Consider the following 72089-nt stretch of genomic DNA (forward strand, 5'->3'; position numbering starts at 1 on the left):
AGCTCAACACCAATGGTGCCAATAGCAACTGCAAGCTCTGTTACCCCTGCAAACAATGCTGGCACCTCATTTCAAACAATGGCTACACCAATGGTCTCACCATCAAAGGAAGGTAAAAAGAAATCTTGGGTGTATGGATGCAAAAAGGAAGGAGCAAAAGGTGTAGCCCCAAGGGTGATTTCAACCCAAGAATCTTTAAATTCTCAAAATCAAAGTAAAAAAATGTAGTTACAATGTATGTAATGAAGAATTTGTGTTTTATATTGTAAACATTTTGTTGGAAGTACTATGGTTAGGTTATGGAACAACATTTTTTGTCTACGTTAGTTTGTTTATGTTAGGTTATGGAAGAGCTTTTTTTGTGAACAATGTAATGAACAACTGTTGATATTAGATAATTAGCAACAACGTAATGAACAAAATTAGCCTCTTCATTCATAATAATCATGTTTACAAAAGCTTTCAAACATCAATTACATTCCCTAATCACTAATACATAACACTGATTCTTACAATATAGTTTGAAGGTTACATAACTTTCATTAGTACAATCAACACGAACAAAAAACTAAATAAAAACCCTAATACAAAGTTTGATATCTCTTCAATGCTTTCTCTCGTTCATCAATTTCTTCTTTATCCTTTTAAGTTCTGAAATTACTTGTTCCTTCTCATGTTCCAGGCAACAAACCCTTGAAGTCAATATCTTGATTTCTGTTGATAAATGTCGCTTCTTCTCAACAAGTGTGTTCGTCACTTGTCTTTGCCAATAAACCATTTCAGGTTCATCAATCCATTTGAACTTGTTGCATCCCCTCCAATTCATGTCAGGATCGAAATTATTGCAACTGTTGAACCGTCTTCTAGGATTTTCATTAGTCCACGAAATTCTCTGTGAAAAAGGAAATTAGCACATCTGTCGACCTTCGATTTTTTTGGTGTGAGGATAAGCCATAATTTAATTGGGGATTGAAAGGGAAAAGAGGAAAAATTAGGGTTCTTATGATTTTAAGTGGAGAGGGGAAATAATTGGAAAAAATTGTATTTTTAAACAAAAGAAATCAATACCTTAAGTAAATCACATGAGGCACGTGTTTTGTCTACTAACGGATTCCGTCATGTGGTAGTCTTTTGCAAACATTTATGTCATTTAAGGTAGTTTTTTACAAAAAAAATTAGAATAGGTAAGTTTTTGCAAAAGGTGCTATAGATTAGGTAAGTTTTTATAATTTTTCCTAAAATTAATTAAAAGATTAATTAAAAAATTAAAAGGATAATTGCGTAATTAAGTATAGAGAGTAAGTAGAGAGCGTAGTAGATGAGAAGAGTTGTGAATGAAAGTGATTAAAATTGAAGAGTATTTATAGAAGGGGGGCAAATGGCTAGTTTTCTAAATTCGTTTTCCAAGGAACCGTTGGCCAAGTGAACTGGTCTAGTCCGGTTTGCGGTTTCGGGGAAATTTCTTGGAACCAGTGGACCGAGTGAACCTGCCCGCAGTTTTGGCGGTTCCACGGTTCCGGCATCTTTTTTTGGAACCTTAACGGTTCTTAGCTTGGAACCTGTTGAGGGCGATTCCTGTTTCGGGATGGCTTTTAAGCGGTTCAGGACCGGTTCGAATCTGAGTAACCCACCCCATGGCCATCACTAACTATGTATCATATGACGTTATACAAGACTACGTAAGTTAAAATTAGATAATGAGAGAATTTCAGCACTTACAAATTAATCAAATTGTTCTGGTTGTTCAAACTTCCAAGCAACTTGCAAAATGATGAGGAAATGAGCATGCGGTAGGCCACCCCTTTGAAATTGAATAACATGAATTATTGCAGCTACTTCACCGAAATATTTTTTCCTTGAGTTGTTTTATTAAGACCACTAATTTAGCTCGAAAGATTCTTGAAACTAAATATGGCCTATCATGAGCATTTTCTCCTTCGGCTAATTCTTCTTTGATCTCAATCCAATTTGGATTACAAGTTATAATGAGAAATATATCATGTTTCCCATATCTCTGTACAAGTGCCATAACATTGAAATACCTTTTCTGCATATCTCTAGGACCACCATTTAATGAAGGTGCCACTATAATGACAATAAGTACGCATGAGAATAAGTATGCATAAATATAATGACACATATTAAGGCGGGAAAATAACATAAAGAGACTTAACAAAAGCTTCGTCCATCAGCAAGTCATCAGCACTATGAGCTAAATCAGGAACAAGAGGCTGAAAACTATAATCTCTATAAAATCTTTGGCATCGCAAACTTTTCTTAGCCCTTGATGCTATCCACTCACCCTTTGGAAATAATATTGGATACTGTAAAGGATCATAACATCCATAATAATGATAAATTCTTTGTGATTTATCTGATTTACCCCAAACAACTATATATGGGCTTCTTGTTTCTTCTGATGGAAAACCATTAATTAAGATTACAGCAGCTTCATTAGCGGTTGGTATATTGTACAACCTTTGGTCTACAGTTGTGTTCTTGATCAATAAAATTCTTGTATTTTCTTCGAGATTAACATACTGTAGCAATTAAAAGAATTTTGCATAGGGGTTACCCTGCATGACTTCCATAATCATGCTAACTATATCAAGCCTTAGTTTAGGAAACAGCCTGAATTGATTTTCTCTTTCATGTTGAGCATCCTAAAAATATAGTTGTAAGAACTTGAGTTTGTTGTCATTCGATATCAAATATGGAACAAAATGATAGAGTTGTGCATGTAGTTAAAAAAATAAATAACTTTCTTTGTAGATGCATCAATTAAGCCCCCAATTAAATTAAAAGAGAACTATTATTATATTATCTTGAGTAATTTCCGAATGAACAACAAATTTATATTGAGAACAATAAAGATCAATGAGCACATGATAATATTCATTATCAGTAATTTTGACTTCTCCTCCACTACAACAAAACATTAATGATTCATACACAAATTTTTTGGCACCACATCTAGAACAAAATGTAGGAGCTTGTAGTTTCATCAGAGCATTTGGAACATTTTTTTTCTACATATTATTAATAATAAAACACGGCCTTTTCATAATTTTGTACCACAATTTCACGATCTAGATCGTAAAAAACTTCTAAGAAAACACTGCTCACCACAAATCATGTTATGTGTTATTGAAACAGGAAAAATGCCTTTGCTACTTTTCTTTGAGATAATAATTATGGAATGTACGTTCTAAATTATAATCGCCAACTTCGGTAGAAAGCAAACACTTGCTCTTCCTCTTGTAATGTCTGGTAGATGAATCTGCATCAAAAACACTTTTATAACGCACTGTATACATTGTCCATTTTCCACAATCAAATGTTTGCTATGACCTTTATTGTCATAGTACAAAGATGGTTCATTTTTGAAACTACTTTTATAAAATAAAATAAGTCAAAATTATTTAACATTTAAACGAACTATGATATATCAGTAATATATTGCTACCTCTACAGTTCTGGTTATGTTGTTGAGATGTGGAAGACAACCATTGTGCATTAAAAGAGTTGAAAATAGCATCATGCACAGTGGTATTCTGTGTAAGCCGCATTTTTGCATGTTTACTTTGATTGACTACAATTTTCAACCTCGGTAGAAACCAAACGTTTGCTCTTATAACATTTGCTAGATACACATGTACTGAAACGACCTCCATTATCACAGTTTATAGATTATATCGTTGCACGTTTGTCAACATTGCTTCTGTAAGTTCAATAAATAAAACTTAGTCATGAATAAATATTCCGTTTACTTTTGTACAGTTTCTTAGATGAACTAAAACCATCAGGTTTAGTAGAAACCATACATCTAATCTTGTAGTGTTTTTTAGATGAACTTGTAAGAAAACCATCTTCATCTTTTGAGTGCATAGATTATGCGTTTTTCAACATTTCGTCTAAAATAGCAAACAACTTTTCATTAAAGAAAACGATAAAAATTAAACATATTACTCTTGAGCGGAATGTTAATGGCACCTTTGCATGCTCTTCTACTGTTAGCGAAAATGCATTTGTATTATATCATGTGCTGATAAGCTTCTTTATGCCTCCGATGTACTTATAGATGAGAATTTAAAAAGCGAAAGAAGAGGACTTGAATATTCAATATTACCATCTAGTTTAATCTGGAAAAAAAACAATGTATTAATCATTGTTTTGAGAAGTAAAAGAACATCAAAAAGTTATATTCAATTATGACTATATTAACATTAAAAGGATTTTAATGATACACAATTGAATATATGAAAAAGTAGTGTTATTCATCACAATTGCATTGTCCGTATAAAGTACCTTGGTGTGCATTTATTGGCTCGTACCTCTACTTAGAAATTTTATTTCTTGCACGTTTCCAATAAATAACACTTTGATCCATAAGACAAATCTATGCATTAGCAAATATAGAAATCAAAATGATAAACGACAGTGTCATAATCAAATAGTTGCATTGTTAGTCTGCAAGATATAACCATTTTCGAGATAATACACTCCATCCATGACATTTTCCTTAAAGTTCATACCTTCATATTACATATATAAATGTTGCCAACCTGTTTTCTAAAAAATCATCAATTTCACCAAAAGTATTGTTCAATCTTACCTGTGACATGTTCAGATAGTGATAATCTAAATCTAAAGCACCATAACATTCTTTATCTAAAGCACCATAATCCCAAAAACTCAATACAACCCGTATTTTTTCATTCACCTCCTAGAATGTGAAAGAAAATCAATCCCTACATTTTATTGTAATGGTGATATGGAGAAATAAGTTTCGTTTTGATCTTTATTCTTTACACAATTATTTATTGGGTGTTCATCCAAAGTAGTATTATTTATTCCTAATAAAAAAGGTTTTGTTGTAATCTTCATTCTCTATGCAATTATTTATTGGGTCTTCATTCGAACTATTTCTTCCTAATTGTTTACTTTATCAACCCGAAACTTAGGTTAGCAGTACGGCAGTACCAATGGAAAAATACTTGAGCAAGTATCCCCATGTAACTCAGACCATAATGATTTCTCTAAAATGTTGATTGTATACTTGTTACGGTCAATAATTGTTCAAATCTCAGTAAATTAAGTACACAAAGATCATGATTGAGCAAATAAAAAAGAACCGTAAAAACAAGACAGATTAAACCGACGATATTCGATAGATGTAAACATATTCATTGTCACCAAACCACCCTTTTGATTCTGCAATAAGCCAATAACTGGGCTTCACTTCGAGGACCGGCATCCTTTCGAGTCTCGTCCCCACTAAACAACAACAATGCTTGATCATCCTTTGCAGAAACATTAATACCCTCCTTTATATGAGCCAAAAATGTGGCAGCTTGACCAAGATGCTTTTGATAAGACTCCAAAAACCAAGATTTCTCATTGTCAATTTTTCCACAATTACTACTTGTATAAACGGAATGGCCAGCAACCATTATAAGGTTTTTAAGCTTTGGAAGTGGATAAGAGTTTTTTTAAAAAATATTTTAAAGTTCAAATTTTTAGATAGTATCTCAAAGTTGAAACTCAACTACGAGGGTGTGGTATATTCTTTGAATATAATTTCTGTAATGGTTAACTGGTACTCTATAGTTTATGGGTTTTACACTGTTCTTCTGTTCCTACAAAACAACATTTGTGTTTTTGCATTTATTATCACATCTGGTCTTTTCACAAATTCTTGACTCTTGTGGGTATTGGATCTGCATTTCATAGGTAGAACTCAATTTCATCATTTCTATTTCAATCTCTCAAAAATTCAAAAGAAACCAATATAACAACATAATCGAAGTCATCCTTACCAAAGAAACCAATTTCATCTTTCAATTCACCAAAAGTTCAAAAGAAACCAAAATAAAACTGAAAATTTGAACCAAATGAAACCATAACCAAAAACCATCAAATACAAACTTAAATGTGATAGATCTACAACATAAGCCCTAAAAAGCTTTAAAAGTTACAAACCACAAAGTCATCCTCAGCACCGGCATGATCGGAACTCACAGTTGGTGGCCGGAGAAAGAGAGCTGGCCTGAACCCTTGCCTGATTTTGTCTTGCCTTTCCTTTTGTCCAATGAGAAACTTAAGAAAAAAAGGAGAAATTTAGGGTAGAAGGTAAGATTGGAATGGGAAAGAAGGAAGGCAGAAGAAGAGAGCAGTATGAGCGAAGGAAGGAAAAAAGGGCGCGCACAAAAGCAGTGTTATGGAAGCTTGATGAACAGTGTTAAGCCTTACCAAACCTTTTACATATAGACAAACGTTACATATATATAGGATAGAGTATAGAGGATATGATCACTTTCAAAATATTTGTGATCACTTTTTACTATATTAAATGATTATTTTTAAAGTCTATGTGATTATTTTTAATGTGTATGTGATTATTTTTAAAACCTGTGTAATAACTTTTAATGTCTATGTGATTATTTTTAGTTTACAGTGTGATCACTTTTAAAGTTTATGTGCTTAATTTTAAAGCATATGTGATTACTTTTAAGGCCTATATAATCACTTTTTAAACATGTGTGATCACTTTGACTATTATAAGTGATTACTTTTAAAGCCTATGTGATTACTTTTAATACCTTTGTTATTACTTTTAAGGCCTATGTGATAACTTTTAAGGTATTATGTGATCATTTTTTATTTTCAAGCTTACCACCATTGCAAAAACACAATCTCCATAAGTTTAAAATTGATCACGTAAACCTTAAAAGAGATCAAATATGCTTTGAAAGTGATCACATAAGCTTTAATGTACCGTGTAATCACTTTTAAAGCTTATATTGTGTTACTTTTAAAGCATATGTGATCGCTTTTAAGACTTATGTGATCACTTTTAAAGCATGTGTGATCACTTGGACTTTTTTAACTGATTACTTTTAAAGCCTATGTGATCAATTTTAAGACCTATATGATTATTTTTAAGACCTATATGATTACTTTTAAGACCTATATGGGTTTTTTTTTTTAATTTTTAAGTTCACCACCACCACCACAAAAACACAATCTTCATATGCTTTAAAAATGCTCACATAATAAGCCTTAAAAGTGATCACATAAGCTTTAAAAGTGATCACATAGTAAAAAAAAATTGAGCTCACGAAATAATCATATAGACATTAAAGGTAATTACATTAGCCATACAAAAATAATTAAATAAGCTTTAAAAATAATTGCACACGAATAACGTCCTAATTTTTAGGACGGTACTAAACAAGAATTTGTGAATAAAAAAAGCTAGAAAAAACTTGGGTGAGACCGTTTCACTTGTGAGACGCATCTTATTAGGTCGGTCCAATTGTATATTTTTTTTTACCAATTTCACAAATTAAAATGTCAAATACAAGAGTTAAAAAACCAATTAAAGAATTAAAAGACTAATTTTAAGGATTTAAAATTGACATTTTTTAAGACATAAAAGGTTACTTAAAAAAACCAATTTTAAGATTTAAAAAACCAATTATATGACATTAATTTTTTATTTCAACTTTAAAATAAAAAGACTCAAATATTAAAGTAGATATTAAAAATCTTTAAAATTAACCTTTTAAATTTTAAAAATAAATTTTTAAGTCTTAAATTTATACTTTTAAATTTTAAAATTAATAAATTAATAAATCACGATTATTGGGTCTCAAACTCTGAATCAATTGCACGCCTAAAGGCTAGTCTCATAAGTTAGCAACTCTATTTAGGCGCCTACCATCCCAGGATACCATCCCACGCACTTCTCTTCTAAAATCCATTCCTCTTTTCAATCTAATACTTCCTGTCCTGTTCATCAAATTCCTTTTGACAATTCAATCTCATTCAAAGAGTGATAAGCACAAACTTCCATTGATTTCCCGTTACCATTTCGTTGTTACATAATTCCAATATTAAGATAGTCAAAAAGAAGTTGATCATTGGTGCCATTTCCCGATACAAATATCGGGTAAAAATCAAATTGTTATTTTGTAGATTGTTTGATCGGGGTTGGAAAAATGGGGCAAAGTTCAAAGAAGAAGAAGCGTAAGAATAAAGGTAGAGTTGCTTCAAAAGATGTTGCTTCACAATCTGCTGATTATAGTGAACTCATTTCCGAGGAACTTACTGCTTTGTAAGAACCCCCCATCTTTCTTTCGTTCTCCTCTTTTCTCTCTTTCTTATTTTATTATTTGTCTTTTATTTTCTGTAGTGTTTTATAGCGAACTCATTCGGGGAAGGGAAAATGGTGAAATTTGGTATAATATTCTCGTAAGTCATCAAGTATAGTTTTTAATTAGATGTTTGTTTAATTGATTGCACTTATTTTCCTTTAAATCCCTTTCTTGATTATGTTCCTTTCACACAATTGGTCAACATCGTAAGAACATACTTGGATTTGGGGGTAATGCAATAATGTGGTACTAAAAGTGAAACCAAGTTAATGTATTTGCGTTGTGCTAACAATAAGGGGGTGAGATGAGTGAAAGAGTGGATGTGTAGTACGTATGAAGAAAAGTGAGCGACATTAGATTTATTACTCCCATTCTTATTGTTAAAAGATACAAGGGTTACCGAAGCGATTCTTGGATCCTAGGCAAAGGCAAAAGTGCGAAGTTTTGTAGGTGAAAGCACAAGCTTCCCCAAGCTACTAATATAGTGCAAAATGACACAAGAGGGTCACAAGCATTATGTCTAATTATTATTTGTCTAATTGTTATAAAAGAAGAGAACAGGAAAAATGAAGAGTATAAGAAAAGAGACTAAAAAATGAAGAATCTAGAAGGAAGGACACAAATATATAAATTGAAGATTAGCAAAATTTAAAAAAGAAAAAAAGTAACTCGTAAAAGCTATAGAAGAAGAAGAAAAAATATGAACAATCTAAGAGAATTTGGAGAAAAAAGATGAAAAGAGTCAGAGACCATAGAAAAGAAGATAGTGGAAGAGAAAAAACAAAAATAGGAGGTACTTAGTGTGGTGGAGGTACTAGCGAAAATTCTTCCTAATTTTAGAACTGCTAGCAAATCCTTATTCCTTTTTTTTTTGTATTTTCTCTCTATCTCTCTTTTAACACAAGAACAAATTCCTTTTCCTTTTCTTTCTCTCTTCGAAGAAGACAACTTGTTTTGTCATGTTCTTTACTAAAAGAGCTTTTTTTTTCCAAAAAATGAACCTATAAAGCGCAAAAGGCACTAGGCGCAGAAAAGCGCACAAATGTGGGCCTTTTAAACCAAGACTAAGAAAAACGATTTTTCTTGAATCTACTTAGAGGCACATCTTTTAAAATTGAGCTCTTAATTTTCATCACATCTCCCCCATTCCATCTTTTTACAATAACCTTAGCACCTTTATTGTCTTTGCAACTACCGCTACTTCTCGTGTTTGACTTTTATTTTCCCCAATACGTTAACCCTTTCTTAGCATGCACTTAATATTTTAATATGTGATAACTAAGTAAGAGAAATTGTATCTTGATCAATAATGATGCTTTTACATTGCAAAATGAAATTAGGGCATTGGGACGTGGGTGGGTTGCCATTGAGTATTTATTATTAGTGTGTCATGTTAGGATAGCATGAACTAGGTAGTTGCATTTCGATGAGATTTTGCCTTAGTTTCACATCCTTTCGTGCTCAATATTAATAGTTGCCTCTCTACAAGAATACATAAGAGAAATTTCTATTGATGTGTAATAACTTTACGTGCCTATCATAAATAACAATTTGATTTTTGTGCCTTTAGACTTCTTTTTCTTTAGAAGTGGTATCACAACTAAGATTTTATGTTTATGATTGTATAATTCTTGGCTACTTTAAGACCTCGATTAAGATTTTTGTTTGTTATTTTTTTCCACCCAATTATGAGCAACATGTTCATATTGTTGCTTACTATAATTGCTGTAGATATATAAGTTAGTTTTGTAGACATATCATTGTGAATCATTGTTTCCTAGAATGGTTTAGTTTCCACTTTTATTCTTTAAGAAGTAATTACAATTAAATATTTTCCATACCTTGCACTATATATGCCTAAAGATTTGATAGGAAGGTTTCGACATGCAACCTATTTTAGAATAGGAAATCGTTCATGTACTTTTTAACCTTGCTTTTACTGTTTTGTTATTCTCTCCTTTAACCAAGAAAACTGTATTGTTCTTGTACGTGCGTTTATCAAACACATGTAATTTCTAAATCATTTATCTTGAGACAGGGTTCTTATGTCTTATATTTGATGCTTTTATGCTCTTAGGTCTGCAATATTTCAAGATGATTGCAAAATTGTTGCAGAGTCTCATCCACAAGTAATCATTAATATTAGGTATTTGTTGCTTTCTTGTCGCTTTGTCATTATTTAGTTTCTTTAATTGTTTGACTTCTCTATCTTATCAAATTGATAGACCATACTCAAAGGACTCTGGATATGAGAATTTGGATGTTTCCGCTTACTTAAGTGTGCGGTAAGTTTTTCTTAATGGCCACTTTTTTTCCCTTATGTGTTGTCTTCTATCATAACTCCAAATACTTATCAATTTGTTTTCTGAACTTACTTTCCTACTTTTTTCTTTGTTTTTTTAGGTGTTTACCTGGGTATCCTTATAAGTGCCCTAAACTACAATTAACCTCGGAAAAAGGTTTGTGTGAGAGTGATGCAAATAGACTTCTATCGCTTCTGAATGAGCAGGTACCTCTTTCAAAGCATTCCAATTATAATTAGAATGTATGTGCCAAACTTTGAATTTAATGGCCATTGCAGCTAGGGACTGTAATTGACAAGACCTACCAAAATTTCATGAGAGCTAACTCATTTTTTAGCATTTTCTCTTGGATTATATTTAAGTTTCAGTCATCTTTACTATGATACTCTCTTTGGCTAGGAATGGCAACCAACTCATTTTGTAGAATTTTCTCTTGGATTAGATTACGGGAGTTTAAAGTTGGGTTATAGAGAGTTTGTGCTACAACGATGATTAACACTATCATTGAAATGCTAAAGGTGACTTTTGATCGATCTCATTTTTTAAGCTTGATTAGGGCTACAATAGGCCATGCATGTACAAAGTAGAGTCAAGATTTGATCGTTGTTTGAACCTCGACTATGTGGAAGTGGTTTAGGCTTGTACGAGGATCATAGTGCAAAATATGGTTTAGGTCATGGTCGTGCTAACAATTGTGAAATGGATATCGCGGTCAATACAAATGATTTTGCGCCTTGCGATCAATGCGTCCTACATTTTGGTTGTGGTAAACTCAAAGACCTTTACAATACGGTTGTAATACGGTGATGCAACCTTATGTTAGGACCATGACTAGGATGGATGCAACTTTTTTACCTCGGTTTTTACGAAAATATTTAGTTTAAAAGTCAACTTAACTAAAAGCATTATGTTTGTTGGTATGTACCAGGCCAAAATTGATCAAGAGTATATTTGGATGATGAAAGTACAAAAGGGATAAAGAATGGAAGTGGAGGAAAGATGATGGGTTTCACTTACAAATCTCTCTCAATATTATGGAAAGATTTGTTTTTCAATAAATAAGTGTTCCCTCCAATTTCCTCCCTTCTATTTCCCTTTAATAAAATTCTTTTTAAATGGAAGAAAACACATTCTTCTATTTCTTTCCCTTCCCTTTTTCTCGATTTTCTTAAATTCCAACAAAACATAAGTCATTAGATTTAACGCTTTTATGCTGCTTCATGAATAGTGTTGACTTGCTCACTATTGTTCAAATTGGGCCTATCTTTAGGATTCTTCATGGGTTGTTCAATTAAACCTAATTCTTACTACAAAGTTTTTATAAGCTTGTATTGATTCTAAGAATTCAGTTAAATTCTTGGGCACAACACTGGCAAAAAGTTTACTAAAGTTGGTCGAGGAAATAATTAAATTCTTTAGTATAGTTTTTCTTATGAGGTCTAAAGAAATATTTTAGGGTTGTTTTTCACTTTTTCTCTTTCCAAATGTGATGTCAAATTAGGCTTAAGTTGGCTTTTGATGGAAAACTCTGCTTTGAGTGCTTATCGCTTATTGCCGGTCACAAGCCCGGATAAAGGAAGAGGGTGAGCGGATGATACTGACAACTAGCTTAGTAAAACTTAGTCACATCCCATGATCATGAACCATAACTTAATTCTCGTGTGGGCGTTCTTGACATACTGCACTTCTTAGGCCTGCGTGTGTAGTGAAAAGTATGTAAGGGTTGCTGGAATTGTCGTCCAAAAGTGATGCGCCACATTGCCAAGTGTGGTGCTAAATGAGCAAGGGCAAGTTACTTATACTAGGATGACGTTCAAAAACGACGCTTCACACGACTCGAGTGTGGTGTTAAATGAGCAAGGGCTCATAAGCTCTGAGCAAAGGAGGTTAAGGAAAACCAAGGGTCTTAGTCTAAGAATAAGAACTTGGAATATTGGTAGCTTGACTAGTAGATTTTTCGAGTCGATCGATATCATGGAAAGGATGAAAATTAACACTCTATATCTACAAAAGACAAAATGGGTTAGAGATAGGGCCAAAATGATAGTAGATGAAAGTCAGGAGTATAAATTGTGGTGCTCGAGAAAGATCGAAATCGAAATAAAGTTGTGTCATTAATATGGACGAACGAACATCTAAGGATATAGTAGAGGTATGTTGGAAGAACAATATGACTATAATAGTGAAAATTGTATATGGTAAAGAGATTTTGAATGTCTTAAGTGCATAGGCACCGCTAGTGGGGATAGAGGAACCTTAGCAGGAAAATCTGGGAGGATCTCTAATTGATGATATGGTGCAAAATATACCAATTATGAGAAGATCTATATTGGAGATGATTTCAATGGGCACGTAGGGTGTTCATGAAGGTTTTGTCTTTGGAACTAGGAATACAGAGGGAGATTGTATTTTGGATTTTGTACTCCATACAATTTGTGGATTTTTGACACAGTTTGAGAAAGAGATAACAATCTGGTGACTTTTAAAACTAGAGTAAACGAAACACAAATTTACTACTGTTTGACAAGGATGATACATAGAGGTAGATCATATAGCCACCCAACACAAACTCCTTATTCTAGATGTTAGTTGTCGCCGAGAAAGTTATTGGTGAAGCAAATTGGGAGATGACTTCGGATACAAAGGATACTTGTTTAAAGATAAAAGCTTGCATCGTTCGAATAACTAAGGATATTTTAGGAGAATCAGGTGATCATTTCATGGTAAAGAAAGATACTACGTGGGGGAATGAGGAGATCAAGACAATTATCAAGGAAAAGAAAAAATGTTATCTTGCATTAGAAAAATGTAGGAATGAAGAAATCTAAGCGAAGTATAAGGAAATCAAAACCAAAACAAAATTAGTCGTCCGTGAGGCAAAATTAAAACTTTTTAAAGAGGTGTTTGACTGACTAGATTTTAAATAAGGAGAGTAAGATAGGATGACAAAAAGGAGGCAAGCAAAAACTTGTAACATAGGTGTAGTGAACAATATTAAGGATAATGATAAAAACATTCCAGTTCAAGATGAGAACACCAAGGATCGATGGAGGGAGTGTTCTGATGAGCTTTTTAATGGAGAACATGGACATGTAGGAGAGCATGAGGATTTTTCAATCACAATTACCCTTCATCAAGGCTCTGCAGCAAGTCCTTTTCTTTTTGAGCAGTTCTAAACGAGTTAACTCGATTGATACAAGGAGATATGCCTTGGTGCAAGTTGTTTGTTGATGACATTGTTTTGTTAGATGAAACCAGGGAAAGGGTAAATACGAAGTTAGAACGATGGAGATAAGAGTTAAAGTAACAAGGTTTCAATTTAAGTCGAAGTAAGACAGAGTACATGGAATGTAATTTTAGCATAAATGAGATAATGAGAGGCACTATAATTCTAGAAGAGAAAGATATCGCTTTAAGTACCTTTGGTACATACTTCAGAGTAATGGGGATATCCAATAAGATGTGACCCATAGATTTAAGTGTGAGTGGAAAAAATGGAGAGCATCTACTGGGATATTATATGATCAAGGTGTGCCTTTAAAGTTAAAGGGCACGTTTTATTGGACGACCATTGGACAACATAATGTTGGGCTTTTAGAAAGGATCATAGTAGAACCATCTCCGATTGAAAAGTGGGCATATTTTGGGGGTTAGACTAACGAAGATATAAAAAAGGATTTAAGATTTTTAATTATTGAGGAAAAGATGATAAGAAATCGTTTAAAATTGTTTGAGCATGTGTAAAGACTGGGTATTAGTAAACCAGTAAGGAACATAGAAAGTTATTGGAGACTTAAAAAGAGTGCAAGGAAGATTGTTGATGACTTGGAGAACATAAGTGGAAAATAGATATGAATGACCTTGACTTACAAATTGAGATGGTAGAAAATTAGAAGGATTAGAGAAGAAGAATATATGTGGGTGGACATTAGAGAAGAAGAATTTGAATAACTTGGACTTACAAATTGGTTCATATATTTGACTCGAATCTTTTAAGATTAAGGCTCTGCATTGTTGTTGTTGTTGGCTTTAGATGGAAGCTAGTGTGTGAGATTTTCTTTCTTATTCCTTTTTCCTCCACACCATACCTATGCAAGATTAAATTTGTTGATGGTGACAATCTTGAAGATGTTATTTTTGCATGTCCACCTTTGTTCAATGGGTTTGACGGGAGTATGATGCATGATATATAAGTTGCACGTGGGATTATGATGCATAGTCCAAGGCGCATGAAGCGCAACGAAAGATGAGCTTATACAAGGCAAATAATTCAAAATAAAATCAAAAAATAACATTGGCATTTGCATTTTTCCCCATTTTTTTACCGGGAAAAGTCGGGCATATCCCTTGTGCTCTTGTGCCCTTGCATTTTTTTAAACTAAGATGTTAGGGAATTCTATTCTCAACATTTACTTTTTCTTATTTTTTGTCTCCTCTTTTGAGTGCTTGAATGGATTTCTTTTCTTTCTACTTCCTTCGTTATGTATTCTTGTAAGACTCACATGTTGCTATGATTTTGTTTACTTAATTATTTTATTTAAGCATGAGTGGTTGCTACTCCAAACTTATCGTTATATTTGTTAGAATAAATGATCGGACTCAAGGTCTACGAATTAATACTGGATAGTTACTTCAAAGTATTGTATTATTTTACTTTCTTTTTCTTCCACTCCATCAAAATGATATATCTTATATTTCTGTAAACATAATTTGTATCCTCGTAAAAGTGTCCAATTTGAAGAAGGTACTCCTAAAACCATAATTTCGACAATCATTGTATTAGATACTTGAATCTATATCCATATCCATTATATGTGCCTACCATAGGTGACATTGGCTTAAGAAATAGTCCATTTTTTGAGGGATGCTTGGTTCGAAAATTGGTGGAGCCTAAAGTCATGTTGGCAATTCTTTATTATGATAACATGTCTCTTTTTTAATAGATTTATGCAAGTGTTTGGATTGAGACATAATGGTTTTTCATAGATACATTTTTTATGTACTTTATGCTTTCGGCGTGAAGTTGTGAACTAGAAGGATAGTTTCTGGAGAAGGTTATTTTAGAGTGATATTTTGAATATTTACTTGATTACGCCGATGTTAATTTGGTAAGGAGTCCAAGTAAAGTCATTCTTCTAGAATGTTTTGTTTGGGGAAGGTCCATTGAACTATTCAAATTGTGAATTGGGTTTGTGTTTGTTACACAACCTATTTGAGTTACATAGGTGTAATAGATATGTCCAGTCAATATTCCAGTAAAATTTCTTATTTTACATGCTTTAAGTAGAATAAAAAAGGGATCTTATGTTCTATAAAATTCTGCTTGTATTGTCTTGTGGGTAATGGGTTTTTTAAAGTATCATTGTTAAATCTGGTATGCTTTTTGTCCTCTCTTGGGTCGTATGAGTCAGCAGATTTCGTGGATGGTCTTTATCAAATATTGAGTATGATTGTTGATTTTATATTTTACTGGGGACTACATTTTGTTACAAAGTTCTTGTTTTTCTAAGAATGTTAATTTTTAAAGTATTTAGTATGGCAGATTTTAAACATTCCATGTAACTACTCTAGGCAAACTCTAATGCTCGAGAAGGACGCGTGATGATTTTCAATTTGGTGGAAGCTGCTCAGGAGTTTCTCTCAGCACTTGTTTCGGTGGATCCTTTGCATAATCGGGTATATTAAGTTTTGTCTGACCTACGTGCTTCCATTGTGCAATTCATATTGATGAAGTTTTTTTCTTGATTGTGAAGGTTGTGTCATTTGATGGAGACAATGACACTCAGTTGCCTACTTTAGATGGGACAAAATCTCTAGAAAAAATCGCTTCTTCTAAGCATGCCTTTGTCTATGGTTTTACGGATCTTTTTAGTGGTCATGAGGAGTCTTATAATTGGAATTTTGGAGCAAATGATGGTGGCAACCTAAGCTCTTCAATGGTTTCCCAGGCCTTATCTAGATCAAAGCAAATATATGAAGGCGTTGAAAAAAATTTCAAACAGAAAGAAAAGAGTATGAGAGAGGATAATCGATTTTCTGGAGTAGTTTCCATGCATGCCAAATTGGAATCTGTTAAGAACACCAGTGAAGATGAAAGTAAGAGTCTATTAACAACTGATTCAAGTGGATCATTCTCTGAAGACTTGGCTGTAGAGCAAGACAAGAAGGTATTGTTGCATTTTTCTTCGGTATAATACAACATTCCATTCAGTAACATCCCATTACTTGATGCCATTAAGTGGCTCTCACCCGAAAAAGATTTTAGGAGTTAGATATATGCAACCTTATCCTTATTAGCCATAAAAAAGAGGCCAACCTCTGAATGACACTTAGTAAAGATTATCTACAACTTCACTTAAATAAGAAGTGCACATGATTTAATAAGCCATTTTTATTCTAAACTAAAGAACTATAAATCCTTGACTACATTGCAATGGCATATTAACAAAATTTTAGGGTGAAAATAGTTAGCTTATGACATCTAAGACTTTATTTTGTTTCCTTAAATTTTTGGCAGCCTTCTCCTTCAACCTTACCAACCCAAAAATGTCGGCCATCTTCTCCTTCCTCACGCCGGTAACTACTCAGACCGTCGTCCAAAAACTTTCAGCCAGCTGCAGTAATTTTCTAGTGACCTGCATTTTTTTCTCTCTCCCTTGCTCTCTTTGGCTTCTGCGAATTTCTCCCTTGCCGGCCACTTCTCTAGCGTTGACTCTCTTTTTTCCGGCTCTTGCTAGCACCACCCAGGCGTGGCGTCCTCTTGCACCACCCGAGAATTGCCTCCTTTTTCTCCCCCTTTCTACTAAATTTTTTAATTCCCACAAATCCTAATTTTTTTCTTACTCATGCTCTCTGATTTCTCACACCCTTCAACAATTTTAACCTATTAAATATCAGCCATACTCTTTGAATCCTCACCTGCTGCCGGTACCTTCCTTGTGGTCTCTGTTTTATTTCCGGCGCCGCCTGCCCGGACCACCCCCAGAACATGAACATCCAAAATCCTCACTCTTTTCTTGCTTCTTCTTTCTTGAACCATTTTACTTATTTTCTTAATTTTATTGCTGTGTCTTTCCATGGTCCCTTTTTTTCTCTTTATTCTCCGTTTTCTCATATACATTCTGCTTTTCTTTTTATTTTTGACTTTTTTTTTTTGATTTCCTATTCTTCTTCATTATCCTTCTTTTTCTGTCTTTTCTTTTATTCTGCAATAGGTTAGTCTTACCCATTCTGCTCCACCTTCTCTTTATCTTTTTCACTACTCTTAGGTCCCTTTCTTGATTCTTCAATATCTCTTTCTGTTCTGTTAGTTGAACCTTACATTTATCCAGTTTTCTTACTGCTTCCCTTATCTTCAACCTTTATACTCTCTTCATGGACATCTTTTTTTCTTTCTTTATGAAATACAAATGCCATTAATTCATCTTTCTTTCCTCGATGTAGGATGAGGAGTGAATAACCATTGTGACTACATTCATGTTCTGGATCAAAATGTTCATCACAATTCTCACAAATCCCTTTTCCAAACTTCCCATAAATTTCATTGGTGGATGTGGGTTTGAATTATTGAATGAAACCATTTTGTACAGCCATTTGAAGCATGTCTAGAGGAGAAATTTCAGGCCCAAAACCTTCAAGAAACTCATCAAGATCATCTTGTTGATTATTTTCTAAACTTTTGCCGTCACCGGCGATTTTTCGGTCACCGGGATCTTACCACTCTGATACCATTGTAATAGACCAGCCAAGACTTGTAACCGAAATCCGTTTAATAGTGGAGCAATTCGAGTTTGCCCAGACTCCTTTGTTATTTCTCTTATTTCAATATTCTCAAAAGCTGATTAAACATTACAAGGTTGGCTTGTCTATATAGCCTAAGCCCTACAACCAAAATACTAAAATACAACTATCGTAACTAACAAAACCGAAAGACTAAGTAATAGTAAATTGTCAATAATGCCCTTGGACCCTTTGACCCAATTCATCATAGTGTTAAGACAAAAAGCTTAGGGGAACAAATGCCTATAGGAAGTTAATATGTAAAACAATGTTGGTCTAGAAAGGTTGTGGGAAGGAAAAAGTTATGTAATATAACAGACAAATAGTGATAAATTTTATTCTTAGATCTTGTACTGAACAATACGAAGATGGTGTTGAGCCTAGTGAAATGTTGAAGGCCAAGGCTCACATTAGATTACTTCTTGTGAGTTGAGATTTGGAGGTTGATATTAGTAGCTTTGAATTGAGTTATGAATATCTAATTGGTGGATGTAAACAAGAAAATCATACAGAAGTTTTGTAACTATGCTCTAAGTTTTCTTCATCATCATTAGCCTATTGAGTCCCGCCCATAGTCATAGCCAGGGTGGCTGGGTAGAAGGTTGACTAATACTTTCGTCACAAGGAGGTTGCGATCTGAAAGAGCCCTTTAGCTCAAGAAATTCTCTACAGAGAAAGCCCACTGTGCCGGTGTCCCTCAGCATGTGCTAAATTTTCTTTAGTACATAATTAGAATATCGATAGATGTCAAATTGTCCTTGATCAGTAAGGTACAACTAGAGCATTTGTTTTTTCCTTTTTAACTTCCTCAGAAGAGTTAAAATAATCAACCCAAATAAAAACACAAGCCCAAATGACAATTGGACATGGTAACTAGTCATTACTCTACCAAAACAGCATCCAAATGTCTCATCTTTCAACTTGATCAAGCACCCAAATTGTCATTTTCGAGGTCAAGTAAAGGAGGCACTAAACAGAGGAGGGAAACGATAACTACTGACCAAGTACGTGGTAGAGGTTTTAGGATTTCTTAAAACATACATTTTCCGATTGATGTCGCATGGTCGTTCCAAAAATGTGTCTATTAATTGCAAATTAATTCACCAGTCAATTCACATCTTATTCTGAAAGAGCAATGCCAATGAATTTGGCTGGAAATACTGGGTCATTCCAAAGCGTGATTGGTCTTTTTGTGCTAGGTTGTCATGTCGGGGTGACTAATGACATGGTTCAAGCGTGACGTGACCAATGCGCGTGGTAGGTAGAGATCTAATCGGCTGATTGTTGTTGCATGCCTACAATTTTGTTTAGGCGGAAACTTCTTATCTCACGGCACTCCAATAGCTGCTCTATATTTAAGCCACTTGACTTGTACTTGATACGCCTTATCTTCATCAATCTCCCAATCACTTTGGATAATTGAGCCTAAATACTTGAACGTGGTCGAACTAGCAAGCTCATTACCTCCCATGGTCACTCGTGTCTCCCACTTGTTCCTCCCCACTAAAATTGCATTTTAGGCATTGTGTTTTGGTGCGACTTATGCGCAACCCTTTTCCTTCAAGAGCTATTCTTCGCTCGTCTAATTTCACCTTGACTTCTTCTCTGAATTCTCCTACAATCATAATGTCAGCAGCAAATAAAATGCACCAGTGTACGACATCCCTAATGTCCTTGGATACTTCATCAAGGATAGAAACAAATAGGAAAAGGCTTAAAGCTGAACCCTTGTATAGACCCACTTGGATAGGAAAAGGTACTGTTAGCCCATTGTGTCCGTATGCTAGTCATGACTCTCTCATACATCACATGTTTTGAATTTCATTAATATGCCTCAATTGAATTCCTTTTGCTTTAAGGCTAACCTAGATAATGTCGTGTGGGACGCTATAATAAGCTTTTTCCAAGTTGATGAACACCATATGTAGATCTCTCTTTCGGTCCCTGTACTTCTCCGTCAATCGTCTCAAGGCATGGATTGCTTCAGTAGTAGATCTCCCTGGCATCAATTCAAGTTGGTTTTCTCTGATTATTGACATCTCTCTAATTCTACTCAATAACTATCTCCTGCAGATTCGTCGTGTGGCTAAGGAGTTTGATTCCCCTATAGTTCCTGCATGTTTAGACGTCACCTTTTTTCAGAAAAAATTGGAATGAGTGTGTTGCCCTTCCATTCGTTCGACATCTTAGCTATCTTGAAGACAACATTGAAGAGGTCTGTTAGCCAATGAATCCCCTCTTCTCCCAAACAGCTCCACACCTTATTATGTACATTATCAGGGCTGCCTTTCTTTTCCCCATTTTCCCGAGTGCTTGTCTCACCTCGTCTGTTGTAATGTCTTTAATTTTCCCAACTTCATGTTGTCTTTGAGGGTTGTGAGTCACACTTTTAACCTCCGCTATTCCCCTATCTTCGTTGAAAAATTGGAAAAAATAGTCCCGCCACCTTCTCTTGATGTCAACCTGCTTCAACAAAATTTTCCCGTCTACATTCTTAATGTAGTTCATTGAATTGTGGTCTTGCCTCTTCCTAGCATGGGCCTTTGCGATCTAAAATGAATAGGCTTCACCCTCTTTTGAAGTATTTATTTACTCAAACTTTTAATTAATAGAAGTCTTCTTTATTTGCAACGTTTGGATTGAGGGTTCCCAAAACTCTAGGTCCAGTAATTACCCATTGTATTCTCTACTTGGCAGGTTAGGTGAGTAATTGGCTAGTTACTATATTAGAGCTAATCTGCTTTCCATTTCTGGTAAGCAGAGAGCTTGCTAATTTCTTTTGTCATTGTTCTTTTTATGTCTATGGATAGGCTACTTCACGGCTTGGATTAAGGAATATTTTTCTTGATTTCCAGTTGCTGTATGTCTCTTTGATTGAATATGCTTTCTATAAGGTTAATTGTGATGTTGGTGGTGTTATCCGAATTGGATTCCCTCCAGTTATTTATAAATTCAAAACTAAATAATTTGTAAACATTGCAAAACGATGTAGCTAGATAAATCTAACGTATTATTTATTAGCCCCTTACAAAATAACAAGTAATTATAAAGTATATTAGTTAAAAACTGTAAAAAATATTATACATGTGCAAAATAAAATTTAACGTTTATTTACTGTTGTAAAGAGTATGTGGCAACTGAATTAGAGCCGAGGATACGTTTTTTCATATCAAGAACCATGTATTGATGATAATGCACAGGCCATAAAATATGCTATTACTTTTACTACTTTTTAAAAATTTTAATGCACTGGTCAAATTGAATGACAAATACTTATAAATTGAGACGGTAAGAAAACAGAATGAATAAAGAAGAAGAATCCATGTGAACAACCAATGAAACTGATATATTTATTCATGTAGCCGACCTCAATCTTTTGCGATTAAGGCTCTAACATTGTTGTTGTTGATGGTTGTTTGTCGAACTGAAATAAATTTGTTGATGGTGAGAATGTGAGAGTGAAATTAATGGACAAAACTGATCTGAATTGAACATAAGGGAGGAACGTGGCTTAAATGAGAAAATCATTGCTGTTTTCTTTTTGAGGGGGTGGCATGGCAGTGCTCAACTTATGATCCATTTGTCTATACATAGGATCAATGCGGTTTCTTTTGTTTTCTTATTCTGTGCTCATTTCCAAGTTTTTTTAGTTTGTTCTTTTTCAGGATGATGTGAATGATTACGAGGGATCTTTCTCGTCCTTTGATGACATTGATGATCAGGACACAGGGTCTTTGAAGTCGTCTTATTCATCTTTAATGACTGGTCAAACATCCCAAAATATCAAAAAAGATCTGATCATGGTAAACACTTTGAATTTTTTTGTCTCTGACTACGATTGTACTATGTCTACAATGATTGTTCCTCTTTTACAGGCTCATCTTATGCGCCTTGCCTGTGGTTCGAAAGGCCCACTTGCAGAGGCTTTGCTCAAGATAGCATCTGAGCTGCATAGTATGGGGGTATGCATTCATTTTTGTTTATGAAATATGGTCATTATCATCATTCATATTTCATTCGCCTAACTTATTATACTTAAGCATTTATTTTATGTTATTTTCTCTAGATTATTTCAGAATGGACACGAGACATTGCAACTGACTCATCGAAACTTTATAGCGAGACTTTTGATCGTGTTTTCCATCAATATATGGTTGGGATGTTTTCCCCTCTTTATTTCGTCATTTTTTGATTGTTTTATTGTTGGTTTGATTTTTATTCCTAGTAATGTTTTGCTTAAATATGTTGCAGAGAACTTCAGAAATATCGGACTTCTGGAAGCCGGTGTCAGAATTTGAGGGACAAGAGTCATCTCAACAATATTCCCGGTATCTTAGTGACTTTGATGAGCTACAACCACTCGGTGAGCAAATTGCATTATATTTTGAGGGACAAGAGTCTTTTCTAAGTGCATCAATGTGATGGTTATTTATCCTAATTTTGTTGTTTGAGAAGGAAGGTTTTGTGAATCCATAACAAGCAAGAAGCAAATTGTTAGAACGTGATTGTCCACAACAGAATTAATTACAAATTATTTAGTTTCTTTGAATTTTCTTCACTGAATATTGTTGACAGTCGAGCCACTTTAGTTCATGATGAAGCCAAGTAGGCTATTGTAACTCACACTTTATCACCTGTAGAAACGGTTAGAGATGGTGAACGACAACAAGAGGGGGGGTGAATTGTTGTTTTATAAGTTTAAGTATTTTTGCCCAGTTTTTGCGGAATTAAATTGGGAAATTAAAGCTTAAACTTAATGCGAAAAATAAGAAAGAAACAACACAATTTTACGTGGAAACCTTCTAGACTTAAATAGAAGAAAAAACCACGACCTCTCAGGATTTCAAAATTCTCCAATATGTTTTAGGCAATTAGTTACAATTACATAAAACAAAGAAACAAAACTAGGCCAACTTCTCCTTCTCTTTCTCCTTCTCCTTCTCTTACTTCACTCAAAGCTTCTCAAATTCTCCCCTAGACTTACCCAAGTCTAGTTACAACAATTCTCTCAAAAACCCAATTTCTAAAGATAAATTTAAAGAATTGCACAAGAAAATATTATAAGTTAATTGGCAATTTTTGGAGCAAAATATTTCTTGTTTTATTTTGATCTCACGTATGGAATCTTTCTCTCTTGCTTTTTCGGTTTAAAAAATAAATTCCTTATATATAGGAGCTCATGTAGTTGGTAAACAGAAATAACTACCCATTACATCCTTATTCCTAAGATTAAGGAGAATTAAGTGGATCTTGAATCTCAAGAAAATACACACGGTTATTTTCTCACTACATCCGTATTTTTATGATTAAGAAGGAGTAAGTGAATCTTGATTTGCAAGAAAAAGCCACGGTTATTTTCTAACATAGTTAAGGTAGTTTTTCTTAATTAAACCCATATTGCAAGCCTATTTATGAGGAAAAAAAATAAGAAGTTCTCCCCACTTTAAAAGGAGTGGTTATTTTTCTTTTAAAAAATACTTTGCCAATTGACTTATTAAATTAATAATGCAACAAATTAATTTTAACCAATACATCAACTAAAAATCAGAAAATATATTTAACAAAATTTTCCAGCTAACGTAGATTCTCCAGACTCCTGTCTTGGGAACAGAGCACTGTCTTCATCAACAAGTATCGTCAGATCATCAAACTTGGGAACAGTAGACCTCTTGTCTACATTTGACATCCTAAGCGATCTTCCTTATCTAACTTCCTTGGATACATTTGACATGTACAACGTTCATAGACTAAGTCATAGGCACTATCAACGATCTCTATCAAGACCGGATATCGACCTGCATACAATCTCTAAAATACATTTGTTTATATTAAGTGTAGTTATCATCAAAACCTAAGAGAGCCAACAAGCTCACCACATGATCTTCTCTTTAACCCTACCAAACACAACAAACCAGCAGCTCCTCTAAAATGGCACAATAAACCAGTTTCATATTTGTGCCTAGCAAGATATCACTCCCTGTTTGTCTTTGAAGCAGATTAATAGTGCTACTGTTCCCAATGCCCTTGTTCACCCGAAGTTCTCCCCCTAAAAGGCAATTAGCCTTCCAAAATTTTGCCAAACCTTTGAGGCAAGGTGAGGCAGTGTAATAAGTTCTTACAAGTGAAACTTCCAGATGGATCCGTCACCCATCTCCAGGATTCCTCTATTTCAAAAAAGTCATGGAGAATATAGAATCTTGAAAATCAAGTGAGCCTATACCCTTGTCATGAGGATTTCTATGAAGTAATGGTCCCCATACATAATCAACTTGAAAAGCAGAAACTTATAGGATGTTATTAAAACAGCAAAAAAAAGGAATCGCAGGTATGGAGAATATTATGGATTAATCAGAATCAAATTACAAGAGATGAAAATTATTATTTAATTTTCTTGATAACCTTTCCTTTTCTTTATGCTCTTTAATACATCATTAATGCAACTTCTAACAAACTCATTCTATAGTCTGTCACACACATCATGGTGAAACCTATAACAAACATTTAATCATCAATTACCCATTGTTCCTTTCTTTCTATGATCACATGTGCTAATATAAGCGGGTGGGTCTGGTGTTTGGCATAAGAGCATTGTGTTTGTTAGAGACTTGCTCAGTTTTTTTTTTTTAAATATGGTTATTTATGCCTCGTGTTTGTTAGAGACTTGCAAGGCGTATTCTTTAGGTTTATTGCGCCATTGTTTTTCTGGTACCTTTTACAACTAAGTTCCCCAACATCATGGTCAAAATTTGTTGCAACTCGACTGTATATCTTCTCTAAGAGCTACGAGTTTGTGATGACTTTCCCCAAATCCTAAAAATCGGTGACTTAGAAGAAACTAGTTGTCATGTGAATGGATCCTTTATCAATGCTAAATGAGACTCTAGGCGGCAACAATAACAACAACAACAATTGTTAGTATTAAACAATGTTTTTCATTTGAATTACTCCATTGAGAGAACTACTACTACTAAAAACTCTCGCTTCTCTTTCCTTTGTAATCCACCTTATGGCCTATAAGCACTTATAAACAAAGTCACTTGCTCTCTTACCACCATTCTAAACAACATAATTCTATCATTGCACCTCTTCACTTCTACCACATTGTCTTTGAATTTATTGAAATTAGGATCCCAATCCCACTTCGCTTGCCCTTCAAGCTCGAATACCAAAATTTATGTCCATTGTTTTCTCTTTATAAAGTCCCTTTTACCTTGTTTACTAAATAAATGCAACTTGTTATTCTCTAAAAACATCCACCAACTCTAATGATTTAGTACTTTACGTCTCAATATTCCAAGTCCCCACACGTAGCTTACACTCATGTCTATGATTTCCTCGAGCACCCCTCCTCTTTGGACTAGACTTTAGGTTAACATTGTTCACCCTATGCTTTATTCTTACTACCAAGATACATTAAATACGAAAAGGCACACTTAGGATAAATTTTGCCGTGCAAAATGAAGAAAACATTACAATTGGTGTTATTTATTTCACCGTATCTTTTTTTATCTTTCCCATGATGGTATACGCTTTTCTGGAAAATTGTTTGATAGAGTGCGCCATCTGTATTTTTTATCCATCAATTTTAGTTTCTAATTTGCGTAGCCCTTTTTTGTTGAAATAATTTTATTAGAAAGGTGATGTGCTTTCATAAAATCAATCCTTTTGAAGATATTCTCTTAAGTGTTAGTTGTTTGTTATTTTAATTCTAGGGCTAGTGGAAATTTGTGCTATATAATTTCTTCAAATTCGAGGGGATTGACGGTTATGAGGGATGAGATGGTGTTTTCACTTGTAACTATTGTTTATTGCCACTTGTATTTTGATATTGGATGTCTCATAGAGACAAACAATGCAAGAAGGCTGAAAAATAAACGCAATTGACATTATAAACTTCTCATTCTCTTGTTTATTTTGTTTTGTTGGACTTATAACTAAGATGAGAAATCTATTCATTTGCTTTGTTGAAAGACATCATTTTGGTGATGTAGAAAGACCTTGGAATATGATTGTTCTACAGCCTTTTTGTTGATTTCTAGGTTGATTACGTTAAATTTAGGAAGAAGAATGAGTGGATTAGAAAGCTTTCAAATGTTAGTAGTGGGCTTCTTTTTTTCTTTTTTTTTTCTTTTCTTTTTTTGAGTTCTGTGGTGGATAACAATGAATGGTTTTTCAGTTCTTTTGACAATGCCTTACATCACTCTAATTATGTTGGTAGGTCATGGAGGTTTTGGCCATGTTGTGTTGTGCAAGAATAAGCTTGATGGTCGGCAATATGCTCTAAAAATGATTCGTCTTAAAGACGAAAATCTACCAGTTAATGATCGTATATTAAGGTACTATATTATTATGCATCATATTCACTTAAGTATTCTTACAAAAGAGGGCAAGCATCATAGTGAATGGAGAAGAAGAATCTACCATTGAAACTGATATATTGGTTCATGTAGCCGACCCTAATATTTTGAGATTAAGGCTCTGGCATTAATGTTGTGTTCATACATTGAGTAGTCTTACATCTTATTTGAATATATCTTTTTCAACAAAAATAATTTAGATAGATCATACAAATGAAAGTTAGAAATACATTAGAAAGTACTCCTTTCGTTCCTATTTGATGTTCCCATTTCCATTTTTGGCATGTTTATTTATTATTCCCCTAAATAATCATTCTATTTATATCACATTCATAGGACATAAATTAGCTTTTGTCACCCTAATTTTAATATTTTTTAATGCTTATGGTCCTAATATATCTTTTACTATCCTTATTTTTAATAATTTTTAATACTTATGTCTTCACGTGTTTCCCATTGACTTTATTTTAACATCTTTTTAATGTTTCTAATCCTTATATTTTTTCCACATGTATATGAATCATATGAAAACCAATTATAGTGGTGAAAACTGAAAACAGGTATACATATAAGATTAAATGGTGTATATATTCTGGTGGATATTTTGTAAGTAATTGGACATTTTCTAAAAAGTGTACATATTGGGATGGTATTCTCTAAATAATATAAACTTATTCCTTCATAAAAATATGTACACTCTATAAGATAGTATGTACACCTTCTGCTTCGATATGTATGTCTCAGTTTGGTTTTCAGTTTTCACTATTTTAGTTGTTTTCACATAATCCTTCCCTATATATATATATAAAAGTAACACCTTTTTTTCCAAAAAGTAGTACATGATACAAAGTAATACATTTTTTCCAAAAAGTGACACCGTTTAATGTAAAAAGTAACACCTTTTTTGTGAGTTTTTTTTCAGAATCTTTTTCTTAAAGTAACACTTTTTTACCTAAAAGTATCATCTTTTTTTTTTTAAATAAATAACACTTTATGCCTAAAAGTAACACTTTTTTATTAAAAGAGTAACACTTTTTTGTCAGGCAGATTGGTTCTCATATAAGCATGGTTCTCACTTGAAGTTTTTCCTATATATATATATATAGAGTACTTTTAGCTCAAAAAGTGTTACTTTAAGAATAAAATATATTTTTCAAAAAAATAAACATAATACAAAGTAATACGTTTTTTTTCAAAAAATAAAACCTTTTTATGTATAAAGTAACACCTTTTCGTCAGTTTTTCAGAATTTTTTTCTTAAAGTAACACTTTTTTTACTATAAGTATCATCTTTTTTTTCAAAAAAAAGTAACACTTTTTTTCAAAGAGTAACAAATTTTTAGTACAAAAGTAACATTTTTGTCAGGCAGATTGGTTCTCACGATTCTCATATAAGGATGGTTCTCTCTGGAGCTTCTTTATATATATATATATATATATATATATATATATGTATATATATATATATATATATATATATATATATATATATATATGTATGTATATATATATATATATATATGTATATATATATATATATATATATATATATATATATATATATATATATATATATATATATATATTGCTTTTGATCCTTAATTTTTTTCCATCAAAAAATATTCAATAAAATGATATCCTCATCATTTAAAAAATTCAACTTTTTATAATTCTCATGAATATTCCTAATTAGAACATCAAATTGGAATGGAGAGAGTAATTTTATTGGAAGAATAAGTTCTTTTGAAGAAGTAAATTAAAATAACACCTTTGTGTATATGGTTTGCTCTTGATTTACACATAATATGTACTCCTCTTTACTAATCTTTTCTTTGAAATTTTATTTTTTAGAATAGAAATTGGATTTGAGAATCCCACTTTTGCTATATCGTTGAGGAAAGGTCTCGTATTTGTTTTAACTAAGAAACTCATGTTGTATAATTTTATTGTAACCAAATGCTACCTTTTACTCATTAATACTATGCATTAGACATAATTTAGACATGTTATATTAGTTATATGAAAGACGAGGTCGTCTTAAGAAGGAAGTTGTAAAATGTGAGATATTTATTTGCTAAATTAAGTATGAGAACTTCTTTAGAAGATGGGAAAAATGTCCTTTTTTGAATCAATTTTTTGTTTTTTTCGACTTTTCTCATGTATATTTGTTTGGATCATTCAACCGACCTTATATGTTATATTAAGGCTTTGACATGGTATTCTTCTTTTTTAAAGAGTTATGGGTCTAAAATATTAACAACTGTACATATGTAATATGTAGGGAAGTGGCTACGCTTGCTCGTTTACAACACCAACATGTTGTTCGTTATTATCAGGTTAGGATTATTTGATTCATTTTTTGCTTCTTTGTTTTGCACATGCATCTTTTAGTGTTTTTATATTTGTTTTGGAGGTTGTGTGTTTTTTCTTAATTTTTCAAAACCCCTTGTTTTTTGCTCCAGGGTTGAGAATCATGTTACTTGCAACACTATACGGTTTGGGACGTGGTACGGGAACGGGAACTCGGGACGTCACCTAAAGTGACTCCAGAACGACGGGGTACGATAATTAAAATTTACAATTAATCCTAGGAAGAGTTAGAAAAATAAAACAGAAAAGAAGTAGTCATATATCATAATAGGCGATAATTAAAAATTTATTATTATGATTATTTAATACTAATAGTACCGTTCCAAACTTTCCTATACCATACCAACTACTCCTAGTAAATTGTATAGTAGTAAAGTAGGAGTAAATTATTATTTAAATTAGTAAAGTACTGTATAATACTAAGTCAAAGAAGTAGGACTCTATAGGAGTGAATTATTATTCAAAGTAGTAAAATTTTGTACTTCCTCTACAATACTAACAACTGTTAAGATTAAAGCAACACTTCAATCATTTCCAAAAATCACAACAATCAAGGCCTGAATTATCTGATCCTTTTATCCCAGCAGTTAAAGCAAGTAAAAGATGAACATTAAGTCTTAACTCGACATTTTAACGCGTCTCTTGCTCTCAACTTTTGATATTTTGATTTCTACTTTATTCATCAATGGTGAGGCTTAAAATTCGAAGACATCGGTAAGATTTTGTCAACAAAGTTTTTTATTTTTTATTTTTTGGGTTGAACGCGTATAGAAATTTCAAAACTCGCCTAAAAAAATTTTGGGTTGGAGCAGCTGGCAATTTGATACGCAACCCATGGCGACCCGGTACACTTTCGTTCCGTGTTTCGGGTCGACCGTTCCCGATCATAAAACAAACACGCGTCTCGCAATCTGGTTAATATAGGCCGAGAACATTTGCTTTTGAACATATTTACTTGTTCATTTCACATTTTCTTATAGACTCTACTAATTCAATCTCTACTAGCTTGGGTTGTATATAGTCATTGTTATGTTGGTTACATTTTCTGTTTTCTATAGTAAAGAGGAAACTAATGGAAGGTAAAAGACAACTCAATTCTAAGTGCCCAAGTGAAAAAACCTAGCCATAAATTTCATTGTATATTCGTCTTATGGTGGTTAGAAATTGTAAGTAATCCCTTATGCTTGCTTAATCTTGAGTGTTACTAAGTCTTCATGTGCGAAAGAGTTGAAGACATTATTTTTAGAAGGACTAGGGATCAAGGAGCATAGTACAAAATCTATGACTCGTCGTAGTCCATGTTACCCGGATTGCGGGACGTCTGGCTCGGTCAATCGACCCAAAACGCGGAACGGTGGCATATCGGATTGCCATGGATCGTGTACCAAATCGTCAAAGCCTCGTCCCAGAAAATGATTATCTGTCCATGAAGATTTGACATTTGAGCCATCAAAAAGAGAAGAAAAGAGAACTTAGAGAAGAACTGAAAAATAGCAGGAAATAAAGAGAGAAGAAGGTAAGAAAAAACTTATATTGTTCTTCAACATAGGGGGCAGACAGAGGCAGCTTATGTGCTTTAGGGTTTTACCCTAGCTTATGTACTTTTAGTTTACAAATATTAGTGGGTTATAAAGTGGGATTGGCTTATTTCTTTTCATTTACCTTTTTTTAAACTTCTTTTCATTTACCTTTCTTTTAGTTTTACCAATTTCACATGCCATCTGAATCAAAAAACAAGCACGTGGCATTTTATTCTTTAAAATTTCCTTTTGTTTTCTATGTAATTGTTTTCTCTTTTTTCTCCTTTACTTTTCTTAATTTTTTTATTTTCTGTTTTAACTTTTAAATTATCCTATATTTTATTATAATTATAATTATTGTACATCGTCCTGGAGTCACCTTAGGTAGCATTCCACGTTCCCGTTCTGGTCCCAAGTTTCGAACCGTATTGCGTTCCAGGTAACATAAGTGGTAGCTGTGACAACGGTTGTGAAATCACTTTCGTGGTAAATGCAAAAAGTTACGTGGCCATAGTGCAAAAATAAGGTCGCATCACATAACATCATTTGGGCTGTAAAGTTTTCGAAAATCCCAAACAAATATTTTACGCATTATAAGTTGTAAAAAGCCGTGTTTTAGGTAGTTTTAATGAGTATCTCGTCCTTTTATTGATATTTGGTGTTAGGACTACCACTTCACTTCTGTTACCATATCATCATGCTGAAATTGCAATCATGATCGTTACTGTATTTTTGCACTGTTTGGTGCATGTCTAGAAGATCTAGTGCATTGATATTTTGCACTATGTCAACTGTCTAGGATAGTGTTCAATATGCAATTGATTTTCTTCCTTGTAAGCAGTGGTGAAGCTAGCATTCTAGGCGAAGGCTGAAATTTGCTTATTAGTATCATAAAACATACGAAATTTTTTTGATTGACTATTCAAAATCTTTATTTTACAAAAATAATATTCCAATGTTGGTCTTGTAAATGATGCCACCTGAAACGAAATTTGATCCGATACAAGAAACAAAAACGTAAACAAGAAAGATTAATTTTAGAGCTTGAGAAATGTTGGAAACATATGTACAACATTATAATAAAAGAAAAATTAAAATGAGTAGAAAAAAAAGCTGAGGAAGAAAAGTCTTAAAAGAAAAGATAAGAAAAAAAGAAAAAAAGAAAACAAGGGCTTTGGTGTTTATATGGTTTTGGGCTTTAAAAATAAGCACATTTGGGGGATGTAGTTTTTAGTTGTCTTGCCAAGATTTTAATCTTGTTTTCTTTTGATATAACTAATTATGTTTCCGATTATAATGTTTCGTTGTGTTCTTTGCTGACTGGACCTATTGTGTATGGCGCCTCCTTGTATTGCAGAATAATCTTAGTTATTAGTTTCCATATTGTTTTGAGCTTGTGTTGTTGTTTCAGAAAAATTGATTAGTTTCCTTTGGAAATTTGTCAGCATAACACTTTCTGTTGGCCTCTACAAATTTTCAGGCGTGGATTGAAATAGGTGTTCCTGGATGCTTGGGAGACATTATGTGGGGTTCAAAGACTGGGAAAAGCTCTACTTATAGTGGCAAGGATGGCAGTATGTCTGACATTGATGGGCAAGAAGCTATGTTTAAATCACCTTATCTTTACATCCAAATGGAATACTGCCCCAGGTTAAGTTTTATATCTATCTCACAATTTAAATCAACCTACTTAAGTTGCGCTAGTCTATTAGAAATGTGTGTTTGTGTGTGCGCCAGTCTGTGTGTGTACATATATCTATATGAGTGAGAATAAACGTGTGAGCTTTTATGCATGCGTGTTTGTGTTTGTGTTTGTGTCATGAAGTTTCAATCAAGCTGATTATTTTGCTCAGTTTTAACTTAAAACTGTTTTTACAGCTCTTAACAAATTTGTCATTTGTACTGTTCTTCTATTTCTTTTTTGTTTCTTTTGGTCAATACAATTTATCTTTTGTACTTGAATGAGTACAAATGGTGCCCATTTGCAATGAGAACAAGCATGTCCTATAAATTACACGAAAAACACGTCAGATTTAACTTTCTTTTTGCATGTGCATGTTTTGCTTGTTAATAGTTTGACGGACCCTGAGAGGAGCATATTACTTGAGAAATCGTCTAATAGATGTGATTGTTTTGGAGCTGAACTTATACTTAATTAAGTATCTGTAGAGAGGGAGGCAATGAGCGTTTTGGAACTTTCATGGTTAAAGACTAAAAAAAGACATTCGTATGTGTTGATAGTTTTGGTAGAAGTTCATGCTGGCATATGGAAAAGGTGGTCTCTTCTAAGTTATCTTGTTCATTTGTGTTTGGCTTGCTTGGGCTTGTTTGCTTTTTTCATTACTCTCTGAAAGCTATTTTCTTTTTGTTGCCCATGTGCTTGTAATTATTATATATTTACTTAATCATTTTAATCTGGTAATTTAACTAGTTTAATCTCTTGTATTTATTTTTTTCATTTCCCTGAAAATGGCATTCAGAACTCTCCGTCAGCTGTTTGATTCATACCGTCATTTTGACAAGGACTTAGCTTGGCATTTATTTCGTCAAATTGTTGAAGGTTTGGCACACATACATGGACAAGGAATTATTCATCGTGACTTGACGCCAAATAACATATTTTTTGATGCTCGCAATGACATTAAAATTGGTGATTTTGGTCTTGGTATGTCTTTCTCTTAAAACAATTTTTGAACTTGATTTTTTGTTAGAAAAAATTGCATTGATGCCTTTTTTTCACTTGTTACCTTTTGCAAGTATTTCCGTGCAAAGTCAATAAAATAGATTTGATTCTGATGTTCTGTATTTATGTTAATTCATTTTGGCTTCTGATGATTTTTGTAAAAATAAAGCACTATTAGATGATAGTTCTCAAATTAATTTAGCTTATAACACCAACCATGTGAACATTTTTTTTTCCTTTCTTCTCCACTCTTGCTCATCTACTTGCAATTAATGAATCCTTGATGGATTCATTTTTTGATATGATGATAGTCACACGCTCTTGAAGAAATATGGAGTAATTCTACAGCCTGTTACTAATCATGTTCTTTCTTTGTCAAATGTCACAAATCAGAGCTTTTAATATTTTATTCAACACTGGTTTGCATTGTGACTATCTAAACACTGTTAATCATAGCGCAAAAGCAAGGCCACGCATGTTGGCAATGTAGCTAAGGTATTCTGTTATGATTGGTGTGACTTGAGTGCATATTTGGTGTGTGCATTCATGTGGTGACTCTTGGGATGGAATCCCATAAGTATGTCATGAATGGGTGTATTAAGATGAATCTTAATATTTGTGGTTTATGATGTTGATTAAAGTATGAATTAATGAGTTATTCATGTGAGTTATGGGACTTAATGAAGAAGTGTAAAGGTTTAGTTCAAGATGCTCTACAATGTAAGGTCGAGCAACTCTGTCAGAAGCCCTCTGAAGTGCCGCTCGACCAGCTCGCTCGACCGAGCGAGCTTCAGGATGGGTCGAGCGAGCAGACAGAATGCAACCAGACACTTCCTGTAGCTCGCTCAACCAGTCCGCTCGACCGAGCGAGCCTTCTGCTTTGGTCAAGCGATGTTTCTGATACTCCTAAGATGTTGTTTTTGACTCTTCAAGTTCTTGGAGATGTTTTATTATCATTTATTCATAGCTTTAATATAATTAATGTAACTTAGTGTGACCTCTCCTATAAATAGAGAGCTCTCAATCACATTGTAATAAATCCACAAAAAATATACCCAAGCCAAACACTAGTCTATATCTCTTCTCTATTGTAATTCTTCATATTTGAGAGTTCTTTGAACTCCTTTTGATATTATAAGAGATACTACACACTGGAGGACGTAGCCTAAATTGGGTGATTTTATTGCTTTACTTTCTCTTACAAACGTCGATATCATTGATAGCGTAATTTGTTTGTCACTAAACTTCATACACTCGATCTTGGCAATATTGGAGTTTGAAAACACGTTCGAACTCTAATACATCGTCGTTTTCATACTCAAATCTACAAAATGATACTACTGTCTTGCATCATAAAGTCGTAAAAAAAACCGCATTTTAAATCGGTTAAAGGGATATCTTACGATTTCGGCCAATATTTGGCAGTATAACAATTGTGATACATTACTGTGATCATTGCTGTGATCGTGACCGAAACGACATTCTTACAATATACCTCCAAGATATTTAGTTTTTCTTTTATAACTTTGTTTTTCAAAATCGCTTGGTTGATGCTATGACAGCATTCTCAATAACAGCAATTTTGCGTTGCAGCCAAATTCTTGAAGCTTGAACAGCTCGATCAGGACACAGCTCTTTCTTGTGACACACCAGGAGTGTCAATTGATGGTACAGGTCAAATTGGTACATACTTTTACACTGCGCCTGAAATTGAGCAAGGGTGGCCAAAGATTGATGAGAAGGTGGTGAATTCTTCCGATGTTTGTTTACATTGGTTTGTGGAATGTGTAATATTGCCTTTTTTATATAATGAATGTTTATATTTTGTAACTTGCGGTTGCAGGCGGATACATACAGTTTGGGAGTTGTATTTTTTGAGTTATGGCATCCTTTTGGCACTGCAATGGAGCGACACATTGTTCTTTCAGATCTTAAGCAGAAAGGAGAGCTTCCTGCGGCCTGGGTTACTGAATTCCCTGAACAAGCCTCCTTGTTACGACGACTCCTGTCTCCTATCCCAGCTGACCGTCCATCTGCTATGGAATTACTGCAAGATGCTTTTCCTCCTCGGATGGAATATGAGTTATTAGATAGTAAGTAATGCTGAAATTATTTGACTGATTTTTTTTAGTACATTAAGTGAACGAAATTGATGTATATGAGCTTAGCAACTTGTCTATGACTCATTTTATATGCTTCTACCATAAGTATGAACTTCACATTTTGTATATTTTGGCATCATGCACATTTGAGCTGTAAGCATCTAAATAGCTGTCTTGGAATATATTGGAGTATTGTTAGTAACACAAGGAGTCCCAACATTTCAAAATTCTAGAAAAATTTTAAATTGGATATAGCAACAATGAGGAAAAAGTATTAGTATGGTGAGCTGCAATCCTAGAATAATGTTGGAGAGCCTAATAGAGCTTGTATAAAGATAATATGTGGCAAGCTGGTACCATTCTTGAAAATTCATATATGCCTGAATGTTCGTGTCGTAAAAATAAGCGTCAAGTTTTTTTAATCTTTACCTAGTGCCCTACTCCATTCTCCATAAGTTTTTTCCTATTGATTGCAAATGAATGCAATGTTGTTGGCATTAGTTATAAGATACTATTATTACTTGTTCTTGTTCATCCTACAACTACTTCTATATAACACATCGACCTCATTCGGGCGGCAACATTACCAATAAGGGTTGTTGAATGGCCCACAAATCAACACAAGCCTTTTTTGGCTAGTTTTTTCCTCATGCACCTTGACAACTTCCCATAAGGTCACCTACTCTAATATTACACATTGGGAACACTTAATTATGAAGTTTTTTGAAAATGAGATTTCTTGAACAGAGGATCTACCTTGTTGATATGGATATAACTACTAATACATTTCAAGCTTCTTTTTCTTTTCTTGATCTCAACTCAGGCTGTTACAGTCTATGACAATGTTGTTTGTATCTGAATCATTTTTGTCAATGATATATCCAAATTATCCTCTCCACCTTCTCTGAGCGAATGATTTCTTCTCTCTTGATATTAGCTTTTGAAGTGAACATTTCTTCATATGCCCTACTTTTGATGCTTTTCTGATTGTGTATTGATTTTTGATCCCTTTGTCATGTCAATGGTTCTAGATAGCTTGAGCATGGCTTTCTTGATTTTAAAGTGAGAATCAATCATATGCAGATTTTTTACGCACAATGCAGACTTCTGAGGACACAAGTGTTTATGATAAGGTTGTAAGCGCAATCTTTGATGAAGAAATGTTGGCTTCTAGAAGCAGTCATCATCATTCTGGAAGTTTGAAGTTAGCAGGCGACGTGACTTCTGTTATACAATATTCAGACGTAGAAACTGAACTCCGTGATTTTGTAGTAGATTCAAGTAAAGAGATATTCAAGCGGCACTGTGCAAAGCATTTGGAGCTTAAACCATTGCATTTGGTAAATGATGTTGCAGCTTCCAACAGGTGTGTTTCTGAAGTTGTTTCAGTCCGAAGGTGAATTATCACAAGAGTTCTTCAAGATACTTAAAAAGGTGAATTTTATTTTTTGAAGGAGTATTGTAAAGCTTTTGTCTCAAGGTGGAGACATGGTTGAGCTTCCTCATGAGTTACGCTTGCCGTTTGTTAAATGGGTGGCCGCAAACCAGGTATTGGATAAAGTGTTCTCTCTTGTTTATATTGTTTTCTTAGCTTATGACATGATGTCAATTTGTGTGAAACTTTCTGTGAAATTGTTCTTATGGAAAGATAGATTGGGCTTAAATGATGTACCCCTCTTTCTCTTTTTATGTACATTGGGGCGGGACGTGTCACGTGTGTGGAAAACTAATGCTATCCGATTACTTTGTATAGGATTATTTTTTCATATAAGAGCACTAGCTCAAAACTCTCCATTTCTCAAAATCGTTTTTTTTTCTCGTGTCAATATGAAAAAGATTATATTTGTATGTAGAAATCGTCTTTTAAAAGGTATGAGATATCATCAGTATACAGGAGAGCAATTGGCCATGCAGCACCAAATAGGTACCTTCAGGTAAGTTTTTCATATATTCCCTCATGATAAGGTTTTGTTCATTTTATGTGTTGCCTTTTGCATTCTAGTTAAATTTATGTTTCAGAATCCCTAAATTCTTGCAATCTTTTTCTATAATTTGTTGTAGGGTGACTTTGATATAATTGGAGGTACTTCACCTCTAACAGAATCCGAAATAATCAAGGTACATAAGTCATACTTTTGTATTTTTTTTTATGATAAATAGTAAGTTCTTCAAATTAAGATCTACCGTACCTTTACATGACAATGTCCCTTATTTAGATGGGGCCAAAGTTTCATAGTTCTTTGGATTAGGATTATAATGAACTATATCAAAATGACCCATTAAATCATTTGCACTTGTTAATTACGTGAAGTTTCCGATTCGAAGGGTCAATTAAAAATAATATATTTGTTATTACTAGGGTAATGGAATGTGTACCATGGTATCTCCCTTTACAAATGGTCTCATTGTGATCTATTGAAAATAGATCCTTATAAAACCTTGATATCTCCCTCCTAATCTCTTCATCATCCCTTAAACTCCAACCATCTCTGCTCTCCAATATGCCGATGAAGTTTTTCTTTCTCCTTCCTTTCACAATCTCAAAGAAGAGTCTAGAATTTGCATTACCAACTTCTGCCCATTTCAATTTCATATTTTGTTGCCTTCTTCCATATCCTAGGAAATTCAAGTGTTCTAATTCATTTTTTAGTCCTTCCCTCTGTGCAATCTCATCTTGTGTCAAAAAAAACTCACCCTCTCTTCATACCACTCATTGATTTTTCCCTTCAAATTACTCCTTTTCTGACTCCCCAAACACTTCCTTATTCCATACTTTTATCTTCGTTTCAGTAATTTAAGACGTCCCATTGATTTAAAGCCCTCCCATCCCTCCGCTTTTGATTCATTCCACGAATTTCTTGCTTGTGTCTGAAAATCTGAATGTTTCAACATATATTTTCAATTCTGAAAAAAATATAACCCATTCTTGAATTTACCAATTCTAGCAATAGTTGAAAATGATCAGAAACTAATCTTGAACTCAAGTATTGAGAAACATTTGAAAAAGCTTGATTTCTGCAATAGGAATATTTTTAGGGGAACGATTAATCCAATTAATCGAATGTCATATGATTTCTACAATAGGATTAGAAAAAATCGAAATGCAATCTATTTTAATCAAATAAATTCTTCTGCTATTTAACTATGATGTTTGTTGACGATGAACCTAATCAAATAAAATGTAAGCTTAAGAAGAAATTTCATCGGTGCAGTTTGATTGTCATTATTTTCTATCAGTGTTAGTTTTGTATTCCTATGCACTCGGAGTGTTTTATGGTTTAAAATTTTTCTTTATTCATCTTTTCCTAAATCTTTGCTAAATTTATTACTTCTTGTGTATTAGGCAACACTAGATATTTTGATGCAATTTTTCCCCCCAGACTCATTAGATATTCATATGAGTCATGGTAATCTACTGGATGCTATGTGGTCTTGGGCAGGAATCAAAGTTGAGCATCGTCAGAAAGTAGCAGAGGTATACTCTTATGTATCATAGATTATTTATCCCAAAAAAAATCAGGATTAAGTTGATGAAAGTCTTTATGCTTGTCTAGCTCTTATCTATGTTGGGTTGTCTACGTCCTCAATCTACTGAAAGGAAATCCAAATGGGTAGTCATTAGGCGTCAGCTTCTTCAGGTATGACTATTTTAGTTCTTGCGATTGTAAAGTTTAGTATTGTTGAATAATGAATTGGGAATGAGCATGTAAATAATATATACGTTGTGTTTTGGTTTTTGTGATCGTTGGCTTTTTTGTCTGTAGCTTGATGAATTTTGTCATGCTTTTGCATTAAAATCATTATCATCTTGATGAAGTTTTGTGCCTTACATGGCTTAAGCAAGGAGACGCCCTTTATCTTCACTTTGTTTTGCTTTGGTGGACTAATAATGGATATTCTAATGCTAGCTTAAAGAAAGTTAAATGAGATCAGATTGTTGGTGATCCTTGTGTCTAGATATATTTACAGTTTGAACACTTACACAGTGAAAGAGATTGTGAAAAATATGGATAAAGTAAAGGGACATGAGGAATTTACAATATGTGGACAGTAGGTATGTGTAGATAAATAGGGAATACATTGTTAATTTTCAGTGGGCTTGTTCTTTTGAGTCAATGAGAGTTAGGTATTCATGAAATAGATTCTTAATGTCAGTGTCAAGAAGAGAGCTACTTATTCGTCTTTCTCAAATCACTAGATTATAAACTTGCTTAAGGGTTAAGGTGCAGTCTATTATTTTCTTGTGGATGTTGCTTGGCGGGGGACTTTCTGATATCAATGACATGAATTTGATAGTTTGTTAGTGGTCAGTGCCTTTTATGTACTAAAAGAATTTTTTTTAGTGTTTCTTGGATAGTTATTATACAGCTTTTTGTCGTGGCATTGTGGGTACAAATGTGTTTTGTATACATGTAATCTATATGTACTTCATATTCTTTCAAGAAGGATTTGTTTGTTAAGTTGGAGAATATCCAACCCCTGAGTTTGAACACTATTCCCCATAGCTAAGTTGCTTACTAAAGTATTGGTTGTTGTGCTTCATGGTCCGATCTCTCGAGGGGTCAAATGCATCTCATGCTGCTAGGAGATTTCTGGTTACTTCACACCTTATCACAAGTTAAGCAACTTGGAGTCACTGTATCAGAGTTTTTTTTTTCCCTTTTTTTGTGTGGAAGTGCATATAGGTTTAAGATGGGTGAAAAACTCTGAGCCACTTTCTGAATAAATTATCAGGGATTTAGGGTAGACTAATTGGTATGCAATAATGGTTTGCAGTATGATGTTACTCATGATACATCACAAAACAACTGTGCAAGGGTGAATGGTTTTTCTTACAAATGATCCTTACTAAAAAAGGATATTATTATGGAACAAATTTTCATGCTCCATTTATCTACTCGCATATATCATTTTGTAAAAAGGATTGTCGATAAAGATAGAGGTGCTCAGAGATGGCATTAAAAGGTTCCACATGAAAGTTACTACCTTACATTTTTTTACCCTCTTGATGATAATGGAAGGCGAAGATCAACGCATGATTTTGGCATTGGACCATCAACAAGAATACGAGAGCTTCAGTATGTTTATGCTGACAAAATAAAAGCACTCTTCATATTGGCATATGTTGTCCCACTAATGGCCCATCATTTTGTCTCTCGTTTGATGAGTTCATCTTCTACTAAATGATGTAAAGATTTATCACCAAATGATCAAATCCTTACATATGAAAAATGTTATTAGATTTAGCACCCCTAATGATGAATGACCTGCTGACGGATGAGGTCATATCGGTGCAATCTAAAACTCTCATAATCAATGAAATAATGAATTTTGGTACCAATGAGAAACATGTTTTTGTTGTGGAGGAAGGGGTTGTAGGAGATTTGGGAAATTTAGGTAATATTGTATCGATTCCGTTCTATATGGTTTTGGTTTTAAATATCTCCCTTGGAGGTGGTTTTGTGCCTTACACAGCTTAAGCAAGGAGACACACTTTATCTTTACTTTGTTTTGCCTTGGGGGACTGACGATGGATATTCAAATGTTCGCTATAAGAAAGTTAATGAGGTCAGATTGTTGGTAATCGTTGTGTCTAAAGAGAATTACCGCTTAGACCCCAATGTTCTAGATGATAGTCTTGTGTTTTGATGCTGACTTACAGAAGTTTAATTAATGCAAAAACTTTTCTTATTCTTTTTTGAGTTAGCTTCCTCATTGTGAGATATTAGAATTTATATGATTTATTTTCCCCTTGTGTCCTTTTCTTTCTTGGTTGATTACATTATTGAGAGTTTTTAATTCACTTTAGGGTTCATACGAGGGATAGTTCTATGAGTAGCCTTGCCTTTGATCAAATAGTTGAGCTTCAAGAGAAGTTATTTCTTTTTGTACAGGAATATCTCTAGATGATAATGAATACTTTGTAAGAGTTTTGCACTCTTGTCCTCTAGTCTAAATGTTGGAAACTTCTGTTGGCTTATTTCAAAGCCCTTCTAGGTGGCTTCTCAAGCTATCCACTACTTTTTGTAGGCAGATACACTGTAGAATGGAGTATAGTCGATGAGCTGCAGGTTCAGTGACAACATGAGGGATTCTTTCATATGTTATGTACTGTGCTAGCTAGCTCTGAGACAAGCCGCTACTTGTTTTTGCTTTGTAGCCTGTTCTTCAACATGGTTCATGTGCTTTATGCGTGAGCATCAATGTTAGAGCATATGTTATTGTGATACATGTGTTTGGGAAAGGAAGGGAAACCATATTGTGTAATAAGTGACAGACTGAGCTATTATATGGGTTATGCAGTAGATAAAAATTATGGAATCTTATATGATTGGTCATTTTCTGTGGAGGATTGCTAATTAGAGTCATTTGGATAGATTCTAATAAACTTTCCCTTTGTTATGTGTCTGAATAGAAATTATGGCTCCTTTAGTATCTTATAGATTGTTAAGGATGTTTTCTTTTATTCTTTGTGTGTGGTAGTATGCAATTACCAATGGTTTTTATCAAAGAGCGGGGGATCAACTCATATATCCAACAACTGATTTGTTGAATGGATTATTGCATATTCTTGTACAGATAGTTCTACTCTTACAGCATCCATGATTGTAAGTTTGTCCTTTTCGCCTGATGTCAAACTTTGCTGTATTCAGGAGCTTCGCCTTGATGAAGCAGCTGTTAATAGAATACAGACCGTAAACCAACGATTCTGTGGAGATGCTGATCAAATCTTGCCCAGATTGCGAGGAGCTTTTCCAGCTGGTTAAGCACTATTTATGCTTAATTTCTTGTTTGTGTCGATATGTTGGTGAATTGTTTACCGTCACAGAGTAAATTGCTTGATGCCTCTGCAGATAAACATATACACAAGGCTCTTGATGAACTATCTGATCTCTTCAGCTATCTTAGAGCATGGAAAATTGATAAGCATATTTACTTGGATTCGCTCATGCCACCATCCGAGTACTACCATAGAGATTTGTTTTTTCAGGTATAACTGACAGTCTTCTAGATTTGAAATCTATCATGGTGCTTTCTATTAATATCCTATTGAATTGTGAGGTTAGTCACATTGATGAAACAAATTTGTTATGTTGTTGTGATCAGTCTTACTTCTCGCAAGTGTTTCACTACTTATAATGTTATATTGCTTTACTAGTCACTCACTGCTACAGAACATTTCATGATTGGCCGTTTTATTTTTTACTTTTAATTGCCAGAAACTTTGTAAATTTGAAACTTTCTATCAATTGCTAACTTTCAAGTGTCAACTGTTGATAGTCTGATTAAACTTTGGTTTAGTTATCTTACCAGGCAGCTTTATAGATGGATATTTGAATCTGGAAATTATTTTGATAACTAGCATACTCCTGTTGTGATTAAAGGTCATCTTTTTTGGGCCCGTATATCAATCATTTATTCTCTTATGTTGTATACCTTTCTTTCTAAGAGGGTCATCATCTTTATTTATCCTATTTGAACTAATCTGCGGATTCGAAGTTGTGATACTTGGACTCGGTTTCAGGGTGTCTGACTATGGATTTGAGTGTTGGATCAGGCAAGCTCTAAAATTTCTAGGACTGGTGTCACGTTTGGATAGTGTTCAAATCATTATTTGGAGCTTATCTAATTTTTATGAATAACTTTGTTATATATTTGATTAACTAAATAAACACATTATTATAAATATAAGTTTAAACCCTCATCTAGGACACAATCAAACAAATGGGTTTTTGTACACTGTATAAGCAGATACCATATCCTTCTCGACTTCTACTAATTAAGATGGCATTTACTCATGGAGGTTGGAAATACTCCCACCATCCTTCTCAATTTCCTACACTTTTCAATTTGGGAAGCTCCATGACATTTCCTTTTCCTTTAGCTTTTTTATTTTATTAATCCAACAATCCAAACAAACCACCACTCGATTTAGTGAATTTATAGCAAATTTACCGAGATAGAGGAGTGATGAATAACATAAGTAGGAGTATTGGAACTCGTGAAAGTATAAATAAATAGTTAATCAAAGTTTCAATAAGATGGTTGGTGGGTGAAATTTTGTAGGTTTCACACTGTGTTTCCATGTTTTGTGGGTGTGAGTATGAATTTTTTGGGTGGTTCTTGGATATGGGTATGAAAAGTCTAATCTGCCATGATTAGTGGGTGGGCGGTGTGTTTGATTTTATCTTATTGACATTCATAATTTGCATAAACGTGCAAATCTGAATGGAATAGTAACGAAATGGAGTGCATGTAATGCACACTTAGGGCGAATATGAGCCAAGCAATAGCATAAGATGGGTATAAGAGTAACATACGTACTCAATTGGATAATGGGTGGGTATGATTTTGAATGTTTACTAGTTGTCAGATGTGGGTATAACAAGTTTACCCACTCATGGTAGGTATCAAGTATGTAAATTTTCAGAATGGATAAGAATACGGAGGACAAGGTATCCTTATCCACTATAGGCCGTTTACAATTTGCACAGAGGGAGATTATGTGGATATGGATTAGAAAAAAGAAAGAGATCGCGTATTAGAGAAAGGAAAATGAATGGATCAAGCTCACAAAGTATTTTAACCTTATAATCAATATAAAAAAAATTAAGAAAGAATGTTGTCGACGATTTCTTTTTATTCTTTTGTTCTTTTCTCTTCGTCCCCATGAAATTGAAGGTAAGCTCTTTCTTTTACAACTTCACCATTTTACAAGTATTCCTCTCTCTCCTCTTACTTTCTCTTTCTTATTTCCTCATCACCATCCTCTCTGCTCTTCATCTCTTCTGTAATGAAGTCTACCAAAGTTCTTAAACCTAAAATGTCTAAGTTGACCTTGATGGGTCAAGTATGGAGACTCATGTCAGTGTATCGTGTCGTGTCGACATTTTAATTTGAAACTTTACATAAACAAGAAGCACATGATATTAAGCGTCATGTAGTTCATTTTAATTTGAAACCAAAGATCCATAAATCTTTTAATCACAAATGGGCACTTTTGAATGTGGAAAAATAGTTTCAACTTTAACAAGATGAAAATTCACAATTCCTGCCAAATCTTTGAGAAATTAAATACTTGATGATTCAAGATACCAGCTAAGCTTTTACTTTGGTTTTCACTTTCTCCGACACCATTGCCACTTCCTTTACTTTGAACATATGTTCCAATTATGACACTTTGGTTTTTTTTTTTCTATTTAACATTCCTTTTCATAAGCAAGCACACAATGTTGCGAAACACAGTGGGAAAAATAGGTTTGACTGGTGTTGTACTTCACTTCAGTTGTAGTATATACCAGCGTGTCCTCGAAGAAGACTAGTGAAAAGTGCCACATAAGTGTTACCATGTAGAAATTCCATTTATCACTGAATGCAAATTGAAACGGGCATTTGCAAGCCCAACTGGCTTCAAAAGAATCTTGTTATATCTTTCATGGAATTGAAAAGCGACTTTGGGCTTTTGCATTTGAGTCCTTAAGGGGTTGGCTTGCCTGAAATTCTGATTAAATGAAAACTCTTTCCTACTTTGGAATCCATTTGGTAGGAGTCTGAGTTGATACTCCAATATTCACCATGCAATGGGATGAGGATGGATATTTTTTGGTTAAGTGTGAAACTGATGTTACTTCCATTACTAAAGGTGGTATGTTATGATTGGGAAATGTGTTGATTAGGAAATGGGATGAGCACGTTAATTTTATGTTACATATACTTTGTGTCATCCCTATGTGGGTTAGGTTCTTGAACCTTTCTACCAAATTTTGGGGTGCTAAATCCTTACGTAGAATAGGTAGCTTACTTGGGGTGCCTATTGCTGCGGATAAATGTACTACTAATCAACGCAGGTTAGCTATCCTCGAGTTTTGATTGAGGTGGATGTCTCAAAGCCTTTCCCTAAGGCTATCCAGGTGGAAGATGAGAAGGTGCCCTATTTTTGTCAAAAATGCCAGGTTTTAGGGCATATGTGTGATGGGGTAATCAGGTCCCCAAGAATAGACATGTTGTGAAGGCTGTCAAGAAGGGTATTCAGGGTACTGTTGAGCAGACAGTGGGTATTGAAGTGGATGGTGGGAGATTGCTGAACGATACTCCCAATGTAGAGGAGAGGTAATAGGTCCAGGTGAATAGGTAAAAGAAGTCTAAGGGTAAAGAGGTATGGAGTGAAGTTGGCAGTAGCTGTGATGTGCAACCTAGGCTCTTGGTGGGTTGATTTCATCTCATCCTCTTTCCTTGGTTTTTCCTCTCTTGAAAAGGAGGTGTTTTGGTGATAAGTTGTGTTAGTTGAAGCCTGCCAATGCTTGTGCTTCTGCGATGGCTTTGACTGAGTGTTGTCCTGTCTTGGCTTCTTTGGAATGCTTTGTTAGTTTTTTAAGGTTTTCCTCCCTGTTTTTGGCCTTTGGTTGTTAGTTTGCTAGCCCTTTGTATAGTTTGGTTTGTTGTTTTTGGTTTGTTTGGCCGTTCATATTGACGGATTTTTTCTGGTTGGTGCATATCTTGTGTCTTTGGATTGGTGTCTTTTTTCCTTTTATAGCCTAGGTTGTAAAAGGTTTTTTGCAGTTAATATATTCCTTTTTAATTGCCAAAAAAAAACAATGGTGGCAAATTTAGGAAGTTTTCATATTTGGATGTGGCAACAATTGGGTTACAACATTGGATAGCCTCAATGCCATTAAAGAAGCTCCTGCGTTGGGAAAGGGGGAGCAATGGGGTAATTGAAGAAAATTAGCAAATCAGTTTCGTTACATACACATGAATCTTACTTGCATCGGAATCTGCTGTGTTAAGGAAGGCTAAGCCACAGTACAAAGTGATACTTATTGATGATCGTATTGGGTGGTTAAAAATTTAAATACTATGTTTACAGTCATCACTTTGCTATTACCTGGCTCTTGTAACTAAATTTTCAAATAAATGCCATTATTCATATAGCTTCCCTTATCATGTGCACTAATAACTCACGCCATTCCTGCTAGATATACTTGAGAGAGGAATCACCGGGATCAGCACTTGATGGCACCTTGCTGGCTGTTGGTGGTCGTTATAATTATTTACTACATGAGATTTGGGAGCGTGAACAAGTAAGCAATTTATATTTTTGTATTATTCCTTTTTCTGCGTGGTCTGCTTCTTACCTATCATTTATAGCTTATGGACAAAAGTGAATTGGAAAAAAAGGAAGGGGGTCTATGGCTCTATGCCCTCATTATTGCCAGTGTTTTCTTTGGAATTTTATGCTTTAAGTCTCACTTTTATTGCACAATCAGAGATGGAGGTCTATGAATAAGACAATCTCTATGCCATGTAGGAAAACTTCTTAAACTGCAGATACTGGCACCACCACTTGCTGAAGTTCTAATCAAACTGCAGAAAATGACTTGTGTCAACAAAAGATTCTTTTCTCTCTTTTTTTCTCTTTGAAATTTGAATCACTCAACTATTATTTACATCTGTAACCCATTTTTTCTCCTAAAAAATGGAAAATAAATGCAATTATTGTTGAAGAGAACGGATGTTATCCGTAGAACAAATACTACGATTGCAGTTTGCAATGTTACTAATGAATTGATGAGAAAAGTAAATTACCTAATATAAAATATCAAAACTTAAAATGTTATGAGTGGAGGGCAGACAGTAATGATATTTTTTGTAGATTGGTATGAATGTAAACCAGATCTACGATGATGATTTTGAATTGCTGGCTTCTTTATTATTAAAGTAGTTCAATGAACAAGGAAATGTGGCTTAAGAAATCTGCCTCCTAGTTAATCTAAGAGGAGTTAGGGTGTCGGAGATTTGACCCTTGTAATCACACAATCTTCGTTGACCCTTAATAACTATAATTGAGGATGTGACAGGTTGTGTAGAAAAGAGGAATTTATAATTGTTTTTTAAATGGTTGTGATTCGAATACGCTGCCTGCATTGCTTCATACTTTGTTAGCACACAGAGATCGAGTTTTTTCTTGTTTTAGATTATGTTGCAGGGCTTAATACACTATTTAACAGATACATGTTTTTTTTTGTTTTATTCTGATGTCATTTTTACCATGTTTCATACTACTAATTCCTTGCATGGACTTGCATTTCAGAGATCATTTCCACCCGGTGCAGTTGGGACCAGTCTTGCACTAGAAACAATTATCCAACACTCTTGTGTTCATACAAGACCTATCAGGTTTACTATATACACACTACATATGTCTTTTTCTTGTGTACCATGTTTTCATGCTATTAGACTGATTAAACATGCATGTTGAACTTAATTTTATGTGTAGAAGTGAAGGTGGTGCAAGTATTCTTGTATGTTCAAAGGGCGGGGGTGGTTTGCTAGAAGAACGCATGGAGGTTGTGCAAGAATTATGGGAAGCCAATATCAAGGTAAAGAGCACAACTGGTATAAAAGAACCCTATTATATGATTATATGACTAACTTGTCCTTTCTTTATCATCAGGCGGAGTTTGTGTCATCATCTGATCCAAGTCTTAAAGAGCAGTATGAGTATGCAAATGAGCATGATATCAAGTGCCTAGTCATTATTACTGATTCTGGGGTTTCTCAAAAGGGTTCCGTAAAGGTTAGGTCTCTATCATCATAGTTTGTGATCTCACAGTATCAGAGTTTGTTGCGTCTTCTAATTAATTATCAAGCCGAAAAATAACTGAATATATACGAAACGCAAACATTTTTTGTAAGTGACTGGTAACATGCTCATCTTTAGATGAAATTGTTTTGCTTGTAACTGAATTTTATGTACATATTTTTAGGTCCGTCATCTGGAACTCAAGAAGGAGAAAGAGGTTAAAAGAGAACATCTTGTGAGGTTTCTTACCGAGGCAATGGCGTGTCAATTTAGAATTTTCAGTCTCCGAAACTGAGCTTGCCCTGTCAATGTCTACTCCCCGCATTTACCAACAGGAAAGTTGAGCTCTGGAAGCTGTTCATAATAAGCCAAAGGTAATACAGACTGTTCCCTTGCCTTAAGTTATCGTTTATGGTTTGAGTTTGCACCATATATCTTAAATATGTGAGAGTTTTTTGGGTATCTCATTATGGTCTCAAGATGTTGATATGAATACATACAGAAGTGAAAGAGGTGCCTTAAGTTATGTTTATGAATTAAAATAAGATTATGTTCATGTATTAGTGTGAATCAAATGTGTCTGAGATGAGTGCCAAAAATTAGATTATGTTATTTCATTAGCAACTCATTTAAGGACATCTCAGTTTAAAATATATTTTGCAGGTAAAAATGATTGCAAGTTACGCTGTTGGAATCTTTGGCTTCATCCGCATCTGCTACAGATTTTGACATAGAATCTTTTTTGACCAATTGTACATAACAAGTTCCTAAGGATTTGAGCAGACACTCAAAATTTTGAAATTGTTTTTTGAAATTGTTACATTGTGTTACACGAGAAATTAAGCAATTAAGCAATTAGGTCTTGTTAGTCAAAACATGTACTATTTTTTAGATAAAGTCTTGGGTTTTATCCTCATAGCTCTTCCCTCCCCTCCTCTAAGTCTACTCTGTAATTAAAAAAACAAGTAGAAAGATATAAGTCAAAGATGTTGGATTTACAGCTAATATGAATTCAGTTTAACTGCAAAAGCACGATATACGTGTAGTCTACTGGTTAATTTCAGGAACACTAAAGCAATTATTTTGATAGTTTTACTTAATATATACTAGGGAGAAAATGAATAATCCTTCCGACACGCCCCTTTTTTAAGGGTATAGGTCTTAATTTTTGGGACCCATCGGATTTGGGTCGGATCTAAATCTCAAAAATATATAGCGGGTTTGAGTTCGGGTCCTAACCCTTGAATCAAGATCCGGACTCAAACCTGGACCCTAAACCTGCCTTGTAGACCTAGACTCGGACATTTATTGAATACTCATATTTTTTACGTTCAATCCTGCCCCCATTTCATCTTTATACTTAAAGAAAACCCTAAAACTAAAGTTTAGTTTTATTCCAAACTCTGATCTCACTGCCCTCATCCTTTTCATTTCCAATCTCACTTGCTCTTCTTCTTCATTCAATCATTGAAGTAGTTTTAATGTTGTTAAAATCGTGATTCAACTCGTAAAATCGCACGATTTTACGATTCAAATGTGTAACACTAGCCAACGGACCATAGGTGACTACTCATGGAGACTGTAGACTAGCCCCACAGAGCAACATAAGTCTTTTCAGCACACTTTGTCCTTACTCGTGCGCACCTAGGAAAACTTTCCAGGAGGTCATCCATCCTAAGATTACTTCCCACTAAACACGCTTAACTGTGAAATTCTTAGCAAATGAGCTCTCATAAAAAGTAGATGCATCTTGTTGATCTGAGTAGTCTATCAATCCTTTTTAAAGCTTAATTCGGGGTATCACAAAACGTGCCCCTACAATTTAAATTGCATGCAGAAATCAACTTGAATCGTTCTTAGAATCGCATGAATCGGTCGGTTGAATTGTACTTGTTGGCCTCTTAGGTTTTGATGATGACTTCACTTTTAAATAAACAAACATATTTTAGAGATTGTTTTGTAGGTAAATATCCGATTTTGTTAAAATCGTTGATGAAGCCTATGACTTGGTTCGTGGAAGTTGTACGTGTCTTAAATATCCAAGAAGTTAGATAAATGCTCAGGATGTACAGGCGGTCTACTGTTCCCAAAGTTGACAATCTGACGGAAGTTGTAGACGGAGACAGTACACTGTTCCTATGTTGCAAGTCTGGAGAAGACATCGGCTGGAAAACTGCAAATAATTTATTTTCTGTTTTTAAGTTGATGTAACGGTTAAGAGTTAAATTAGTTGCTTAATTAATTAATAAGTTGGTTGGCAAAACTATTTTTAGTCATCTAAAAATAACCTAAGACTTATTCTTTGTTGAGAAAAGGTCTCCTTTTATTTAGGATCTTCATTGAACTCCTATGTTATTTTTAGCTTAAAGGAATCGTCTCCTATTTTTAGCAAATGGTAAACGGTTCTATTTCTGGTTCTCCACTATCTTTTCCTTTAGGAACAAGTAAGTTAGTGGAAGTTATTTTGCCAAAGAAAGTTGCGGCTGTTCCATTATAAATAGGAGGAACTACGCCTAAACCGAACAGCATCCAAGAGTGTCCAACAAGGGAGATCAATTAAGAAAAATATTTTCAGCTATCTCATGCCAATTAATTTATTATATTTTTCTTAAAGCCACTATTTAATTTTTATCCTCTTGAGAATTTGGCCTTGTAAGGGTAATTGAGTGTTTTGTTGTAACTAGACTTAAGGGAAGTCTAGGGGAATAGAGAAGCTTCTAGAGAAGTGTGAGAAGAGAAAGAGAATGAGAAAGAGAAGAGAAAGAGAAGTAGGCCTAGAATAGAGAAGCTTCAAGTGAAGCAAATTATTTAATGTGATTGTAATTGATTGCCTAAAATATAGTAAGAATTTTGAAATCCCGGGGGGTTGTGGTTTTTCCTTTTTATTAGGCCAAGAAGGTTTCCACGTAAAATCTTTGTCTCCTTTTTAAGTTTAAGTTTTATTTTATTGTTATAATTTCGCAAAATTAGAGTCAAAAATTTTAAGCTTATTACACAACAATTCACCCCCCTCCTCTCTTGTTGCATTCGATTATCTCTTTGCATTTCTACAATTGGTATCAGAGCCTTTTTCCTCATTTGATCAGGAAACCCCGAGCAGTATCCTGTTCCCTGGCAAGATGTTGAAGATGAACGAACGCATGGAAGAAGGGTACTACACGCAAAGGCCACCCATGTTTGATGGGAAATTCTATACCTACTGGAAAAATATGATGGAAATCTTCATAAAGGCCGAAAATTACCAAGTATGGAGAGTTATTGAAATTGGAGACTTTGAGGTGACGACCATCAACTCCAATAACGAATCAATTCCAAAACCAATCACTGAATACGAGAAAGAAGATTTTCAAAAAATGGAGATGAACGCTCTTGCTATCAAATTACTTCACTATGGTCTTGGACCAAATGAACATAATCGTATTATAGGTTGTAAAACTGCAAAGCAGATTTTGGACCTGCTAGAAGTTACCCATGAAGGTACTAGTGAAGTGAAGCGCTCCAAGATCGACCTGCTGATGTCTAGATATGAAAGGTTTGTCATGGAACCTAGAGAAAACATCTAAGAGATGTTCACCAGGTTCACGAATATAACAAACAAACTTGTGTCACTTGGTAAGATCATTCCCGTTGATGAACAAGTCAGAAAAATACTTAGGAATCTTCCTCAATATGAACGCTGGAGAGCCAATGTCACAGTTATCCAGGAATCAAAAGATTTCATCAAGTTTAATTTGAAAGAGCTGGCTGGTTCCCTCATGAATCACGAATTGCATTTGGGAACAACAGACAGTTCCCGAAATAAAGGCCTGGCTCTAGCAGCAAATGATCATAAAGAATCAAAAACTGATGAAGAGGAGACTGCTATGTTGGCAAGAAAATTCAAAAAGTTCTTCAGGAACAGCAGATATGGAAATCAAAGGCATAACAAAGAAAGAAGAACTGCTAACACGAAGAAAAATTTTGAATGCCACAAATGTGGAAAAACCGACCACTTCATCAAGGATTGCCCTCAATGGAAGAACGACAAGGGCAAAGGAAAGGCTAGAGAAGTTGGAAGACAGCCCAAGAAAGGAAACTTCAAAATAGACTTTCGTAAAGCTATGATCGCAGCCTGGGGTGATACCGAAAGTGAAGCTGAAACATAAGCTCTAGTAGAAGAAGAAACTGCAAATCTGTGTCTCATGGTATCTCATCACAGCAAGGATGAAGAGTCTAAGGAAAAAGAGGTTCAAGTGAGGGGGAACAACTCATGGTATCTCGACAGTGGGTGTTCCAAGCACATGACGGGTGACAAATCTAGATTTCTCTCACTTGAAGCGTATGATGGGGGAACGATAACCTTCAGTGACAATATGAAGGGTGAGATAATCGCCAAAGGAAAGGTTGGAAGGTCAAGTTCCCATGCCATTGACAATGTATTTTTAGTCAAGAATTTAAAACACAATCTTCTAAGTATTTCTCAATTTTGTGATAAAGGTAACTCTGTTAAGTTTACTTTTGAACGATGTATAATTTCTAGGAACGATACAGGAGACACTGTGCTCGAGGGAATCAGAAAAGGGAACACTTATATAGTGGACCTGGACACTGTTCCCAAAACCTATCTAACATGCTTAAGTGTTATAGAAGAAGACCCACTACTTTGGCATAAGCGTCTAGGTCATGCTAGTTATATATTAATTAATACATTAAGATCAAAAGACCTAGTTAGAGGACTACCAGCTATAAAATTCCTTAAGAATGAAATTTGTGATCCTTGTGCCAAAGGAAAACATGTAAGGTCATCTTTTAAATCAAAGAATATGGTGACCACCTCTAAACCGCTAGAATTAATTCATATGGATCTATGTGGACCTATGAGAATACAGAGCCGTAGCGGCAAAAAATATGTATTTGTCATTGTTGATGATTATAGTAGATTCACTTGGACTTTATTTTTAGTAAGCAAAGATGAAACTTTTGATGAGTTTGTTTCTTTCGCTAACAAAATACAAAAATCTACCAATAATCAAATAATTCACATAATGTATTGCAATGAACATGGAATTAATCACAATTTTTGAGCACCAAGAACACCACAACAAAATGGAGTGGTAGAAAGGAAAAATAGAACTTTAGAAGAATTGGCCAGAACCATGTTCATTGCAAGCAGTCTACCTAGAAATTTTTGGGCCGAGGCTGTTAATACAGCTTGTTATATTATGAATCGTGTATTAATAAGACCAATCACTTCAAAGACACCCTATAAATTGCTTAGAAGTATTAAACCAAACATTTCCTATTTTCGTATATTTGGATGCAAATGCTTTGTTCATGTTAATGGAAAACGAAATATAGGCAAGTTTGATGAAAGAAGTGATGAAGCAGTATTTCTTGGCTACTCATCACATAGTAAAGCTTACAGAGTTTATAATAAAAGAACAATGTGTGTAGAAGAGTTAGTTCACATCATTTTTGATGAAACTAACTTTTCAACAAGTGGACAGGATATCAACAATGTCAAAATAGGTCTTGCTCATCTAGAAGACGATGATGAAGAAATGAAAATGCTAGATCAAGGAACCGTAGGTGAACAGTCAATACAAGAAGTTGCAGAAAGAACTGATCAAGTTCAGGAACTGCCAGGACCAGTAGACTGTTCCCAATCCAGCCGTACCCACAGACGAGCAAGATGATCTAGAAGCTGAACAGAATGGCAATCAAGTTGTTGAACCAAAACATGCTACTATTCCCACAAGAGAATTTGTGCCTAAGCCTTGGAAATATCAAAGTTACCATCCTCTTGATTTGATTGTAAGTGATATGAATAAGGGAACACAAACCAGATCCCAAATTAGAAACTTTTGTGCACACTTTGCGTTGCTATCATCACTTGAACCCAAAAACCACGAGGAAGCTCTAAAGGATTCTGAATGGATAGTAGCCATGCAAGATGAATTGAATGAATTTGAAAGAAACAAAGTATGGCACTTAGAGCCCAAACCAAAACACAAAAAGGTAATTGGTTTAAAATAGGTATTTCGGAACAAACTAGATGAGCACGGAATAATTGTAAGAAACAAAGCAAGACTCATGGTCAAAGGATACAACCAACAAGAAGGTATTGATTACACCGAGACTTTTGCTCCGGTAGCAAGGTTAGAGGCCATTCGAATTTTAATTTCTTTTGCTGCATTCATGAACTTTAAATTATATCAAATGGATGTGAAATGTGCTTTTTTAAATGACTTTCTTGATGAAGAAGTTTTTGTTGAACAACCCGCAGGTTTTGAAAATACCTCTTGTCCTGATCATGTCTACAAGCTTGATAAAGCTCTATAGGCTTGAAGCAAGCTCCTAGGCAATGGTATGAAAGACTGTCAAAGTTTTTGATTCACAATAACTTTGTTCGAGGAAAAATCGAAAAAACTTTATTCTTTAAGAATAATGGTTCTGATATTTTGGTTGTTCAAATTTATGTTGATGATATTATTTTTTGGTGCTACCAATGATCTGTTATTTAAAGAATTTGCCAACCTTATGGGCACTGAATTTGAAATGAGCATGATGGGAGAATTAAATTTCTTCCTTGGTTTACAAATCAAGCAAACTAAAAATGGTATTTTTATCCATCAACAAAAATACATAAAAGAACCTCTTAAGAAATATGGACTAAATAACGCTAAGACCAACCATACACCCATGGCTATAAATGTTAGATTAGATGAAGACTTAAATGAGATTAATATAGATCAAACAATGTATCGAGGTATAATTGGTTCTTTATTATATCTAACAGCTAGCAGACCTGATATTTCATTTAGTGTTGGTTTATGTGCTAGATTTTAGTCTAACCCCAAAGAGTCACATTTTACTGCAGTAAAAAGAATCCTAAGATATTTAAAGGGAACAGATGACTTGTCCCTATTTTACCCTAAAAGTGATGTCTATGACTTGAAAGGTTTTAGTGATGCAGATTATGCTGGAGAACTTGTATACAAAAAAAGTACTTTAGGTATGGTACAATTTCTTGGCTCTTGTTTAGTGTCTTGGTGCTCCAATAAACAAAAAACCGTTGCATTATCCACTGCTGAAGTTGAATATGTAGCAGCAGCAGCTTGCTGTTCCGAAATGCTTTGGATAAAATAGCAGCTAAGAGATTTTGGTATTAAATTTGAATGTGTTCCTATTTATTGTGATAATACCTGTGCCATATGCATATCCAAAGATCCAGTGCATCATTCTAGGGTTAAACACATACATATAAGACATCATTTTCTTAAGGACAATGTAGAAAACAAAAATATAATAGTCAAGCATGTCAACACTAATGAGCAAGTTGCAGATATCATGACTAAACCGCTTCCAAGGGAACAATATGAAAAGATGAGATTGGAACTCGGTATGATCAAGCTCCACTAAAGTTGATAGCTAGAATTCCCCATGAAGCATCATGAAATTGAAAAGGTTAAATCAACCACAAAACCTTGATTGAAAATCAATTATTAAAGGGATCAGGTATGCAGTTAATAAAGTACGTACTATGAATGTCTTATTGATTGCATGTTTTGAATTGATCAGACCAAAGCAATATGTGTTCATTATTTTTTTTCTTTTTCAAGATAATAAAATAATATCATTTTTCATATTTTTCTAATATATGGTCAACTCAAATTAATTAAATAATGGGAATTGGATTTATTTACTCATACAATGAATTTACCCTACAACTCTTCATTAACCATTTGATTTCAATTGAAATGATTAATGCATTAAAGAGTTGAACTTTTAGTTAACCGTCCCTTCACCCATATATTAACCCCTTTCCTCACGTCACACCTCTCACGCATTACTTGTTTCCCTCAGCAAACGTCACTCATCATCTTCCCTCTCTCAATACACCTTCAAAATCACAATGAAAACACCAAAAACCTCAAACTCTGGCAAGAAAATGAACAGGAAAACACCAAAATCCTGTAAAATTTCTCAACTGCAACCTCTTAAGGTGGTTCATCCTTCACCACAGATTGACGCTCCACCAACCTCATCTACCGAAACCAAAAATGAAACCCCAATTCCATCCACAATACATGCAGGAACCAAACGCCAGATCTCCACACCAAAAGGTGGTTCATCATCTAGACCAACCAAACGTTCAAAGATTATTGATCCCGATAGTGCTGAAGAAGTTTCAAAGGAAATGTCTGTAGGGTTCGTTTTAGACAAGTACTTGTATGATACTACTCCTTTTCCACAACTTCATGCCATTTTACAAAATCAAAACTGGGAAGTATTGATGTCTGATTTCAGTTGCAACCCAATATTACCTAACCTGATGCGTGAATTTATTTTAAATTTCTCTATTGATTTTCGGGTTTATTCTAGCACTGTTAAGGATGTAAAAATAGAATTTAACAGTGTTATGTTGGGGGAATGGTTCAATGTCCCTGCTGTTGGATTTGACACCTATCATGTTGGTTCGAAAATAGTATTTTCTGGGATTAATGAATGAACTGTTCTGAAATTCTTAGGAATAGATCAAAAGAAAGGGAAAATAAGCCACAACATCCTGTCCCCTTTGCATAAATTTTTGTACAATATTGCTCGTAGATTCATCTTACAACGAAACTCCAAACGAAGTGAAGTTAGTCTACGTGATGCCACTTTGATTAATTGCATGGCCAATCATATTAAAATAAATTTTCCTTCCTTGATGATTTCTCATCTGTCAGACCGCATTAAAAAGGGAAGTTTTGTTGGATATGGAGGGCTATTGACATGGATTTTCAAAAAATTTGGTGTACCTATAGATGGCTTGCAGTTCCCTATGGGTCCTAATATGAAAATAGGTGCTAAATGCTTACACAATCTGCACCTAAAATTGAATGATGAAGGGATACTAGTACATGCTGTGGAAGAGGTTAATGTTGTTGAATCAGAAGAGGAGAAGGTTGAGGAAGTAAGGGAGTTGAGGAGGAAAAGGAGTAAGAGTCAGTTCCCACTGCAACCAATGAAACAGTAGAAACTAGGGAACAGGGAGAAGCAGCTAGTAAGGGGGAATCAAAAGAGAAAGGAGATGCTATGGAGGATAATGATGAGTACACTCTAAGTAGTGACTCTAGTGATAAGGAGGTTGAGATGACTATGAAGAAGCAGCCAGGTTTAATACAGAGAAAAAGTAGGAGGTTGGCTTCTAAACGTAAGGTTGTTATGGATGATGACATCACCTCTCACAACATCCTTGAACCTACAAAATATGCACCTCCCTCTCCCAAACTAGCCTCACCACCATCACATCAAATTCCATCACCACCACCATCACCTATACAGTCTACACCACCACCATTTCCAACACACATTTCACCAGGTATAGGCTGTGCTAATTTTGATTATGTTCCTGCAGCTTCTTTAGACTCCATATTATCTACGCTCCAAGACCTCTAGTCTCAATTTCTTGCTTTTCAAGATGAAACTCGTGTCTCACTTGCCTCAATCACTAATCAGCTCATCCAGATGGAGAACCGTCTTGGTGCCAAGCTGGACACAGTTGAAGTGCAGACTGAGTTCATAGATGAAGATGAGACTGCTCCCTGATTCCTCTTCCCACATTATTTAATGATCATTTGTTGGCCTTACTATCTATCAATCTAAAATTATCAAACTTTTTTTCTTTTGTACCATCTGGGGTACAAGGTTGTATTTTTTTTAACAAACAGCTGCTACAATTTCTTTGGTCATATTGGACTCTGATTTTGACGATATGCATATTTGGATTGTTGTTTATGGTCCTTGCTTTCATTTACTGTTTCTGATTTTCTTCAATGGAAAAATATTTATATTTGCGCTGTGGTTTGATTATACTCATTCTTTTTGATTGATGACAAAAGGGGGAAGGTATTGCACAAACTTAAGAGAAGTTGTGAATACAAGTTGTGAATACTACAGTTTCCATATCTTGATTGATTTATATTGCTCTAATAATGGAAGTTATTCTCTAAAAGTCTAAGCAATGTACTCTGATTATGATGATTGATATTCTGATCATGTGCTATAGTTATGCTAGGTTTAAACTCAATATTGTTCTTGATTGAGTTTATGAATATCTTGACTGATTGAGTTTATGAATACCTTGATTAATTGTTCTGGTTACATTTTAGATACTTAAGGATTTGTGTTAACTAATTTTTTACATATTTGATATTATGTTTTTATATGGAGTAAACTGTTTTACTATGAGGGCTTGGTAAATTGTATTAAAACAAGTTAATTTACTAAGTTATTTAGAGTTGCTTTAATCTCTAGTATGCTCTAAGAATTTTGTTTTACTCTATTTACTTAAGTTTGTTTATAAGTTTGTCTTCATCAAAAAGGGGGAATTTGTTGGCCTCTTACGTTTTGATGATGACTTCACTTTTAAATAAACAAACATGTTTTAGAGATTGTTTTGTAGGTAAATATCCGATTTTGTTAAAATCGTTGATGAAGCCTATGACTTGGTTCGTGGAAGTTGTACGTGTCTTAAATATCCAAGAAGTTAGATAAATGCTCAGGATGTACAGGCGGTCTACTATTCCCAAAGTTGACAATCAGACGGAAGTTGTAGATGGAAACAGTATACTGTTCCTATGTTGCAAGTCTGGAGAAGACATCGGCTGGAAAACTGCAAATAATTTATTTTCTGTTTTTAAGTTGATGTAACGGTTAAGAGTTAAATTAGCTTAATTAATTAATAAGTTGGTTGGCAAAACTATTTTTAGTCATCTAAAAATAACCTAAGACTTATTCTTTGTTGAGAAAAGGTCTCCTTTTAGTTAGGATCTTCATTGAACTCCTATGCTATTTTTAGCTTGAAGGAACCGTCTCCTATTTTTAGCAAATGGTAACCAGTTCTATTTCCTGGTTCTCCACTATCTTTTCCTTTAGGAACAAGTAAGTTAGTGGAAGTTATTTTGCCAAAGAAAGTTGCGGCTGTTCCATTATAAATAGGAGGAACTACGCCTAAACCGAACAGCATCCAAGAGTGTCCAATAAGGGAGATCAATTAAGAAAAATATTTTCAGCTATCTCATGCCAATTAATTTATTATATTTTTCTTAAAGCAACTATTTAATTTTTATCCTCTTGAGAATTTGGCCTTGTAAGTGTAATTGAGTGTTTTGTTGTAACTAGACTTAAGGGAAGTCTAGGGGAATAGAGAAGCTTCAAGAGAAGCGTGAGAAGAAAAGGAGAAAGAGAAGTAGGCCTAGAATAGAAAAGCTTCAAGTGAAGCAAATTGTTTTATGTGATTGTAATTAATTGCCTAAAACATAGTAATAATTTTGAAATCCCGGGGGGTCGTGGTTTTTCCTTCTTATTAAGCCAAGAAGGTTTCCACGTAAAATCTTAGTCTCCTTTTTAAGTTTAAGTTTTATTTTATTGTTATAATTCTGCAAAATTAGAGTCAAAAATCTTAAGCTTTTTACACAACAATTTACCGCCCCCCCCCCCTCTTGTTGCATTCGATCATCTCTTTGCATTTCTACAGTACTATTCAATTTGATTCAAACAATTCTAATGTAAAGTCGGGAAATGAAACTGCTAACCCACAGCAAAGGTTGAATTATTTAAAAATAATTAATAGTAGAGATTATCCACAGCAAATGGATTATAAATGAGAAAGTTTGGACAATTTTTCCCTCTTTACAATCCCGTTCGACACATTCTTCTGTTCTTCACCAAAATTTGCTCTTCAAGTGTTCAATTAACAGTTCATCTCTGCCAATGCTTTTTTTCTTCGTCCACCAGGAGCATTGCCACAGCCATCGTACTTTATCCACAGTCCACCAGCGGTTCGTCGGTGCTCAGTGTTCTCTTTGTCGATTCAGGTTTAGGTTCTTGCCTTTTTGCTTTTCTTTTTTTTTTTTTAATTTTTTTTCCTTTTAGTGAATGAATTTGTTTGCATGTAATTAGTTTCATGAACTCATGAAGGTGGTTGTCATGTAATTGAATATTTGAAAGGTGTTAATTATGAATTTGATGATTGAATCATGTTTTTTGTAATTGGCTATTCATAGTTGAAGTTCTTAGAATACTTGATGAATACTTAGAATTAGGGGTGAAAGTTGTTTGGTTAAAAATCGAAATTTAAATCAATCAAATCGAATTAAAAATTTGGTTTGATTTTTACATAATTTTGTTTGGATATGATTTGAAAACATCGAAATTTAATTTTATTCGGTTCAGTTTGATTTTAAAAGTAAAACACCGATTTAAACCGACCAAAACCGAAATAAGCTAAATGATACATATAATAAAACGAAAATTTGAAAAACGTAAGCTAAAAAAAATAAATTAATTAAATAAACTAAGAATCAAACTATTTCCAAAAGTAAGCGCGAGAATCTCAAATCTATGGTTTGGAGCTGTTCGCAGTTACTAACTGCAAACAGCCATAAAAGACAAAATAGGTGTTCGCAGTTAGTAACTGCGAACAGCTACTTTGTCTTTTATGGCTGTTCACAGTCAGTAACTGCGAACAGCTAGTTAATTTATTTTTCCTTTATTTTTGAGTTGTTGTTTGTTGTATTTGCACTAGAGAAATTATAATAAGTAATTACAAGTCGATGTATCTTTATGGCGGCATGATTCATCGCCAAAACTCCGATCATTCATAAGTCAAAACTTGGAGGCTATTGTAGACTCAATCAGGAACGGGAACAGCAACAAGAGGGGGGGGGGGGGGGGGGGGGGTGAATTATTGTTGTTACTAGTTTAAGCGTTTTTGCCCTGTTTTTGCGGAATTGAATAAAATAAATAAAGCTTAAACTTAGAGCGAAATAATTAAAAGAGACAAACGATTTTTACGTGAAATCATTCTAGGCCAAAATAGAAGGAAAAACCACGACCCCTCGGGATTTCTGAATTCTCCACTATGTTTAAGGCAACTCGTTACAATTACATTAAACATCTTACTTCACTCGAAGCGCATCAACTAGGCCAACTCTTCTCTCTCAAATTGCTTCACTCAAAGCAACAAACTTAGCTTCACTAAAAGCTAAACTCCACACTAGCTTCACTAAAAGCTATCTATTTCTTCATTAGACTCACCCAAGTCTAATTACAAATATCACTCAAAATCTCTTACAAAAAGGATAAAATTCTCTTAAAATAAAATCAATAAGTTGCACAAGAAAATATTCTAAATTAATTGGCATTTTTAAAACAAAATTTTCTTGTAAAAATTCTCCTAAAATTACGTATGATTTAATGGCTCATACTAAGGCAAGTTTTGAAGAATAACCGAGTCCACTATTTATAGAGCTAAAATCCCTAATAAAAAGGAATATTCCAACCATTATTCCCAAGGAAAATAATGTGGATCACAATAACCAAGTCTTCCTACGGTTAATCTTAAAATAGGCATTAAACTTGACCAATTCAAGCCCACGGTTATTTAGCAATAACCGCTGTTCCCAGATACTAATAATAGACACTGTTCCCTTTAGCAGCAGTTCCCATATATTAAAATTAGCTGCAGTTCCCTTTTCCAATAATAACCATGGTTTACTTTAGCTAAATTTAGATACGGTTGCCTTTAGCTAATAATAGGGACGGTTGCTTATTACTAATAATAGGGATGGTTACCTATTTTCTAATATTAAGACCGGTTCTAAAAAATGATAATAATAGCTAAGACTTTTTCAACAGCAGCTGCTCCTATATTTAGCAAATCCAATATTTACTAAATATAGATCCTAAAATAATGCTAAGTAAATACGAAAAATCATTTTGGAAAACATTTTTCCAATTAACTTTAATAAATTATTAACGCAACAAATTAACTTTAATTAACACATCAACTAAAAATAATAATTAATATAATAATCAGAATTTTCAGTGGACGTAAGCTGACTCCAGTTCAGGAATAGTGTGCTGTCTCCAACTTTCAGTTTTGTTAGAACATCCAACTTAGGAACAGTAAACCTGCTGTCTCCATTTTACATCCCAAGCGATATACTTTTTCTAACATCTTTCGGATCCTTTTAATACGTACATTTCCATGAACAAGTCATAGGTACTATCAACGATCATAATCACGACCGGATATCGACCTGCACACAATCTCTAAAAACATATTTGTTTAAATAAAGTGTAGTCATCATCAAAACTCAAGAGGTCCAACAAATTCCCCCTTTTTGATGATGACAAACTTTTAAACAAGCTTAAAATAAAATTATAGTAAAATCAATATTATAGAGCATGTCAGAGATTAAAACAACTCTACATAACTTAGTAAATTAACTCGTTACAATATAGTTTACCAAGCAATCATAGCAACACAGTTTACTCCATATAGTATATAAAAACACAATATAAAATATATGTTTTTAAATAGTTTCCAAAAATAGTTAACATAAATCACTAAGTATTTCAAATGTAATAACTTTGAAATCAGAACAATTAATCATATAGTCAGAGCGTATATCTTATACTCCATTCAATAGAACATTCAAAACAATTATTAGAACAGTTCATCATCAGAGTCATCAGAGCAACAGTTCATCAAATAACTTCTATTATCAGAGCAATATAACTTCCATTATCAGAGCAATATAAATCAATCAAGATATGGAAACTGTAGTATTCTCAACTTCTCTTAAGTTTGTGCATACTTCTTCCCCCTTTTGTCATCAATCAAAAAGAAGTGGGATAGTCAAACCACAGCGCAAACCATATAGATATTGCCATTGAAGAAGATCAGAAACAGTAAATAAAGGCAAGCACCATGGAATGCAATCCAGATATGCGCATATTATAACATCACAGACCAATATAAAATAAAGAAATTGTAGCAGCTGTTTCAACAAAAGAAATACAACTTTGTACTCCAGATGGTACAAACAAGAAAAGAAAGAAAAAAAATTGTTTGATAATTTTTAACTGGTTGATAGTAGGGCCAACAAATTATAAAATGGTATAGGAAGAGGAATCAGGGAGCAGTCTCATCTTCGTCTATGAACTCAGTCTGCACTTCAACTGTGTCCAGCTTGGCACCAAGACGGTTCTCCATCTGGATGAGCTGATCAACAATTGAGGCAAGTGAGACACGAGTTTCGTCTTGAAAGGCAAAAAATTGAGAATGGAGGTCATTGAGCTTAGAGAGAATGGAGTCTAGAGAAGCTGCAGGAACAGAATTAGAGTTAGCACAGCCTATACCTAGTGAAGTGTGTGTTGGAAATGATGTTGGTGTAGACTGTATAGGTGATGGTTTTGGTGATGGAATTTGAGGTGATGGTGGTGTGGCTGGCTTGGGAGAGGTAGGTACATATGTTGTAGGCTTAAGGATGTGGTGGGAGGTGATGTCATCATCCATAACAACCTTACATTTAGAAGCCAACCTCCTACTTTTCCTCTGTATTGAACCAGCCTGCTTCTTCATAGCTATCACAATCTCCTCATCACTTGAGTCACTACCTAGAATGTGATAATCATCATCCTCCATAGCTTCTCCTTTATCTTCTGTTTCCCCCTTACTTGCTGCTTCTCCCTGTTCCCAAGTTTCTGTTGTTTCAGTGGGAACAGGCTCCTGCACCTTTTCTTCTTTAACCTCCTTATCTTCCTCAATTAGTAGTTCCCTTGCTTCCTCAACCTTCTCCTCTTCTAATTCAATATACACAGCCTCTTCCACGGCATGTAACAGTATCCCTTCATCATTCAATTTTAGGTGCAGATTGTGTAAGCATTTGGCACCTATTTTCATATTAGGACCCATAGGGAACTGCAAGCCATCCAGAGGTACACCAAATTTTTTGAAAATCCATGTCATTAACCCTCCATATCCAACAGAACTCCCTTTTTCAATGCAGTCTGATAGGTGAGAAATCATCAAAGAAGGAAAGTTTATTTTGATGTGATTAGCCATACAATAAATCAGAGTTGCATCACATAGACTAACTTCACTTCGTTTTGAATTACGTGGTAAAATGAATCTACGTGCAATGTTATATAACAATTTGTGCAAAGGAGACAAGATGTTGTGGCTAATTTTTCCTTTCTTTTGATCAATTCCTAATAATTTTAGAATAGTCTTTTGATTAATTCCAGAAAACACAATTTTTGAACCAACATAATATGTATCAAAACCAACAGCAGGAACATTGAACCATTCCGCCAACATCAAACTGTTAAATTTTATTTTTATTTCCCTAACAGTGCTTGAACATACTCCATTATCAATAGAAAAGTTTGAAATAAATTCACGAATTAGGTTCGGAAATATTGGGTTGCAACAGAAATCAGACATTAATATTTCCCAATTTTGATTTTGCAAAATGGCGTGAAGTTGTGGGAAGGGAGTAGAATCATACCAGTACTTGTCTAAACCAAACCTTACAGACATTTCCTTCGAAATTTCTTCTGCACTATTGGGATCAGTGATCTTTAAACGTTTGGTCGGTCTGGACGATGAATCACCTTTTGGTGTGGTGTTCTGGCGTTTGTTTCCTGCATGCATTGTGGATGGGATTGGGGTTTCATTTTTGGTTTCAGTGGATGAAGATGGTGAAGCATCTATCTGTGGTGATGGATGAACCACTTTAAGAGGTTGCGGTTGAGAAGTTTTACAGGATTGTGGTGTTTTCCTGTTCATCTTCTTGCCGGAGTTTGAGGATTTTGGTGTCTTCATTGTGAGTGACGTTTGAAGGTGTATTGAGAAAGAGGGTAATGAGTGACGTTTGCTGAGGGTACTGAGTAGGCGTAAGAGGTGTGTCGTGAGGAAGGGGTTAATATATGGGTGAAAGGACAGTTACTGAAAGGTTCGACTCTTCATTGCATTAATTATTATTTATTTCATTTGAAATCAATTTCTTAAAGAAGAGTTGTAGGGTAAATTCATTGTATGAGTAAATAAATCCAATTCCCATTATTTAATTAATTTAAGTTGACCCAAAAAAAATATGAAAATTAAATTTTTATTTTTTTATTATATTTTTTTTTTTACTTTTTTTTTGGAAATAGAAAAATGGAACGAACACATGCTGCTTTGGTCTGATTAGTTCAAAACATGCAATCAAGAGGACATTCATAGTACATATTTTATTAACTGCATACCTAAATTCTTCAATAATTGATTTTTCAATCAATGTTTTTGTGGATGATTAAACCTATTCAATTTGAAGTTGCATCAAGAAGAATTCTTGCCATTGATCTCAGTGGAGCTTGATCATACCAAGTTCCAATCTCATCTTTTCATATTGTTCCCTTGGAAGTGGTTTAGTCATGATATCTGCAACTTGCTCATTAGTGTTAACATGCTTGACTATTATATTTTTATTTTCAACGTTGTCCTGAAGAAAATGATGTCTTATATGAATGTGTTTAACCCTAGAATGATGCACTGGACTTTTGATATGATATGGCACTGGTATTATCACAATAAATAGGAACACATTCAAACTTAATACCAAAATCTCTTAGCTGCTGTTTTATCCAAAGCATTTGGGAACAGCAAGCTGCTGCTGCTACGTATTCAGCTTCGGCAGTGGATAATGCAACAGTGTTTTGTTTCTTTGAACACCATAAAACTAAACATGAGCCAAGAAATTGTACCATACCTGAAGTACTTTTTCTGTTCACAAGATCTCCTGCATAATCTGCATCATTAAAACCTTTCAAGTCATAGACATCACTTTTAGGGTAAAATAGGGACAAGTCATCTGTTCCTTTCAGATATCTTAAAATTCTTTTAACTGCAATGAGATGTGATTCTTTAGGATTGGATTGAAATCTAACACATAAACCAACATTAAAAGCAATATCGGGTCTACTAGCAGTTAGATATAATAAAGAGCCAATCATGCCTCTATACATAGTTTGATCAATATTTGTTCCATTTGGGTCTTCATCTAATCTAACATTTGTAGCAATAGGTGTATTGTTGGTTTTAGCATTATTCAAGCCATATTTCTTGAGAAGTTCTTTTATATATTTTTGTTGGTGAATAAAGATACCATTAGCTGTTTGTTTAATTTGTAACCCAAGGAAGAAGTTTAGTTCTCCCATCATACTCATTTCAAATTCATTACTCATTAGGTTAGCAAATTCTTTACACAATAGTTCATTGGTGGCTCCAAAAATAAAATCATCAACATATATTTGAACAACTAAAATATCCAAACCTTTATTCTTAAAGAATAAGGTTTTGTCAATTTTGCCTCTTATAAAGTCATTTTGAATCAAAAACTTTGATAATGTTTCATACCATTGCCTAGGAGCTTGTTTTAAGCCATAAAGAGCTTTATCAAGCTTGTAGACATGATCAAGACAAGAGGTGTTTTCAAAGCCTGGAGGTTGTTCAACAAAAACTTCTTCATCAAGAAATCCATTTAAGAAAGCACATTTCACATCCATCTGATATAATTTAAAGTTCATAAAAGCAGCAAAAGAAATTAAAATTCTTATAGCCTCTAACCTTGCTACCGGTGCAAATGTCTCTGTATAATCAATACCTTCTTGTTGATTGTACCCTTTGACCACGAGTCTTGCTTTGTTTCTTACAATTATTCCATGCTCATCTAGTTTGTTCCGAAATACCCATTTCAAACCAATTACCTTTTTGTGTTTTGGTTTGAGTTCCAAATGCCATACTTTATTTCTTCATTCAATTCATCTTGCATGGCTACGATCCATTCGGAATCTTTTAGAGCTTCTTCGTGATTTTTGGGTTCAAGTGTTGAAAGGAACACAAAGTGTGCACAAAAGTTTCTCATTTGAGATCTAGTTTGTGTTCCCTTATTCAAATCACTTATAATCAAATCAAGAGGATGGTAACTTTGATATTTCCAAGGCTTAGGCACAAATTCTCTTGTGGGAACAGTAGCATGTTCTGTTTCATCAGCTTGATCGTCATTCTGTTCAGCTACTGGATCAACTTGCTCTTCTGTGGGAACAACTGGATTGGGAACAGTCTGCTGGTCCTGTTGAACTGGCAGTTCCAGATTATGATCAGGCCGTTCTGCTTCTTCTGGAAACCGCTGTTCACCTGCTGTTCCTTGATCTTGCACTTTCAATTCTTCATCGTGTTCTAGATTTGCAAGACCTATCTTAAAATTATTTATATCTTGTTCACTCGAAAAAAAGTTAGTTTCATCAAAAATAATGTGAACGGATTTTTCTACGCTCATTGTTCTCTTATTGTAAACTCTGTATGCCTTACTATGTGATGAGTAGCCAAGAAATACTGCTTCATCACTTCTTTCATCAAACTTCCCTATATTTCGTTTTCCATTCACATGAACAAAACATTTGCATCCAAACACACGAAAATAGGAAATATTAAGTTTAACACCTTTAAGCAATTCATAGGGTGTCTTTGAAGTGATTGGTCTTATTAATACATGATTCAAGATATAGCACGCAGTATTTACAGCCTCGGCCCAAAAATTTCTAGGTAAACCACAAGCAATTAACATGGTTTTACCCATTTCCTCTAAGGTTCTATTTTTTCTTTCAACTACACCATTTTGTTGTGGTGTTCTTGGTACCGAAAAATTATGACTTAGTCCATGTTCATTGCAATAATTCAAGAAACTTGAATTTTCGAATGCTTTACCATGATCTGACCTTATGTGAATAATTTGATTATTGGTAGATTTTTGTATTTTGTTAGCGAAAGAAATAAACTCATTAAAATCTTTATCTTTACTAACTAAAAATAAAGTTCAAGTAAATCTACTATAATCATCAACAATAACAAATACATATCTTTTGCCACTACGGCTTTGTGTTCTCATAGGTCCACATAGATGCATATGTAATAATTCAAGTGGTTTAGTGGTGGTCACAACATTCTTTGATATAAAAGATGACCTTACTTGTTTTCCTTTGGCACAAGGATTAAAAATTTCATCCTTAAGGAATTTTATAGCTGGTAGTCCTCTAACTAGGTCTTTTGATCTTAATGTATTAATCAATGTATAACTAGCATGACCTAGACGCTTATGCCAAAGAAGTAGGTCATCTTCTATAACGCTTAGACACGTTAGACTGGTTTTGGGAACAGTGTCCAGGTCCACTACATAAGTGTTCCCTTTTCTGATTCCCTCAAGAACGGTGTCTCCTGGGTCATTCCTAAAAATAATGCACTTTTCAGAAGTAAAGTTCATAGAGTTACCTTTATCGCAAAATTGAGAAATGCTTAGTAAGTTATGTTTCAAATTCTCGACTAAAAATACATTATCGATAACATGGGAACATGACCTTCCAACTTTTCCTTTGGCGATTATCTCACCATTCATATTGTCACCGAAGGTTACTATTCCCCCATCATAGGCTTCAAGTAAGAGAAATTTAGATTTGTCACCCGTCATGTGCTTGGAACACCCACTATCGAGATACCATGAGCTGTTCCCCCTCACTTGGACCTGAAAAAAAATTAATTGTTAGTTACAGGAACCAAGGCTGTCTTGGGTTCCTTGTCGATTTTACAAGAATCTGTTTTCTTCATCCAAACGTTATCGACATAGTTTCTGTTAGAGATAGTGTACTGTTCCCTTTTGGTGCACTGTTCCTTCAGATGGCCAATTCCTCCACAGAAGGAACAGATTCCGTCATTAGGGAGATCAACGTATACCTTTTTCTTCTTGCTATTCTTAAAGTGATCTAGGCGTTTTGAATTTTTACTTTTAACTTCTTGAATCCATTTGGGAACACTTTGATTTTCCCTTTTTCTCTTGAATTTAATTCAAGCTCTATTTTAACACTGTTGGAGCAGTTGAACGAAGCTACTGTCCAGAATTTGAAAATCTGTACACAAGTTCTTAATAGATGCGTCGTTTAATTCCTTATTCAAGCCTAACAATTTGTATTGCGATAACTCAATATTAAGAATAACCTTATTCTTTTTAATTCTCTCCATATTTTCCTTTAAAATTATATTTTGGTCCAACAAACCGAAAAATCAGTTTTGGACATCGGATCTAAAGGTGTTTATATAGGAGACATGGTCTTTACTTACTTTGAGCTCCTTTTCCAATTGGAGACACTTATCATTACAATTTTCAAGTTTAACTTTTGTCTCGTTTAGCAACTCTATTAATTTATTTTTACTCAATTTAGATGGATGGAAAGAAAATGAGTTAGAAGAACATACCTGCTTTATGGCAAGGGCATTAATTGCCATCTTCTTAAAATCTTCTTTTTCAAATTCGTTTATGGGTTTGGGGAGAATTTCATGATTGGAGTTAGTAGTGGTTACCTCAAAGTCTCCAATTTTGATGACTTTCCAAACTTGATAATTTTCCGCTTTGATGAAGATCTCCATCCTATTCTTCCAATAAGTGTAGAATTTTCCATCAAACATGGGTGGTCTTTGAGTAGAATATCTTACTTCCATTCGCTCGTTCATAATTGACATTTTTAGGAACACCAGGATTCTGCCCTCAGGGTTTCCTGATCTATTGGAAACAGGGCTCTAATACCAATTGTAGACTCAATCAGAAACGGGAACAACAACAAGAAGGGGGGGGGGGGGGGGGGGTGAATTGTTGTTGTTACTAGTTTAAGCGTTTTTGCCCTGTTTTGCGGAATTGAATAAAATAAATAAAGCTTAAACTTAAAGCGAAATAATTAAAAGAGACAAACGATTTTTACGTGAAAACCTTCTAGGCCAAAACAGAAGGAAAAACCACGACCCCTCGAGATTTCTAAATTCTCCACTATGTTTAAGGCAACTCGTTACAATTACATTAAACATCTTACTTCTCTCGAAGCGCATCAACTAGGCCAACTCTTCTCTCTCAAATTGCTTCACTCAAAGCAACAAACTTAGCTTCACTAAAAGCTAAACTCCACACTAGCTTCACTAAAAGCTATCTATTTCTCCCTTAGACTCACCCAAATCTAATTACAAATATCACTCAAAATCCCTTACAAAAAGGATAAAATTCTCTAAAAATAAAATCAATAAGTTGCATAAGAAAATATTATAAATTAATTAGCATTTTTAAAACAAAATTTTCTTGTAAAAATTCTCCCAAAATTACGAATGATTTAATGGTTCATACTAAGGCAAGTTTTGAAGAATTATAATGTAAAGTCGGGAAATGAAACTGCTAGCCCACAGCAAAGGTTGAATTATTTAAAAATAATTAATAGTAGAGATTATCCACAGCAAATGGATGATAAATGAGAAAGTTTGGACAATTGTTCCCTCTTTACAATCCCGTTCGACACTTTCTTCTGTTCTTCACCAAAATTTGCTCTTCAAGTGTTCAATTAACAGTTCATCTCTGCCAATGCTTTTTTTCTTCATCCACCAGGAGCATTGCCACAGCCATCATACTCTATCCACAGTCCACCAGCGGTTCGTCGGTGCTCGGTGTTCTCTTTGTCGATTCAGGTTTAAGTTCTTGCCTTTTTGCTTTTCTTTTTTTTTTTTATTTTTTTTCCTTTTAGTGAATGAATTTGTTTGTATGTAATTAGTTTCATGAACTCATGAAGGTGGTTGTCATGTAATTGAATATTTGAAAGGTGTTAATTATGAATTTGATGATTGAATCATGTTTTTTGTAATTGGCTATTCATAGTTGAAGTTCTTAGAATACTTGATTGAATACTTAGAATTAGGGGTGAAAGTTATTTGGTTAAAAATCGAAATTTAAATCAATCAAATCGAATTAAAAATTTGGTTTGATTTTTACATAATTTTGTTTGGATATGATTTGAAAACATTGAAATCGAATTTTATTCGGTTCAGTTTGATTTTAAAAGTAAAACACCAAGTTAAACCGAGCAAAACCGAAATAAGCTAAATGATACATATAATAAAACGAAAATTTGAAAAACGTAAGCTAAAAAAAAAATAAATTAATTAAATAAACTAAGAATCAAACTATTTCCAAAAGTAAGCGTGAGAATCTCAAATTTATGGTTTGGAGCTGTTCGCAGTTACTAACTGCAAACAGCCATAAAAGACAAAATAGTTGTTCGCAATTAGTAACTGCGAACAGCTACTTTGTCTTTTATGGCTATTCACAGTCAGTAACTGCGAGCAGCTAGTTAATTTTTTTTTCCTTTATTTTGAGTTGTTGTTTGTTGTATTTACACTAGAGAAATTATAATAAGTAATTACAAGTCGATGTATCTTTAAGGCGGCATGATTCATCGCCAAAACTCCAATCATTCATAAGTCAAAACTTGGAGGCTATTGTAGACTCAATCAGGAACGGGAACAGCAACAAGAGGGGGGTGAATTGTTGTTGTTACTAGTTTAAACGTTTTTGCCATGTTTTTGCGGAATTGAATAAAATAAATAAAGCTTAAACTTAGAGAGAAATAACTAAAAGAAACAAACGATTTTTACGTGGAAACCTTCTAGGCCAAAATAGAAGGAAAAACCACGACCCCTCGAGATTTCTAAATTCTCCACTATGTTTAAGGCAACTCGTTACAATTACATTAAACATCTTACTTCACTCGAAGCGCATCAACTAGGCCAACTCTTCTCTCTCAAATTGCTTCACTCAAAGCAACAAACTTAGCTTCACTAAAAGCTAAACTCCACACTAGCTTCACTAAAAGATATCTATTTCTCCCTTAGACTCACCCAAGTCTAATTACAAATATCACTCAAAATCCTTTACAAAAAGGATAAATTTCTCTAAAAATAAAATCAATAAGATGCATAAGAAAATATTATAAATTAATTAGCATTTTAAAAACAAAATTTTATTGTAAAAATTCTCCCAAAATTACGTATGATTTAATGGCTCATACTAAGGCAAGTTTTGAAGAATTGTCATGTAAAGTCGGGAAATGAAACTGCTAGCCCACAGCAAAGGTTGAATTATTTAAAAATAATTAATAGTAGAGATTATCCACAGCAAATGGATAATAAATGAGAAAGTTTGGACAATTTTTCCCTCTTTACAATCCCGTTCGACACTTTCTTCTGTTCTTCACCATAATTTGCTCTTCAAGTGTTCAATTAACAGTTCATCTCTGCCAATGCTTTTTCTACGTCCACCAGGAGCATTGCCACAACCATCGTACTCTATCCACAGTCCACCAGCGGTTCTTCGGTGCTCAGTGTTCTCTTTGTCGATTCAGGTTTAAGTTCTTGCCTTTTTGCTTTTCTTTTTTTTTTTTTAATTTTTTTTCCTTTTTGTGAATGAATTTGTTTGTATGTAATTAGTTTCATGAACTCATGAAGGTGGTTGTCATGTAATTGACTATTTGAAAGGTGTTAATTATGAATTTGATGATTGAATCATGTTTTT

At 34.2% G+C, this 72089-nt stretch overlaps 2 protein-coding genes across 10 annotated transcripts; one reads left to right on the forward strand and one right to left on the reverse strand.

Moving 5' to 3' along the window:
• Window positions 1–2887: 2887 nt before the first annotated feature.
• Window positions 2888–6246, reverse strand: LOC130819562 (uncharacterized). Of its 4 annotated transcripts, XR_009044627.1 has the most exons (4): window positions 5983–6246; window positions 3994–4142; window positions 3467–3721; window positions 2888–3280 (listed from the first exon to the last, which is right to left on the reverse strand). XR_009044627.1 is itself a non-coding variant. In XM_057685327.1 (3 exons), the coding sequence occupies exons 2-3, from the start codon at window positions 3672–3674 to the stop codon at window positions 3171–3173; spliced, it is 318 nt and encodes a 105-aa protein (XP_057541310.1). In that variant the 5' UTR covers window positions 3675–4142; window positions 5983–6246; the 3' UTR covers window positions 2888–3170. The 4 variants fall into 4 exon arrangements, 1 of the variants encoding a protein (XP_057541310.1); XM_057685327.1 differs by having other exon boundaries at window positions 3467–4142; XR_009044621.1 differs by lacking the exons at window positions 2888–3280; window positions 3467–3721; window positions 3994–4142 and adding an exon at window positions 4165–5720.
• Window positions 6247–7676: 1430 nt separating this feature from the next.
• LOC130819594 (eIF-2-alpha kinase GCN2) lies at window positions 7677–48885 on the forward strand. Of its 6 annotated transcripts, XM_057685332.1 has the most exons (31): window positions 7984–8119; window positions 8198–8256; window positions 10237–10305; window positions 10385–10444; window positions 10563–10668; window positions 16034–16138; window positions 16216–16629; window positions 21892–22044; window positions 22117–22203; window positions 22308–22394; window positions 22493–22604; window positions 26460–26577; window positions 28880–28934; window positions 31969–32138; window positions 32969–33153; window positions 34765–34913; window positions 35015–35264; window positions 36357–36639; window positions 36728–36821; window positions 37127–37207; window positions 37335–37391; window positions 38617–38748; window positions 38828–38911; window positions 41927–42035; window positions 42128–42264; window positions 46250–46354; window positions 47365–47450; window positions 47551–47653; window positions 47728–47850; window positions 48041–48230; window positions 48520–48885. In XM_057685332.1, the coding sequence occupies exons 2-30, from the start codon at window positions 8231–8233 to the stop codon at window positions 48149–48151; spliced, it is 3651 nt and encodes a 1216-aa protein (XP_057541315.1). In that variant the 5' UTR covers window positions 7984–8119; window positions 8198–8230; the 3' UTR covers window positions 48152–48230; window positions 48520–48885. The 6 variants fall into 6 exon arrangements, with proteins under 6 accessions (XP_057541312.1, XP_057541314.1, XP_057541311.1 ...); XM_057685329.1 differs by lacking the exon at window positions 8198–8256 and having other exon boundaries at window positions 7677–8119; window positions 47554–47653; XM_057685331.1 differs by lacking the exon at window positions 8198–8256 and having other exon boundaries at window positions 7677–8119; window positions 21907–22044.
• The last annotated feature ends 23204 nt before the right edge of the window (window positions 48886–72089 follow it).

The sequence above is a fragment of the Amaranthus tricolor genome, chromosome 1, assembly GCF_026212465.1.
Source record: "Amaranthus tricolor cultivar Red isolate AtriRed21 chromosome 1, ASM2621246v1, whole genome shotgun sequence".
Taxonomy (NCBI): Eukaryota; Viridiplantae; Streptophyta; class Magnoliopsida; order Caryophyllales; family Amaranthaceae; genus Amaranthus; species Amaranthus tricolor.

Excerpts from the sequence above, each read along its gene's own strand:
- LOC130819594 (XM_057685328.1), top strand. The coding sequence starts at position 8,004 with ATGGGGCAAAGTTCAAAGAAGAAGAAGCGTAAGAATAAAGGTAGAGTT. Across the intron at positions 10,306-10,384 it reads CAAGTAATCATTAATATTAG|ACCATACTCAAAGGACTCTG; the intron begins GTATTTGTTGCT and ends TCAAATTGATAG. Across the intron at positions 22,204-22,307 it reads CTGAGCTGCATAGTATGGGG|ATTATTTCAGAATGGACACG; the intron begins GTATGCATTCAT and ends TATTTTCTCTAG.
- LOC130819562 (XM_057685327.1), bottom strand. The coding sequence starts at position 3,674 with ATGGAGGTCGTTTCAGTACATGTGTATCTAGCAAATGTTATAAGAGCA. Across the intron at positions 3,281-3,466 it reads ACATAACCAGAACTGTAGAG|ATTCATCTACCAGACATTAC; the intron begins GTAGCAATATAT and ends TTTTTGATGCAG.